Below are 72,089 nucleotides of genomic sequence, written 5' to 3'. Positions count from 1 at the left end.
AGAAAAGTTGTCATTCAGATCATAATCTCAGATACAAAATCCCATACTCTGTAGGGATTTTGTAAATTGAGTTGATGTCCCTTAACTACCTTCATAATATAAAACCTCACCAGACAGGTCTCCCTGAGCTTTATGACCAGTCTGCTGTTCGTCAGAATGCTCTGTATATTTCAAAATATCCATGCAGAACATTTCTACCAGTCATTTGAGAAATGTACAAAAATAGAGAGCCCATATACAGTATATATATATATAATGTCTGATTAGAATCATAATAATAACAACAGTAATATCAAAGATAAAAAACTAAAGTAAAGTTTACAGTAAAACAGACTGCGACATAAAAGACTGCCATAAAATGGATCCCCCAGTATGACCTTGAAGAAAAACTCAATTCGGAATAATGTGAGAGGGAAAGTGGCATCAGTTTCATGGGCAGCAAATTCTACTCAAGTGTGAGGAGGTATACCGGCAGGGCATGGCAGTGCTTCACAGCTGATGGGGTGAAAATGCAATCATAAAAACCAGCAGATGGAATTGACCACATGTAGCAAAATTGAAGTTGTTGTTTTGGCACCTCTATTTACTTAGGATCCCTAAAATTTTCCATTGCTCACAAAACATAGTTAACACTAACAGTTTGAACAGAGGTGACCTGAATGATGGCATGCCCAGGATTTCACAAAGTTGGGAGTTGCAGGGGTACAGAGATAGGACAAAGTTGCAGGGAGGGGGCAGAAGATCAGTGTAACTTACATGATTACTCCCATAATACATTACAGTCATTTAGCAGATGTGCTGATGTTCTATAAACAGGGTACTGCTAACTATATCTGAGCATGAATCAGTGCCGAACACAGTGCTGAGATCACAATTGCATACTTGCTGTATATCCTACTCTATTCTGAATGGAACACAATTGCATACTCTGTTAGTAAAACTACCCGTTATAAAATTACACATACAGCAAGCATTGATTGCACAAAAACAGCAGTTTGTGTCAGGGCTCAGGCAGGGACTCAGGCGCGCACCACAGGAGCTTCGGGTTCCAAGCGTCTTTAATGGAATCGTCAGGCAGAATCGCTAATCAGAAAACGGGCAGGGTCGAAAACCGGAAGGCAGTCCGTGGACAAAACGAGGATCGGGAAACCGGAGCAGGCAAGGTCGGGAACCGGACAGGCAGGCAATCAGGCGAACGAGGCAAGGAGGCAGGCAGGCAAAAACGAGGTCAGGGTACGAGCAGGGTCGAAAAAACGAGAAACAGGCAGACAGAAGCAAAACGCAAACGGCGGGGACGAAACAGGTGAAAAACACTGTGACGAACTAGCAACAGGACAGGGAAAAGCAGGGAAGATATAGGGCAGGGCTGACGAGGGAATGGGAAGCATGTGTGCAGGCAATCAGGCGGGCGGAGACCGGGTGGGGAGCAGGGCAGGACTAAAACACAAGGAAAACAAAAGCACATGGGCAAGGAAAAACAAAACACAACAGCTAAGGAGGTGGAGCACTGACAGTTTGGTTCAGTGCCTTGTCTCATCAGATGGTTTTCTTTCATTTCCATTACTCTCACTTGGAAGCTAAGATTCTTGTGAACTTTTGGTTAAGCCCTTCACTTTAAACTCATAACTTAATTCACAGAATTTACCTTGGTCTGTTGCTAAAATGCTCAGTTCTACTGTGAGAATTGTAATGAATTGTCAAATACTAATTCTACAATATGAGAATAGTTTTCAGAGATAACTTTTTTGAGATTCAGTTTTTATAAGACAAAATACCTTGTATTTCCTTTATATCCATGTGCTGGCATTTCATAAATGACTGCTACCCAAGTAAATTAGGCAGTTGGCTATGTAACACTGGAGACACAAAAATACCACAGGTTCAGGCTACATAGCCTCATGTTGCATAGTAACAAGTTTTGTGGTTGCAGAAACACAAACTCTGAATGCATCTTGTAATGCTTTTCCTGAACTCACTTCACTGTGACTTATCTCTGGTTTTCAGTTATACTGAAACATAGCATTTCTGTTTCTGAAGGAAAGTAGATTAAATGGAAAAATGCTGCAATGCATTTCATATTTATGTCATGCTTCCACAATGGCTGATTTATGTAGCAAGAGATTGCCAATGGCTATCACATGATTGTGGATGAGAGAGAGCACAATAAAGGATTACTGTGGAGGTTTGGAAACTGTCAGGGTTTCCTTTATGCCTTTAGTAGTGTCATAATGCATCATGCCTGATTATTGATTGAAAAAAGACTTAATTGTTCAGATGTTTCAAATTGAGTGATTTAATTTTAAAAATTGCATTAGCCTATGTCTGATTGCACCTTTAAAAATGAAATACATTTTAATGGCACAAAAGCACAGCATAGTTGGCAAACACCCTCTGTGTGGTCAAATTGGGAAACTTCATGTTGGCGCATTCTGCAAAAATGGCTAGAGTGTCAACTGCTTTTCCCTTACACCTCCCCTAAGGATGTCCATTGGCAGCTGTGGTCACGTGTCAGCCAAAGATGTGCAGATCCAAGCAGAACTGGTGCTCACCAGTCCAAAGCTGACAGTGGTGGAGGTGGCTGTGTGACCGGAGAGAGCAAAGCCAACTGCCAACCATCCCGTGGTGTCATTACAATGCCCTGACACATAAGGATGCCTATCCACTGCCACACATCGTGGAGTCCCTCATGACTCTGAAAAGGGCTACCTGGTACTCTATGTTGGATTTGGCTTGTGGGTACTGGCAGGTCAAAGCGGATCCCCAATACCAGGAGAAAACTGTGTTCACTACACTACTGGGCTTGTTTGAGAGGATTCCCTTTGGTCTGTGCAACACCCGTGCCACCTTCCAGCGCTTAATGCAATGGTGCCTGGGGGATCAGGTGAATGACTTTCTGTTGATTTACTTGCATGATGTAATCATTTTCTCTCCCTGTTTTGACAGCCATCTGTCCCATTTGGAGCGAGTTTTTGAACACCTCCAAGTGTACGAGCTTAAACTCCAGCCACTGTAGTGTAACTTCTTCTGGAAGGAGGTCCATTATTTGGGCCATGTGGAAAGTGGACATGGGGTAGCTACTGATCCAGAGAAGACTGCTGCAGTGTGAGGGTGGCCAGTTCCCGATACCATAGGGCTGGGCAATAAAACAATAACAGTAATTATCGCGATATGATTTTCCTCAATAAAAATATAACAAATGTTCGATAAATGCTCGATATAATTAATTTCCATTTTTAGATAACATGCACAGAAATGAATCACAAACTGCCACTCATGTCACAGGAATAGAGGTATGCATTGCCCATGTTAGGTTGCACAGTGAGATGTATAAATTCAGGCCAGCACGTGGTATTGTTTACAGACACAGTGACTGACAGGCTTGTAGTTGGAGCGGAATAAGCAAAATAAGGGAAATGAGCGACACCGAAGAAAAAGCAGTGCCCATGACCAGCTCGAAGGACGAAGACATCATCGACAAGAAAGGTCACTCAGAGCAAGATGGCGGAACATGCGGAGTGAGTAGCACAGCGCAGCACAGCTCTCAAACGCTTCCCATTAATATTGATTTAAATACAGCTTATAACCCCGTACAATACGGAACTTAAAAGCACCCTGGCTAACAAAATTGAGAATCTTGAGTCGTTTATTGACAAATACTATTTCGATATGTCTGCCAAACCAGACCACAAGAGATCGAGAGAAGAATTGTCAAGTGCAAGCAAACCAGAAATTGAGAGGCCTACCACGTTAACAAAAACAGATCGTGCAATGCTGGAAGCCATGCACGAACAAATAAAACAACTGAAGAAACTAGATCTCTTGCAAGAAATGATAAAAGATATAGCTGAACTCAAGTTGGCGGTTGACTTCACAAACAAGTTAATGGAAGACTTAAAGGAGGAAAACGCAATCCTTAAAAAACAGTGAGTACCTTACAAAACGAGGCGGAGAAGCTCTCTAATGAAAATAAACAAATGAAAGCCGAAATACTTGACCTGAAATGTCGAAGCATGTGAAATAACATCGTGATCATGGGAATAAAGGAAGAAGACTCTGAAAATTACAGAGATGGAAAACCTGGTGAAACAATTCATGAAAAAAGAACTCAAAATGCCGGAGGACCAAGCGACTGAAGCCATAATTGAAAGAGCACACAGGCTCGGCTGCAGAAAGGATCCAAAAAAACCCAGGCCTGTTGTGGCGATATTCCTTAACTTCAAAACAAAGATGGACGTATTGGAATGCGGAAGAGAATTAAAAGGTACACAATTCTCGATGTAAGAGCAATTCCCTCATGAAATTATGGAAAGAAGACGCATCCTCTACCCAATAATGAAGAGCAACAGGGCGCAAAACAACAAAGTGCGCTTGACTGTGAACAAATTATACATCAATAATCAGCTGTACAGGGACTCAAAAGTTACACCATGGTTGTGAGTAGAAGACTTTTTTTCTTCTTCTTCTTCTTTTTCTTTTTTTTTTCCTTCAATTTTGATGAGATGTGAATCTACACCGTAGTCTTCGGACAAGCCCATCACTGTTGGGTATAGGTTATTAATCCAGTTGGAAGAGAAGGTAGTGTTGAGAGACTGTTGCTGTTCTTTGGTTGTTGCTGTTTTTGCTGTTTTGCTTCTTGTTTTATTTTTCTGTTCATCTCTTTTCAAAGAGAAAGGGGGGTTGGGTTTGGAGGCCAGTGTTGTGGGAAGGGAGGGTGATGTGGATTGAGGGGGAATGCATATTTCTAGCTGATATAGGAGGGCAGGGGAGGGACAACTTCTTGCATCTTAAGGTAGCATTTATCTTCCATCTTCTTCACAATGTATACATTCCAAGATTTGACCATGATATAAAAACATTACAAGTTTTAAACTTAAGCCTTTAAATAATGGGAAATGATGAAGTTATCATTGCAAGCTATAATTGTAATGGCCTAGCAGATAAAAAAAGACAACAAGTATTTACCTGGTTAAAACATAAAAAATACCCGTTTATCTGTTTGCAAGAAACACACTCAGTACCTTCAGATGAAACTGTTTGGAAGGAGGAATGGGGTGGTCCAATATTGTTTTCCCACGGTTTAAAAAACTCAAGGGGAGTGATGATCTTATTTAAAAATAAGTTCAAAATCACTTCTCAAGCTTCAGAAATAGATTCTCAAGGAAGATGGATCATTTTAAACATAACTATTGAAGACAAGCAAGTCTGTTTGATTAACTTATATGGCCCAAATAATGATCATCCAAACTTCTTTAAGTTAATTTATAATAACATAAGGGCTGCAAAATTTACAAGTGATTATTATATCATGGTTGGAGATTATAACATAGTTGAGAATACTCTTATGGATCGTAAAGGTAGTAACTCAACCAATTACCACCCGCATGCTTCTACAGAAATTACATGTATAATGGACACAATGGACCTGATAGACATTTGGAGATTAAAAAACCCAAAATCACATAGGTATACATGGAGAAGACAAAACCAGGCAAGTAGTATAGATTATTTCCTCATTTCATTCTCCTTGATATCCAAAGTAAAAAAGGTTTCAATTGAAGACAAAGTAAGATCTGATCATCAACTTGTATCACTCCATTTAGAAATGACTGAATATCCCCGCGGTCGTGGGTATTGGAAATTCAATCAAAAATTACTAGAGGATCGGACATTTGTAGAAAGAACAAAGGAATTTATCACAGACTTTTTCTCACATAACATAGGATCAACAGGCCCTCTTACTGTTTGGGACACATTTAAATGCGCTTTTAGAGGACACTCAATTAAATTTGCCTCACAAAGACAGAAACAGTTTAGGTTAAACAAACTATAAATTAAAAAGGAGATTGAAATGCTTGCATCACTTACGGACAGCTCAATAGCAACTCAGGAGGTGTTTGACAAATTGGACCAGAAACAAAGAGAATTTGAACAACTAATATATGACAGGTCAAGTATTATATATTACAAAAATAAAGCAAAATGGATGGAGACGGGGGAAAAATGCAATAAATTCTTTTTAAACCTTCAACAGAGAAATAATGCAAGGAACAATATACTTAAATTAAATAGGAATGATTCAAAAATCCTCACTACACCAGTTGATATTTTGAATGAAGTAGAGAAATATTTTACAGAGATATTTTCATTTAAGTCCTCATCCATACAATTAAATAAAGACAATTGAAAATTATTCTTTCCTCATACTCATGTTAAAATATCTGATGAACAGAAAGAATCATGTGAAGGCCTAATTATAGAAAATGAGCTTTACCAATCTATTATGTCCTTTCAGCGGGGAAAAACACCTGGCCTTGATGGTATTCCAATTGAAGTGTACCAAACATTTTATGAACAAATCAAAAAACCCAACCAACAAACCAGGATTAATTTTTATAGCAGATTTCGAGAAAGCTTTTGATAAAATAAGATGGGATTTTATATATAAATGTTTGAAATTCTTTAATTTTGAAGATTCTTTAATAAAAGTTCTATATAATGACTCTACTAGCAAAGTTATAAATAATGGATATCTATCAAAACCTATCACACTCTCCCGGGTGGTAAAACAAGGGTGCCCTTTATCCCCATATTTATTCATCATTGCATCAAAGGTTTGGAACTGCAAGGGCTAAATACAAAAATTTCAATGTTTGCTGATGACTCAAGTTTCTTACTGAGCCCTGACAATAAATGCCTACAAAACCTTATAAAAGACCTAGATGACTTCACAAACCTTTCTGGACTAAAGCCAAACTATGATAAGTGTCACATATTGAGGCTCGGACCACTGAAAAATACAGATTTCTCCCTACCATGTGATTTACCAATCAAATGGACAGATGGATTGGTTAATGTACTTGGTATCCACATCCCAGAGAACATGAATGAAATATCAACACTTAATTTTAATAATAAACTCAGTAAAATCACAAAGATCTTGCAGAAAGGAAAACATTTGACCATTTATGGCACAACAACTTTAATTAATTCATTAATTGTATTCCAGTTTACCTATTTATTCATGGCATTACCAACTCCTGAAGAATCATTTTTCAAAACAAAAATATGAACAGAAGGTGTTCCAATTTATATGGAACGACAAACAAGATAAAATTAAGCGGACATATCTCTATAATGACTACGTATCTGGTGGTTTAAAATTACTAAATTTAAAAGCATTGAATCTCTCACTTAAAGCCTCCCTTATTCCTAAATTCTATTTCAACTCACAATGGTTTTCCAGTAGATTACTGAAGAGTGTTCACCCCATGTTTAAAAAAGGCCTTTTTCCATTCCTGCAAGTCAAGCCTATGCATTATTCAGTAATTAATTACATATTCTCTAATGTCTCCACTTTTTTGAAAGAAGCTCTACAAAGTTGGTTACAATACCAATTTCATCTACCAGAAAATACAGAACAAGTCTTACAACAAATCATCTGGCTGAACTCCCACATTATGATGGATAGAACAATGATTTTTTGGAAACAAATGTTTGACAAAGGCATAATTTTTATAAAGGATATAGTTGATGAAGAAGGTAAACTCATGTCATATACACAAGTAATTCATATTTATGGAACTGTTTGCACATTACAGCAATACAATCAACTTATTGGATCTTTACCACAAACGTGGAAAAGGAAAATTAGGAATGGTACTGGATACCAGTTAGTCTGTAGGCCACATATGAAAATGGCAACTTGGCTAAAAAAAACAAAGATTAATAAAGATATCTACAAATTTTACTTAAGAACAAATAACTTAGTTGCCATACCATACAAGATTTTAGATAGCTGGGACAAAATGTTAGATACACCAATCCCATGGAATCAGATCTTCAATATCCTTTATAAAACAACACTAGATTCAAAAATAAGATATTTCCAATACAAACTAATATATAGGTTCCTGGCAACGAAAAAGCATCCCCCGTATGCCGATTCTGCCGAGGTGGAATCTGTAGAGCATTTGTTTTGGTATTGTCCGATTGTGGCCTTATTTTGGAAAAAGGTTCAGGAATGGTTATCAATGCAGAATGTTTGTTTTCAATTAAACTTGTTTACAGTGATACTGGGCGATATAGAAAAATACTCTCACACAATACACAACATAATTATATTGCTGGGAAAAGTATTTATTTTTGGGTTGACATCAGTGGAGACTCTAAGAATTGAGAGATTCAAGAACTTTGTCAACTATTATTGTAGAACCGTGTGTCTTATGGCACATGAAAAAGGAGCTTTAGCTTATGCCAAAAGCTGGGGTAAAATTAGAGAGGCTGAAGGATGGAATTGGTAATATATTTAAACAAAGAAGGTAAAGAATAATGAAATATATTGTATAATAACGGAGAAGACAGAACAAGAAGTTGTCCTCCTCTGGGGTGGGGGGTGGGTGTTTGTTTTTTTTTTTTTGTTTTTTTTTCCCCGCCACATGTACTTATACATACATTTATTTTTGCCCATTTTTTGATCCAGACATAGCCTGTCCTTTCCACCCTATCTACGGGGAGGGTAAGGGGGAGGAAGGGCTGGGGGGGCTAGAGGAGGGAGGAAGAGTGGGGGGTGGCTAGAGGGTTGAGGAATTTTGTCTGTTCTACCCTTTAGTAATACTCCTGTTTTGTCTTAGATGTTTCTTAATTTTTTTTTTTTTGATTTTTGACTTTTGATGTGGTTATTGTTGTTTGTTTGACTTATGTTTGCTCTGTTGCTGTTGTTTCATGTCTTGTAATATTGTATTGTGTACATGTAATATTTAAATAAAAAAAAAATTAAATCCAACAAAAATAAAACTACACTAACATTCTAAAAAAAAAAAAGAAAGGTCTCTCAACTTCAGTAGTTTGGAGATATTTGGTTGTTTAAAAGCCAACAAAAAACAGAGCAGCGTGAACTGCAAACTGTGCTGAAGACACGTGCTATCAAAGACAGGCACAAATATGTTTCATCATTTGAAATAATATCACCCGTTAGAACACACAGAAAGTAAGAGATTACAGTCCCAAACAAGTGTTGTTAGTGGACTCTCGACAAGCACCAGGCCAGTACCCAGTGCGACTACCCAGCAGCAAACGATGATATCAGCATTTTCCAGCACCGTGCCATATGACAAGAAAATGAAAAGACACAAAGACAAATTCAATTGCATATTGCATTGCAAAAGACATGCTTCTCATTAGCACTGTCAAAAATGAGGGATTCAAGAAGCTTATCAGAATCCTTGACCCCAGATACGAGCTACCTGGCCGGAAATATTTTTCACTGACTGAACTTCCTCAGCTGATATGTGGTCTAGTGGCACATCTGAGCCTTATATGAGCCCCACTATTCACTTTATAGACAAAGACTGGAATCTTCAGAGCAAATGCCTCCAAACGGCTTACTTTCCTGAAGACCATAAAGGCAAAGTTATTGGAATAATTGAAGCACTTGCCTCCTGGGGGCTGAGTGAAGACCGACAAGTATGTATCACAACTGATAGTGGGTCAAACATAGTAAAGGCCACTTCACTCCACAAATGGACACGGCTTCAGCGTTTTGGACATTGACGACACTTAGCTATTGGTAAGTTGTAGCCTGTGTTCTTGAGGGAAGGAGCGTCAAATGTCTGTAGAAAGTAATTGCTGGTTAGATTACACTATTTTTGGCCACCTTTCTTGTATTGTTAATTCAAAGCAATTCAATTAAATGGCGCTTTACTGGGCTATTAAAGCTGTAGTAACAATAATGATGATGATAATAAAAAGAAAAGATTTTTAAAAAGAATCAAATCAATTACTTTCTTTATTGTTCTATTCCTTTGTGCTTAAAAGTTAAATAGTGATTACAAGCATGATGAAGCTATATTTGAAACTGCAATACATGCAATACTGATTTAACTATTTATGATATGTTCATATGTCTGTCTGTTCAGAATGTTTTTTTTTAATATATTGTGGATTTAGTAAGATATTTTCTGTCATGTTTTATCTTTGCTCAGAAATATTTTTATCATTTCATATCATTTCCTTTCCTTCTCTTCCTCAGAGAGAGTGGGGAAGAACAAGAGGGTTGAACAAGCTGTGGGGCTGTGTAAAAAAGTTATGGCTGCCTTCTCCTGGAAAGAGAAGAGAGACCTGGCAACTGCTCAGGAAGAACTTAACTTACCCCCGCACAAGCTGGTGACAGAATCACCTACCAGGTGTGGCTCATGTCAGAAAATGGTGGCAAGAGTGGTGGAACAGGTACTCTCAGGTACTCACTGCTGACAAGAAAACCAGGCACTTGGTGCCTACCTGGCAGGACATAGATGTGCTGTAGTCTATGAACATGAAGCCTTAAAGCCACTTCTGGAGTTCACAGATTCACTCTCTGGTGAATCATATGTGAGTGTGTCCTACCTTAAGCCTGTGCTGCACCTCTTCAGAAGAGAGGTCCTGAAAGCCTCTGATGATGACACACAGCTCACAAAGGACATAAAGACAATGGTCATGGATTATCTCAATGAGAAGTATGATGACCAGATAACAGATGACCTGCTTGATATGGCATCCTTGGTCGATCCATTCTTCAAGACCCAATATATTAAACCAGACAAGATCGAGCCCATCAAGAGAGTGGTGTCTCAGATTCTGAAGGGAGACCAAGGCCCATCCACTTCAAAGGCTTCATACAGAACAGAAGCAGTAGAGGCAGAGGGAGGAGCTGCTGCAACTCTACCTGCCAAGAAGAAGCAAAGGAGGTCACTGGGCAGCTTTTTTAAGAAGCCATTGTGGTGACCTCACCACTCCCCGCCGTTTTCTGCTAATGCGCCTCAAGGAAGCTACATCAAATGCAAAAATGAACAATCTCCAAAAATTAATACAAAATATTCCTCAAAGTCTGATGCAAAATGTTTATTGTACATGGTTCAAAATCGCATACAGTAAACCGGGCTGGTCCGCGCAGAGCAGTAACGTCATCAGTCATAACCCCAAGCAGTCCCCCAAAGCAGTCCCCTAAGCAGTCAGGCAAGCAGTCCCCCAAAGCAGTCCCCTAAGCAGTCAGGCAAGCAGTCCGGCAAGCAGCCCCCCCCCCCCCCCCCCCCCCCCAAGCAGTCCGCCCCATCCCCAAATGCATCTCCCTTTTTATGCTTATTCCCTTAGCCCCTCCTGGAGCTTAGACTCAGACCCCCTCCTTCAGTTTCATAACACACATTCTGTACACTATTTTTCCAAGATCACACCTGTCTAATTAAAAATAATTACCCCGCCTTGGCTGTACACTATTATCTCCAAGACTGCGCATAACTAATCTATAAAAAATAACTGTCCTTTCTTGACCTGCTCTGCCTTGGCTATACTCCATAAAGAATCCCTGTTTGCGACCCCCCTTTTTTAGAATCCAACTCTTTTATCTTACACTAAGGGTCCATTCTCCGAGCAGCGCTTGGACAGTGTCCAACTCTCATTAACAGCCCCACAACAGGCCTTACTTGGCATACAGGTATCTCACAGCTGCATACCCCTCCCGCAGTCTCCTGTACTCTCTTGACCCTTCTTTCTAGTTTCTGCTCACAGGCATACAAAGTATAATAGGTTACATTATTATTCATTTAAGGCCTATAGTGTTAGGTTGCTTAATTAATAGAGTAAATGGCTCATATATCAATAACTTCAGTTAATGTATCAATAACTGAAGTTAAAATAAAAAACTAACATCTATTGGCAATGGTTATAATGTTTGTTGGCAATAATTTATCTCCACCATTTAACAAGCTTAATCGTACCACGTCAAGCTCCACTTTTCTCTGGTGGGGTGAAAGTGGCAATGCTTACAATTTCCACATGGGGTATACACTTAATCAGAATTTTTCCACAACATTTCCCCCCTCTGTGACTTGTAAGTCACACCATCAAACCATCCCTCTGGTCTGTTGTCAGACTCCATCTGGCCTGGCAGCAAAATGCCGTCAAAATGATGTCTGTCGCTTAGAGGGGGTTTAACAGCAGAGCAGAGCACAGTGTTTAACGGGGAGTGGGTAAAAACCACTCTGTGCTCCTGTCCCTACACAACATCATCATAATACGCGTTATTACAAGCTGTATCATGAGAAGTCAATAATCATAAATCATAATCAGTAAAATATAAGAACCTTAGTCAGTCAGATATAAGAACATAAACATAGTCAGCCCGCATCAACTCTCCAGTGGGTTAACCAACTAGGCAGACTCCCTAATCGGACTTCCTGTCACTTACATAGGCCACCAGTAAACCGATTTGCCAGCAGTTGCCACCCAGGATTCCTCCAGCGCTGTAGCCAGGTGCAAGCTGTTTCACTGAACGTTGCCAGGGCACACCCCCCAGTGTCTTTAAGGCATACATTGCCATGTGGCCCCCCTCCACACAGATGTTGGCTGTAGTTGTAGTGGTCTGCAGTCCTCTCTCACCCGTCACCTGGATTGAAGCTGCTTTTCACCAGAGCCCCTGTGACAACAACAACTGGGCAAATCATGGCCATCAGTGCCACTCAACGAGGCTCGCTGTGGGCTGATTTGCGTACACTGTAATTTTATCAAAAAACATATTAAAATGCATCAAATAATTCACCTGCTAAGCATGGTTACATCAGTAATTGGACCAGCCACGGTATTATCAAACATCTCACATTAAAAATATTATCAAACTTTATTATAAAATTACGCAAGCAGCTAAGCAGATTAATGTCTTCTCTTCTCCCATGGTCTGGAACCAGAGTCGTTGGACCAGTAGACAGAGGAGAGGTTGCTAGCACTTCACTCAGCCGTTGCTGGTCATAATTCTTCTTTGGCAGAGGTGCATAAACTAACTCTGTGTGGGTAATTAACTATCTGCCATAGGTCAGGGAGCACTTGGCTCCTGTAAATGTATTTCAGCTTCTGTCTTCATGTGAGTGTGTAGTCAGTATAAGTGTGGTGTTTCTTCAGTCCAGGTGTTTTGCACACCGCAGAGGGCCATTACTGTGGAGAGGTTACTGTACCATCTTGTCATCCAGTCCAGTCACCGTTTACCTGTTCTGGCAAAAAGGGGTGTTTATCATGTGCGTCAGTCTTCTTGTAAGCACTTCATGTGGCGCTAACCCAGTGATCCAATGGGGCCGCCCACACATGTATATTAGCGCTAAAGGCAACACTTAAATCCATGACAGTCCAATTTCTGCCATCAGCTTAGTTAGTTTTAGTTTTCAAAGTTTAGTTTGCTCGCTCCACTGCACCTCCACTGGCCAGGTGATAAGCGCAGTGGGCTCCCAGACCAATTTAAAGGCTTTCAGAAATGCTCTGTATTACTGTATTTACAAAATGCAAGCTATTATCACTTATCAACTCCATGGGCAGGCTCCACCTGGGTATGATTCCTCTCATCAGTGCTTTAGCCACAGACAGAGCTAAAATATGCTGAAAATTTTCAGCACATTTTAATATTTACAATATTATACATGCCTCCTTTTGACACATGGTCCTGATCATGCGTCAACTTGGTGAGGAAAAAAAAAACGCAGCGCGTGGCAAAACAAGTTTGCCTTTTGGGCCAGGCCATAGTTTATGGCCCTCATCCCAAGTGCAGTCTTTTCATCACAAGATATTGTCTCGTTCCTCAGCTCCCGTCTCCAAAACTGAAACATCATTAAAAGGGGTTAAGCAGTTCAGGAAAAAACACCATCTGTAAGAGTGAGGAGGCTGGAGTGGTTGCAGCCGCTTTTGCAGCTTCACCTGCCATCGCATTACCTAAGGAAACAGAGTCAGTATTTAAAATGTGAGTTTAACATTTCACAATAGAGACAGCTTTAAGTAGCAGAATAGCATCCAATAAATTAAGCACAAGTGTCTGGTGCGCAATAGGTTTGCCAGAGGAAGTGAGAAAACCTCTCTAATGCCATAGAGCTCCAAAATCATTTTTTCCACAACACCATGCCCCAGCAACACAGGACTCACTGATATGCAGTGAGTGGAGGGGGAGCTGGAGAACTACCTCGTGGCTCCAGATGCAGACAGTGAAACAGAACCCCTGGATTGGAGGAAGATGCATGAGAGAAACTTTCCAAGAGTGAGCCAACTAGCAAAGCACTACTTGTGCATCCCTGCAACCAGCTCCCCCTCTAGGAAGAAACATTGTGACCTGTCACAGGGCAGCTTTAAAATCTGAGACTTCTTGCCTGTAACTTGTAGGGTAATGGCTTTGCTTGTTTAAAACTTGTACAGAAGATACTGACCACAGCTGAGGTTTTTCTTTTGTCTATTTATTTTGTTTACATTGTCAGCTAAAACACTTACAAAATGTTTCAAACTGTCTGTACAAAGGGTTTGGCATGCTGACCAGAATTAAGATTTCTTTGTCTATTTATTGTTTTATTTATTGACATTATCCTTTAAAACACTTTTAAACTTTGCGGTCTGAGCCATCTTACATGTGTGCTATATCACACTGCAGCACTTAATTTTTCTATTAAGATATTTATTTTGTTGAGGAAAAAGGACTGAAAAAGGATTTTACTTAATTTTACTCATGCATATTTTGATGTTGAAAAGATTTTATCATTACAATTGTTTTGAATGTTCTACCTCAGATTTGTGAAATGTTCCGCTATTTGGCAAGTGTTTGTCATGTTCTGACCATAAAGAATAATTTAAAACCACAATTAACTGTCTGGTTTCTTCAACTTTCACTCAGGAGCAAAAATCTGCCTTTAAACGTGAAAGAAATAATGATTTGACATTTATTGTGATAATTATCGATCTTGACTGATATGAACTTTTTTATCGTGATAACATTTTTGGCCATATCACCCAGCCCTACGATACTGTGAAGCAAGTGAGGTCCTTTCTGGGCTTCGCTGGGTACTACCGGTGGTCCATCCCTGGGTTTTTGAAGATCACTGCCCTACTGCACCAACTGCTCAAGGGCATGGCAGGGGCAAAGAATGCCTAGATTCAGTGGACAGAGGGGTGCCAGGTGGCCTTCGACAGGCTCAAAGGGGCTTTGCTGGAGGCTCCGGTCCTGGCATACACCAATTTTAACTTACCTTTCCGGTTGTATGTAGATGCCAGCCTGGATGGTTTGGAGGGTGTGTTGTCTCAGGTCAAGGATGGGAAAGAACAGGTGATTGCCTAAGCAAGCCACAGCCTCCACCCAGCCAAGGGCAGTGATAAGAACTACAGCTCGTTTAAGCTGGAGCTGCTGAGACTCAAATGGGCAATCACTGAGAAAATTAAAGACTAACTTTGGGGGGGCAGAAGTCGTGGTGTTCACAGAAGACAACCCCCTAGTACACCCGGCAACAGCCAACCTGGGGACCATGGAACAGAGGTGGGTGGCACAGCTTTCCAACTATAACTACACAGTTTAGTAACGCCCAGGCAGCAGTAATGGGAATGACGATGCCCTGTCCCAACTCTCAGTGGAGGCTGGGGTGGGAGCAGTACAGGCTGTGGAAAGGCCTTCACCACCGGACGTTGACCCCTGCCAGGCTGAGACTGGTCCCAGGCCAGTGGCAGCCAAAATGGTCCTGCCTAGCCAGTGGAGGCATGTGCAACAGGCAGACCCCGGATTAGAACAGTTGTGGAAAGTGGAAACAGTTGGATGCCCTGCCAAGGGACGAGATACGCTCTGCCTTGTCTCCACAGGAGCGGAGGCTACTAATAGAGTGGGAGCGGGTGGAGATCCAGGAGGGAGTCTTAGTGCGGCGAACCCAGGAACCTGACACTGGGATGGAAGCGTGCCAGGTCATCATCCCAAGCCGTGAGGCCCATGGGGTATGGCGTGACTACCATCACGCAGCAGGACACGCCGAGCAATGAAAGGACCCTGAGTCTCCTGCGGTGCAGGTTCTTTTGGCCCGGGATGGCTAAGGACTGTGTCACCTGGACTGCGGACTGCAGACTGCATGGAGTACACAGTAAGCAAGGCTGGTCATGAGGTAAGGGCCCCCCTCCAGTCAATTCAACGTTCTTACCCCTTTGAGGTGGTAGGAATAGATTACTTGTCCTTGGGTTGGCATTACGTTCCTGTCATTACGGATTTGTTTTCCCCCTATGCTATAGCTGTACCAACTAGGGACCAGTCCACCCAAACCACTGTGGAAGCATTATGTGGTGCCTTAATCCAGACATTCGGCTGCCCTGAGCAGATCCTATCAAACAGAGGGAGGGCTTTTGAGTCTGAGTTGATGCAGCAGCTGTGCGGTCTGTACGGGTGTATCAAGAGCCGGACCACCACTTTTATGGCTTTGACTACAAAACTGGACTTTCCCAATTCCCAAAGCCCTATTTGTTCTCCAAGACACCGGTCTCTCTTGAGTCCCTCCATCGTCTTTGTTACAGGCAGCTGGGTATATAAGGGGCAAAATAGCATTTTGGCGCACCACATTGCTTTTGTGTTTACGCCACCTGAAGCCCAGTGTGCTAACCCTGACAAGACCGGGATTGTTTGATCCAAAATAATGGTAAGTTATGAAAAACATACAAAAGGCGTCTGCTGATGATTACAAGCATTTAATGAACAATTTTATTATCTTAATGACAGATTTGTTTTTTTTTAACTAGTTTAAAAATCAAAGGTCATACAGAGCCATCTCGTAACCACAGTGAGGAATAATGTCTGATACAGTCAAGTAAGAATTAAGAGAAACTTGTTATTTGGCTAAAGATCACCCAATTTATCAAGTCATGTTTTCTTCAACTCACCATTAGTAATTAATAGCAAGGGGTAGTCTGATTTCCCCTCCCACATATTATATGACACTCAGCGGAGATATTTGATATGAGAGGTGACCTTGAAGCTAATTGCCATTCATGGCAATCTACATCATATTGTTTGCCTTCATATATCAAACAGGTTAGCTTAAGAGCATTTCCAGCTAAGGGAAAGTAATAAAGCCCCAGTTCCTCAAATTTATTGATTCCCCTTACCTCTGTGCCATTTCATAACCATGGGTGTAGCTAGGAAAAGGGCACTGGGTTTCTCCATTTTTTTTGTCCTCAAAGTGTCTCATTTGAATAAGTCGACTCAATCAGTAACCTCTTTCTCCTTGCCACAGAAAACCATGCAAGAGTGTCGCCTACCCCTTACTTAGTGTCCAAGGTTGACTTGTGTTAGAGCATAGCTTTTCAGTTCAAGGCCTAAGGTCTAAACTCAGCCAGCTGTGCACTTCCTGTTGGGTCTTCGATCATTGACAAACAAATGAAGACATTAATATGCATGAAAAATTCTGACTCTGGTATAATCGCAGCCTCTGTGTTCTGGACCACTGGTGCCCTGTTTGAAAATGTGTCCTTATTCCTGTGACTTTGGTTTGCTGCCCATTCTTGATTGCCAACATGAAGGACACAGGGTTTTTTCTGCATTGATGTATTTACTTTATAACCATATTCTAGGTGTTCATCTGCTTTGTTTAATAACATGGATTCCACTCATTTGTTATATCTGACCTGCTGGCACTAGGTTTTTCAAATCTGACCCCCATGATAAAGTAGCTGAAGCTCCCTATATAAGAGATTCTGTATCTTGTGTAAGTATACATGTGCACACATGTATTAGTCTCTTCACTGCTGACTGCAGAAAGTTCTGCTTTCTTACAATATTCCTACCTTCCTTTAGGTACATTTAGCCTATTAGGGAAATAACCTAGTAAACAACTGCTGAAGTAATATTTTAATGATTGAGCCTGTGTCAGGGCTCCGCCCTCCTAGCTGTGGTGTTTTTGTTTTTTCCCTGTCCATGTGCTTTTGTTTTTCCTTGTGTTCCAGCCCCGCCCCGCTCCCCGCCTGGTCCCCGCCCACCTGATTGCCCCATTACCTTCACCTGCCTGCCTGCTCACCTGCATCCCATCTCCTCATCAGCCCAGCCCTATTTCTACCCTGCTTGTTCCTGTCTTGTTTGCCAGTTCGTCTCAGCGTTTTCGTACCTGTTTCGTTCCCGCAGTTTTTTGGATTTCTGTATTCTCCGTGCCTGACTCTGCCTGCCCTTCGTCTTCGTTTCCTGCCTGCCGTTTTGTCCCTTTGCCTGATTGTTTGCCTGCCCGGTTCCTGATCCTGCCTGCTTCTGTTACTGACCCTGTTTTTGTCCACGGACTGCCTTCCGGTTTTCGACCCTGCCTGCTTTTGGTTTCGCTACTTTCCTGCCGTCATTAATAAACCCGCCTGCAACCTGAAGCTCTCTTGGTCTGCGACTGAGTCCCTGCCTGAGCCCTTACAGCCTGCTTCATTCAGCTTGGTTCTTCTGTTCATTTAAATTCCACCTGTCAACATGGCCTGCTTCCATTCATTTTGTTCCATTTGCTTATGCCAACTTAGCAACAGTTTGTCTGTTCCTGGGCTCCATGTCACCCTTTTCAATTTCCTTTTACAATTTTGCTGTCCCTAGTCACACCTTTTTGTCCACGTCCACAAGAATCTCTTTGTTTTGCCTTTTTAGTGTCAGTTTTATCATACCACTGTCATACAATGAGTCTTTTTTGTTTTATTTTGACCATCTCTCACAGGACCAACCGTTTTTTTTAATCAATACATAAATATTTCTAAGTGACATCTACCTGTGCGTGGTTTGCCTCTGCTTCTTTGTTATTGATATCATTATTTAAGATAAATTTAGCCAGAATTTACAGTGGGAGTGTCCTATCTAAAATGAAAAATGAAGTTTGAGGCCTTAATACAAGAAGCCTAAAGTTGAGATGTGCATGAGCTGTGTGCTGAATTTTAATTGTGTGCAGCTTTGATTATGTGCAATGCTGGGCTACCTGAGGTGTCTTCCAAATACAGTCCACAAAAGAGTCTTCACAACTGCATTGGGGTCGGGGTTAAATTCTGATATTGGCTCCACTAGAGCCTGTCTTAGGACAAAATTTATATATATATATACACACACACACACATTTTATTTTTTATTTTTTTTTGCATTGAACTGCATGACAGTTGGCTGTGTGACGCACTCAAAGGTACTGTGATTACATGACTGAGGGAGAACGTCAACCCCTTATTGACAGACAGCTGCTCTAGGCTTGGTATTCTTGGAGGAACTGAGACCTGCACTGTGCAAACCAAAATGTGTTACACATACTATTGTAACACTCTTCAGAGTAAAGCCGCTATGCCACCCTCTCGAACACCAGGAGAAGAGGGAGCTCCGTGGCCCCTTTTTCTTAATGAAGAGGCTGAAGTCGTAAATATAAAAATGATACTTTATTATTACAGTCCTAAAGGATAGGGCGAGAGCAATAAAAATCATCCGCACACCCTTACACACTATACTTCCCACACTGCTCAGAGCTAAGCTAGCCCCAAGATCTCATACCTCCGCGTGGTGCTCCTGCTAGAAAAGGGGAGAAGTCGCTCATCACACGTGTATACTGGTACAGCACACTGCAAGTGAAATAAACTGCACGCAAGCAGAATGTGGAGGCCATGCAAATAAAGCCGATAGCCCAGCACAGCAAACGCAAAATAAAATACACTGCAAACCGCAGTAAGGTAAACCCCCTTTTCTATAGCTGCATGCACCAGCCGCAGAGCGGGTTAGCTAGCAATGACAACGTGGGAAATGGTTAGGCAAAAAAAGCAGTTGATCCAGCTAACCAGCCTGCCAAAACTCTAGATCAAAGCAAAAGGATAGAGCGCTACACAATAAACGCGCTCAGCGTGGCTGCTGGCTAGCTGGAAACAACTTACAAATCAGTACATCAGAGGAACAGCGATCGACCATGCACATGCCATTCCGGCCAGAAACTAGAGAACTCGGTCCGGCACGCACACTCCCGTCCGGCTCTCCAAGTTCTGCACACAACGGTTACCAAAATATAGTCCCCGGGACTGCCGCACCATGTGGGATAGGGCAATCCTTAAACATCCGTGTTTAATCCCACATGCACCGAATGCCAGCAGCGCTGCTACAGCAAGGTAAGGACCGCAAACATTGGACCTTTCCTCACTGCCTGTTCAAAACTGTTTTTTATTGTGTCTGCGAGCCAATAGGAAAGCTACCTCCTGTTAGTGTGCTGCTCACTGGCTACACTATGAAGACCGTATTCAAATGCTTCTATTTGATGGCCACCTTGGACCCCATAGTCATTGTTGTTTTTGCTCCAACGACTGCGCTCTCTGTCTCTGGCTGTACATGTGCTGTATGTATAAATAATCTATCTTCATATCCATGGAGCTGTGGAAATTCAATAGCTTTTAAACACTGTCACACTCTGATTTTCTGCTCCTTTATGAGCATTTTAGATGGGTTATGGTCTAAAACAGTACATCACCACTGCTTCAAAGTTCCAGCAAAGACAATGTCAGGACCTCCGCCTGAGGTTCTCCAGTTCTGTGTGTTTTTCCCTGTCTGTCCATGTGGGTGTGTCTTTTGTTTTTGTTTACAAGTCCTTGTGTGTCCTTGTCCCGCCTGCCTCCCTGCCATCCTATTACTCGGCCATGCCCATCACCTGAAGCCTGTTCCACACACCTGTATCTCGTCCCTTCATCATCTCTCTGCCTACATATTATTCTGGCGTATTCCAGCGGGAAAGTGACGTCAGTGCATACCCTCTTGTTAGTGAAAGTCCGGAACACCAAAAAGTGTTTCGTTACGACAAGAAGCAGATTCGATGTTCGTAGCAAAAGACAGGAAGTTTATTAGCACAGCCGGCCATGGGAACATCAGCATTGAGCAGAAGTTCAACAGATATAGAATTCAGTTCATTTTTTATACAGTTAATAGCAGTCATATTTGCATATGAGCTATGATAACCAGCAGGGGTGCTGTTTCTGATTGGTCTTGCGGAGCTGTGCATAGTTAAACAGCTCCCTCTCTAATTGGGTATTTCCTGAGCCCTGTAACCTAATTGGCTCCATAGGGTTCACAAGAGGCGCCATTTGGCTCCGGTCGGATGTAGCCACATCGCTTTGTATTCAAATACACATCGCTTGTCTCCAGCATTTGTATTCGAATACACATCGCGTGTCTCCGGAACAAACGCCATGCCATTCCACAAAACTGTCTCCTAACACCTCTATACCTGCTTTTTTCTTTTAAAAACAGATGCATTTTCTCAAGCTAACAGGCCATGGCTGCGTACAGTAGGATAGGTCTGGCATTGCAAGCAAGGCTAGTGTATGTGTGTAACATTACGTGAAGAGAGTAGGACCTTGTCCAATAAGAGCTGTTCGTGGCAATGATAAATTATTGAGACAGGACAGCAAAAAACAGCGTTAGAAAGTTACGGCAATAATGATTAGACATACGACATTCGAAAATACGATTCGACAATAGAGCCTTTTGTGAAGTGCACTTACGGGCTGCGTCGGCAATCCCCAGTTATAGCTATAGGCTACTTCTGTGGCACTGGGCAATTTGTACTTATTACAGAGAAAGTCTTGCGACCCCTTATAGAATGACACTGGTTGAGAAACCGTGCTCTATACCCTGCTGCTTTCTTTGTTCTTTGCCAGGTTGTGTCAGTATCTTGCTGTTTCTTTCCCACTGGTTGTTTGTTAGCCTGCTCTGTCTCTGCTTGTTACCGACTCTGCCTGTCCCAGGTTCCTCTTTTGCCTGCTGTTTTTGGATGTTGCCTGTTTTACATTGGATTTTTGGTTATTGACTCAGACCGTGTTTCTGGCTTTGATTTTGGTTGAGATTTTTGGAATTGTCATTAAAGACCTGCCTTTTCGTACTGCCCACATTGTCTCCGCCTGGGTCCTTTAGTTCAAGTTTACTTCACAGTTACATACTGGCTGATGTACTTCTGTTACTGGATTATCTAACATGCTGCTGCCCACCCTGTGTGCGTCAGAGAGCTTTTTTGGAGAGGTTGAGGGTGGGAGGCCTATAAATGTGTTCATCTCAGAATAAACATTGTGTACACTTTGTGAAAATGATACTTTGTCTGGGTGGCCAGGTATAGGGCAGTCAAGAAGCATGTGTTTAGGTGTTGAACTTTACAGCCATGTCTTCCTATAATGAGGGTGCAGTTTCCACTGGTGTCCCTGCAGCCACTGATATATTAATGTGCTCCTAACTCCTTGAACCTCACATTCAGAGTTTGAGTGTTGGGAGTCTATAAATTATATTTTCTGCATATTTTGCTTCTAGAGAAGAAACTAATTAAGTGGTGGCAAAAACTAACTGAACGGAGAACTAGCTTAAGAGCACATAAAAAAGGTAATTCTGTACCAACGTGATATTAATGTCTGGAGCGTGCAGCAATGAAATGGGCCCATAAACGTAATAATGTGTTTGCTCAGATGCAAATGGCTCTTCCGCAGGGAGGTAGAGGTTTCAGTCAAATACAGACATTTCAATTGAATTAGCATATATGTGGAATTGCTCCTCTCATCTGGTGCTGCACATTGCCAAAATGAATTATGAACTGAAGAGGCAAATGGATATTGTAATTTTGGGGGATGGATATGGAATGGTGATGTTGAGATTAAGAAAGAATGCAACATTTAGCATTGCAACAATGTTTCAACAAATTGCACGTTTCAACAAAGTCATGCATGGCGTAAGTCGTGGAACAAACAGCATGTATGAGGGCGGGGAGGAAACTTGGGCCATACAGAAACATTTGTGTCGTTTTAAGAAAAAGGAAAAATAGAAGATTTAAAACTGAAGGATTGCCGCTATGTAAACATTAGAGTCTAAAATATCATAAAATTTCAATGCACTGTAGTCACATTCTGTCATATTTTGAAATGCATGAAACAAAAAAACACTTCAAACAGTTTATTTTAGATTTTTAAAAATTATTATTTTTAATTTCCGCCATTACATTTTTTTGTGTTGCGCAACCCCTAGAGGCAGTCCGCGCACCCTTGGGAAACCCGGTGATAAAAGATTAAATTCATTAAATCAGCTCTTTGCTAAGCTAAGTTCGCAAAGACCCACGGGCAATTGCATGTTAACTAGATTGTTGCACAGTACCAGAGCCATAGATCTACGGAGAGAGATGCAGAATCAAGGAGATAGAACAACGGATAGAGGTTCTGCATTGATATGGGTTGAGTTTTTCTCCCCTCTCTCTTAACTTTGTGTATGCTTTGGCAGCCCTCCAAGAATTAAGACAATAGCAAGCCCATCCCTCTTATGAAAAAGGTTGGGAAACATAGTTGTAGGCTACAGTGAGAACAATTATATATATATATCTCTCAAAGCTGTTATTCAGAGTTAAGACCAAAACGCATTGCAGTGCAATGAAACTATCACATTTACTGCCCTTTGATTGATTTTGAGTTTAGTGCTTTGTGTAAACGTTCTTCCAGTCAAAATATTATTGTGGGTTGGAAAAAATATGAACAAATCCAGTGCTCTAAGAAATTGGCAGAAAAGCAGGCGCTTTGATCTCTACCATCTTGGTAAAATTAAAACCTGCCCCTGCCACACTTCAGCACAGCCCTCTTTGTCATCCTGGCTCTCACAGCGTTGAAACCGAGAGGTGCAGCGCCAGATCCAGTGGCTAGTTCTGACAGGTTTCTCCCATCGCTGTGCACAAGAGCTGTGGGTAGCTGCATTCAGGGGCATAGTGTGTTTAAGCAAGATGCCGTTTCTTGATTGCGACACCCCCCCGCTCCCGACACCAACGTTTAATCTTGGCAATGCCATCCTGGATTATCCAAACGCTGGCAGTCAGACAGTCAGTAGTTCTTTTTATTAAACAACCTGCCCCGCTACTTGGGGGAGCATTCCTCAGAGTCATTCAGAATGCAAGAGCTTGTGCATGATTTAATACCTGATTGAAAGGGGTCATATTACCCATCTGTTTATTCAGAGTCTGAGCAGTACTATGCATGTGGTGTAATGTGCAAGTACTAGCTGGGTTTAGAGGTGTATGCATAAAAGTTAATCAGAATGCTAAATCTGTCAGAAACACTGATAACATTGTTAACTGTTAATGGCGCATAAAATACGTGCAGGGCACTAACATGTTCCTGCACAAAATCACAGCACGAACCATATGTGTCTCTACTCATGCCCTAAAGTGAATGTCATTACAGCGATGCATTAAAGGACATTGCTACATTATAACTGTTATAATCTCACACTGGCCATTTATTTTAGCACAGTGGAGGATATTTATTATTATTTGGATATTTTTTGGAAAACATGATGTCAGTCTAGCAAAGGATGGATGTAATGGTTGGAAACACATTGGGGATATTCTAAAATCACATGAACGGTCAAAAGCACACATTTCTGACATGGAGACATGGCATGCTCTCAAGTCTGGAATTGCCAGTAAGAAAACTGTGAACTGTTGTAACATGGAGCTGATTGAGCGCAAGAGAAATCACTGGCGTGCAGTACTAACCAGAATCATCAGCATCATATGCCATTTAGCTGAACGGAACTTAGCCTTTTCGCGGGATGTCCGATAAACTCTTTGACCTCCTCCAATGGTAATTTCTTGGGTGAGGTGGAGCTGCTTGCTAAGTATGACCCAGTGATTAATGAGCGTTTGCGAAGAATTCAGAGACATGACATAACATGCCACTACTTAAGCAAGGACATTCAGATTGGATGGATGATTGTTCAGGCCATAACAAAAAATATATATATATATTGCCGTGATCATGGACTGTATGCCTGATGTTTCTCACATTGAACAAATGTTAGTTATACTGCATAGTGTGGCTTGCAAGACATCTGATGTTTCAATAACAGAACACTTTACTAGATTTCTCCCAGTCGAGTCCACAACAGGTGAAGCACTGTGTAACACTTTCCTACGCCGTCTGGATGTTGGGCTTAGACATTAATGATTGTAGAGGGCAAAACTATGACAAAGGGAGTAATATGAAAGGCACAAAACGGGGAGTTCAAAAAAGAATACTTGATTTGAACAAAACAACACTTTTCATGCCGTGTAGTAGCCATAGCTTTTAAACTTGGTTGTTTCGGATGCAGCGAAACCTTCAGTGCAATCTGTGACATTTTTTGGAGTGCTGCAGAAATTTTTTGTCATTTTTAGCTCTTCAACATCTCGCTGGTCCATACTCAAAGACCATGTAACCAGTCTGACTGTCAAACCCCTCTCAGACACTCACTGGGAGTCTCATATTGACAGCGTGAAAGTTTTGCGATATCACCTGGAAGAAGTTCATGTGGCACTGGAGGCACTGGTTGACCATTCAGTCGGCAAAAGCGATAGCATGACAGCGGTAGATGCCTTGCTCAAGAAATTTCGTCAGGGCCCTTTATCATGTGCGTTGTTGTGTGGTACAACGTTTTGTTTCACATTAATTGTAAAAGCAAAATATTTGAGAGCCCCTTGGTGGGAATGGAGACAATCAGAAATGAAACCCAAGCAGTGGTTGCATTTTTGCAATTCAGAGAGAACGACTTTGTGGCTTCACGCACAGATGCACAAGAAATTGCTGACAAGGTCGGAGTGGAATTGGCCTTTCCTGAGCAAAGGCACCCCAGGAAAGTTCAGATGATTGCCCATCAATACTACCAGAAGAGAACTACAAGCAAAAAGTTTTTCTCCCCCAGTTAACACAGCTTTAATCAGTCTCACAGAGAGGTATTCACAGCTGGACATTTTTAATGAATTGTTCAGATTTCTCTTAAGCACCAAGGAGATGCAAACAGCGATCACTGACAACACACTGCATGATAAGTGCCTGCATTTTGCAAAGGAAATTGGGGACATTGATGCAGATGATCTGAGGTTCGAGATAAAAACAGCTGTCAAGAGCTATCCCAGCGGTGTGTGCGATTCATCCATTGACATGCTTAGGTACATCTACCAGGACAATGTTTTGGATTTGTACCCAAATCTTAGCGTTTCCCTGCGCTTATTGTTAACTCTGCCGCTAACCGTGGCATCAGGAGAGAGGAGTTTTTCACATCTGAAACTTGTAAAGAACTATCTGCAATCGTCAATGTCAGAAGATCGTTTGAATCGATTGGCCAAAATTTCAAGTGAGCACCAAATCTGTCACAAATTGGATTACTCAAAGATGACTGAAGAGATCGCAGCAGCCAAAGCAAGAAAGGTCCTCTTTTAAATGGTGAGTCAACAGTATTAATTCATTACACCCGTCAAGTCAAAAATAGGGGTCAATATGTGATAAATTGGCAATTTTTCTCTTAAAAATTTGAACATGGGGGGCGGCATATTCCTATTTTGTCCAGAGTGCTGGATATTCTTCCCCCGGCCCTGGCTGCTGGTCAGTATATCCAGTGCTAATTTAGCACACATTCAGCTGCTCTGCTAGTCAGTATAGCCAGTGCTATCTTAGAATAGATTCAACTGCTCTCCTAGTGTTTGCATAAGACATGATGTCACTGCCCCAGTCTTCATGCCCAGTTGGATTTGTTTGACTAGTTTCAAACCATGAAAAGCTCTCCCAATATTTTAGGCTTTTACTTAGACAATGCTATAATACATAGCCAGCACACCGACAGGCTTTAGATAGCTTCAAATAATGTGTTAGAGATTTACAGCCTCTAATTCCGTTAAGTTAAATTAATACATGGGTACTTGACAAATGGAGGTGAAACTGTATTTTTTTTTAACAAAGTACTCATTTTCATAAGGATTTTATGAAATTCTAATTTTCAAAGTCTGAATTTTCCTTAACTGCAAGCTTTTCTCACAGCCCTGGACATAAATTGTCCTGCGGTGTGACATCACACTACAGTAAAATTTAAAATAATAATAATAATAATAATAATTTTAAGTGTAGATCAGTTGTATTCAACGTTTAAGGATCCCTTTCTGCAAACCATTGTTAATACTCTGCGTATGTATATTATTCATAGCTGTTTTTCAATTCCATTCTTTACTTGTAGCCTCTTTTATCGCTCACACTAGTGGAACTATCTTATAAAATGATAACATTCTGATGAAAATGCTCTGTTTTCTTTTTACAGTTAAATTATGCAGTGTTTTTAAAAAAACATATAAGGATTGGATTAACTGAACCTCCATAAAAGCCATTTAATTTAATCTGAAGTGATGTCACACCACAGGATGAATTTATTTATTAAAAATTTATTAAGTGTCTTTAAAAAAAATGAAATTCATTTGCGTAATTTATCTGAATATGGGACAAAATATTAAATTATAATCTTGGTTCTCAGTATATGAATTTGAACAAAAAAAACTTCATGTTTGTGAACAAGACATATTGATTAAAAGTTAACATTTTGGAGACATCACATCAGATCCTTGGCCATAAACAAGACACACTGTAATTAATTTTTTTGTGATCAAAATTTTTTATTAGGTCAAAAATGCAATTTTACACATATAACACTTACAAACCACCAGTACGGCAATGAGTACTGAGGCAGGTGGCAGGGCGTATCACAGACACATAAAAATAAAACTAGCATCCCCCCCCCCCCCCCCCCCCCAAAAAAAAAAAAAAAATCAATAAATAAATTTCAAAAATAATAATAAATAAAAATAAATAATAAAAAGGAGGCCTGTATGACACATATCTGGGTTATCACTACGTGGCCTAAGCTGTCAGGGCTCCCGCCCCCTAGCTGTTGTGTTTTTGTTTTTCCCTGTCCATGTGCCTTTGTTTTCCTTGTGTTCTAGCCCTGCCCCGCTCTCCGCCCTGTCTCCGCCCACCTGATTGTCTCCACCCGCCTGCCTGCACACCTGCTTCCCTAATCAGCCCAGCCCTATATCTACCCTGCTTGTCTCTGTGTTGTTTGCCAGATCGTTTCAGTGTTTCTGCCTGTCTCGTTTCCCGCCTGTTTACCCTGTTTGGATTTTGCTGGTTTTTGCCTCGCCTGTTCCTCGACATTTGTTTTTGGCCTCGATTGCCTGATCTGCCTGCCTTCAAGGTTTGACCCTGCCTGTTTCTGTTTTTGATCCCTGTTTTGCCCTTGGACTGCTTACCTGGTATTTTGACCCTGCCTGTTTGTGGACTGCCTGCTTGTTTGAGGATTCTGCTATTAACGCCTGTAATTGGAGCACTCGTGGTCCGCGTCTGAGTCCGTGCCTGAGTCCTGACAGTACGATCTGGCCAGTATGGTCTCAGCGGACCTTCCCCAGATGAAGGTGGCATTGGAGCTGCAAGGGGCGTTGCTGGGGAGCCATCAGAGCCAGCTGGAAGCCGTCAGCAGTTCCCTGGAGAGCTTCGCTACCAACATGGCTACTGTCACTGCTCAGCTACAGCAGCTGCAGCTGAGCCAGGAGAACTGCCCCGCACCTCCCGCAGCAGCCTCCTCGTCTGTCCCACCTGTGCCATTGAGCTGGGAACCCCAATTGCCACCCCCTGAATCGTATGCAGGGGATCCAGGAACCTGCAGATCGTTCCTCTCCCAGTGCTCCCTTGTGTTTGAGCTCCAGTCCTCCACGTTTCCCACAGACCGGGCGAAGATTGCATATGTCATCACCCTGCTAACAGGCCATGCCAGGGAGTGGGGCACCGCGGTCTGGGATGCCGGCGCTCCTTTCTGTCACTCATTCGGAGCCTTCATCGAGGAGATGAAGAGGGTGTTTGACCGCTCTAGGCACGGTCACGAGGCCGCCAGGGAGATGCTGCTGATCCGCCAGGGGTGCCGGTCGGTTTCCGATCTCGCCATTGATTTCCGCACCCTGGCCGCCACTAGTGGGTGGAATATGGAGGCGCAATTCGACGCTTTCCTCCACAGTCTTTCGGAGCCCATCAAGGATGAGCTGGCCACCCGGGAACTGCCAGCTAGCTTTGATGCCTTGGTAGACCTGGCCATCCGAGTTGATCAGCGCCTATCGCAGCGACGCCGGGAGAGAGGGGCCAGTGGACCGCTCAGCCTCACCCGGGAACATCCGCCCGCGCCGGCTGCACGGAACCCTGCACGTCCGCCACCTGCCTCCCCAGAGCCGATGCGGGTTGTCCGCACTTGTCTGTCCTCCGCCGAGCGTCAAAGGAGGATCAGCACCCGATCTTGCCTGTACTGTGGACAGCCTGGTCACTTCATCGCAACCTGCCCGGCAAAAGGCCAGCACTCACCCACAGCCAGGGGGTTACAGGTGAGCGTCACCCCCTTACACCAGTCCCTTGAAGTCCGTCCTCTGTTCTCGGCCACGCTGCTCGTCGGTGGTCAGCCTCACGCAGTCTCCGTCCTGATTGACTCGGGAGCTGACGGGAGCTTCATCGATGCCAACCTGGCGGCCCGGCTGAAACTGCCCCGTGTCCCGCTGCGCTCGCCACTGGAGGCCCACGCCATCACTGGGGCCCTGCTGGTCCGGATCACCCACGCCACTCCTCCGGTGAGTTTCCTCGTCTCTGGTAACCATCGCGAGGAGATCGTGTTGCACATTATTAACACCCCACAAGCCTCCGTAGTCCTGGGTCACCCCTGGCTAGCCCAGCACAACCCCCACATTGATTGGGTGGGCAATACGATCCTGGGCTGGAGCCCGTACTGCCACTCCCACTGCCTTCGGGATGCCTTGGTTCCTGTATCACCGGTCTCTCCTGCCCCCGAGGACTTCCCAGACCTGTCGGCGGTGCCTCCTGAATACCTGGACCTGAAACCTGCGTTCAGCAAGTCCCGCGCCACGTCGCTACCTCCGCACCGTCCATACGACTGTGCCATCAACCTCCTGCCCGGCTCGTCACCTCCGAGGGGGCGTCTGTACTCCCTGTCACCCCCGGAGACCGAGGCCATGAACCGGTACATCCGGGAGTCCCTTGCTGCAGGCATCATCCGTCCATCCTCCTCACCCTCAGGGGCTGGGTTCTTCTTCGTGGGTAAGAAGGACGGCTCCCTCCGTCCCTGTATTGATTATCGGGGCCTCAACGCCATAACAGTTAAGAACCGCTACCCCCTGCCGCTTCTGTCCTCTGCGTTTGAGTCGTTACAGGGGGCCACCGTCTTCACCAAACTGGACCTCCGCAACGCTTACCAACTGGTCCGGATTCGTGAGGGAGATGAGTGGAAGACGGCCTTCAACACTCCATCTGGGCACTATGAATATCTGGTCATGCCGTTCGGTTTGACTAATGCCCCGGCTGTCTTCCAGGCCCTGGTCAACGACATCCTCCGAGACCTGCTCAACCTGTTTGTGTTTGTCTATCTGGATGACATCCTCATCTTCTCACGCTCCCTGCCTGAACACATCCAGCACGTCCGTCGCGTTCTCCAGCGCCTGCTGGAGAACCACCTGTACGTCAAGGCGGAGAAGTGCGAATTCCATCAAAGCACTATCTCCTTCCTGGGCTTTGTCGTCACGGCAGGGAGCATCCAGATGGACCGGCAGAAAGTCAGAGCGGTGGAGGAGTGGTCTCGTCCCACCTCCCGCCGGGAGTTGCAGCGCTTCCTTGGATTCGCCAACTACTACCGCCGCTTCATCCGGGATTACAGCACGGTAGCAGCTCCCCTCACCGCTCTGACATCTGTCAACAAGGCCTTCTCCTGGTCCCCGGCAGCCGAAGAGGCCTTCCGTGACCTGAAAACCCGCTTCACCTCTGCGCCTATCCTGACTCAGCCAGACCCTGCCCGGCAGTTCGTTGTGGAGGTGGACGCCTCGGACGTGGGAGTGGGGGCCGTCCTGTCACAGCGCTCGGCCACCGACAGCAAACTCCACCCCTGCGCTTACTTCTCCCATCGCCTTTCGCCTACTGAGCGCAATTATGGCGACCGGGAGCTGCTAGCTGTCAAGCTGGCGCTGGAGGAGTGGAGGCACTGGCTGGAGGGGGCGAGCATGCCGTTCCTGGTGTGGACCGACCATAAAAACTTGGAATACCTCAGGTCGGCCAAACGTCTGAGTCCGTGCCTGAGTCCTGACATAAGCCTATATATTTAGCATATTACAGTGGAAGATTCTGTTTCCCACGGAGGTCCTGAATGTTGAGGTGTGCAGTTTTGCACTCAAGAGAAGTGATATATTGATAGGCAGTTAGCCAGTACTGTTTTAAGGGCAGACTGGCCTGGAACCAAAGTCTTGTTGAACCAAAGTCAAATGTTTTTTTTGCTGCAGTGAGCCCTGCTAGGAGCAGTCGATTGAGAGTAAGGGATAGCTGTGAATCATCATTAAGAAGGCAGAGGCAAGGGTTGGGTTGTATGTTAGTTCCAAGTAGTATCGAGATTGAAGAAAATATATCATTCCAGAAGTGTCTGATTGGCACACACTCCCAAAACATGTGCATTGTTGTGCCAAGTGTCTGATCTTGGCAGTGTGTGGCGTTAGGGCGTGAGACTAGTTTCATTTTAAAGCATTTTAAGGGGGTGGCATATGCTCTGTGTATTAATTTGAAGTGTATGAGTTGATGTGCAAGGTTTTTGGGGGCACTACTTAAGTTTTCCCATACAGTTTCCCATGTTTCTAGACCAAATGTGTTCAAGTCCCTTTCCCACACCCTTTCTACTGCCAGTTCTTTAGAGTGATGGTGAAGTAAAGAAGTATAAAAGCATGTCACAGTCCCTCTAGAGCACTGTATTGGTCCAACCCATTTCTCCATGGGGTGCTCTGGCACCGATTGACTCCAGGGTACCCCATACACTTTCATTGCAGATCTGAGCCTCAGATAGAGGAAGTAGGAAGTACCTGACAGATCATATTCAGTTTTTATGTCTTGAAACGTGCGCAGTGCAGTATTGTCAAACAAATCACGGAAAACTGAGACTCCTTTATGAGCCCATGGCTTCTCACCTGACTGAAAGTGATAATTATTCCACAATGGAGAAGTTTTATGAAATACACCCGTTACACCCAATATTTTTTCAATTTTTTTCCAAACATCAATAGAGATAACTATGATACTTCCATAACGTAGCTGGATATTTCTACATCCTATGCCTGTATAGGGCAGTCCTCTAATCACTGTAGTTTTATACATGCTGCCTCTATTGCCCACCATGGAACTTGTGAATCGTGGTGTCTCCATAATTGCAATGGCCTAATTTGGAAAGCATAGTAGTAAAAATTCAGATTTGGAACCGCAAGGCCTCCTGTAAGCTTACTTCTTCATAAAGTTGTGAGTTTAATTCTTGTGCGCTTTCCTCCCCAGATAAATTGCGATATGAGAGAGTGCATGTCAGAGATATATTTAGGTGGAGGAGCTAGAGGAATCATGAAAAACAGAAAATTAACAAGGGGCAAGGTATTCATTTTGATGGTCGAAATTCTGCCCTGCATAGAGACTTGAGAGAGCCCCATCTCTTTAGATCCTTCACTATTTCCCTTTTGACACCGTAAACGTTTTCATGAACTATCCTATGAAGGTTAGGGTAAACCTCCATACCGAGGTAGGTGAAGGAGCTACATACAGGAATACCGACTGGTAGATGGGCATTTTTAGCTGCTGAATTCAGAGGGAGAAGAGCAGATTTGGACCAGTTTATTCTATACCCTGCCATATTGTGGAAAGATTCAAAAAGAATCAAAACATGTGTTACGGGTATGCCACATGACGTCAGGAAAAGGGTGCACGGAAGTAAGGGTTAGGGGTCACATGACGTCAGGGTCACGGGTGCACAAACTTGTGCACCTTGGGTAATCTAAATGTCTATGGCGGCAAGCACAGTCGGACGGAATTTAAGTGAGTACCAGCATACTATATTGTGCGAATTTAGTTGTTGTCTCACTTTGTGTTTAAGAGCCGCTTTATGTGTAAAGTTCGTGAGACGGTGGTGCAATTTTTGTCGGTTATTTTCTAGTTTTGTTTTGGTTGTTTTGGATAGGACGGTGGATCCGGTCCGACGGTCTATTGCAGGCTGGCCGGTCCCCACCGTTTTATTTCATTCTTTTGCGCACCGATCTCCAGATCTCCATACTTTTCTTTACTCCACATTACTTTCTTCCCTCTCTCAAACCACTCTTTCTAAAACTCCTGTGCACTGCTATTCTCTCCCTCTATCTGTTCTCCAATCTGTTTAAATACTGTTCAGCCAGTTCAACTGCGAAGCACTCGCCGCTGCGTCTTCTGCCCGGCTGGACCAAACTCGGAAGAGTGAGTAGCCGGGTTGTTATATTATTATGTGCGGAGTATTTGTCCTGCCAACTGCCCTGTGACTGCCTGTAGTCACCTTTGGTAGGAGTCTGGCCGTAACATAAATTGGGGGCTCGTCCGGGATTTGTTCTGTTTCGGTCGCGTTTTGGTGCGACTCAATGTCGAGTGCGCGGCATTAATTTTGCATTGCGGGTTTTGATTGTTGACGGGTGCTGACATTGAAAGTTGGGGCCGGATCTCAGTATTGTTGGGGTGTCGCCTGCATTTCTTTCTGAAATCTGTTACTTTTTTCTGTTTCGAAAGTGTGCTTGCAGGAACGAAAATGGTTTTCGAACTTGGCGAGTTTGTTGCTAATCCGACAATCGAGGTGTTCGATAGTTGTTCAAAAGCGAACTTGTTCGAGATTGCGGAGTTTTATAAAATCAAAATAAACCGTGCTATGACCAAAAAGGAAATCAAATCTAGCAGTGCACAGGTGTTGGTGGAACGGGAGATATTACCGGCTGACGTTGTAAAATCTGAGGAACCTATAGCTATTGAGCAACTGAGATTACAGTTGGAGCTAAAAAAGGTTGCGTTAGCTGAAAAGGAAATTGAACTCCAGTTTAATGAAAAGAGGGAACAGAGGGAGAAAGAACTAGAGATACTCCGTTTGGAACAGGAGAAACTAAAACTGGAGCATGAGAAGGAGTTGCAAAGTAAGAAAATGGAGATGGAAATGACTTTGCGTATGCGAGAGCTGGAATTAGGCGTGAGAGCGCACAAATCCCCGTCCACTGGCTTTGATATGAGTAGGCACGTCAGAATGGTTCCTCCTTTTGATGAAAAGGAGGTGGATAAATATTTTCAGCACTTTGAGAAGGTGGCTACCAGCTTGAAGTGGCCAAAGGATGTTTGGGCTCTATTGCTACAGTGTGTGCTTACTGGGAAAGCCCAGCGTGCATATTCTGCCTTACCTGCTGAGCAGAGCTTGAAATATGATGAGGTGAAAGCAGCCATTTTAAGAACATATCAGCTCGTGGCTGAAGCATATAGGCAGAAATTTAGAAACTATAGCCGACTGGAGGGCCAAACATTTGTGGAGTTTGCTAGGGAGAAAGAAACTCTCTTTGATAGATGGTGCGATTCTCAGGACATTCAGGCAGATTTTAAGAAACTCAGAGAAATGATGTTAATGGAAGAATTTAAAAGATGCCTTCCTGAGGATCTTGCCACACATTTAAATGAGCAAAAGGTGCTGGAGGTGAGTCATGCTGCAGTTTTAGCTGACGAATATGTCCTTACTCACAAAGGGGGTTTTAGACAGTCCTCCCAAGAGTTGAAATTTGAGGCCAAAGGTGGACTTAAAAGTTCACCTAGCCAGGAGAGGCCTGTAACAGTCTCAAACGCCACTGACAAGAGACCAGCTGAGGCTGGGTCAGTAGCAGGAGAGAAGGGCTTGGGGACAAAGCAGAAGCTTGTCTGTTTTTACTGTAAGAAGAAAGGCCACAAAATGGCTGACTGCTGGATCCTTCAGAAAAAGAATCAGTCCTCAAAAGGGGTTGCTCTTATAAATTCCCAAGCACCTGTAGTTGAGAAGGTGGTTTCGACAGAGCTAGCTTCCTTTAAGAAGAGTCGGGTTCTGGGGGAATATGAGCCTTTTCTTACAGAAGGTTTTGTCTCTTTGGCTGGTGGAGGGGAGGCTGTTTGGTGCCCAGTTAAAATATTAAGAGACACTGGTGCAGCCCAGTCTTTCATTTTAGAGGGGATTTTGCCCCTGGGTGAGCAGACCATGACAGGCACTAGTGTACTGGTCCAGGGTTTTGACATGTGTTTTGTGGAAGTTCCTTTGCATGTCATTGAGCTCAAATCAGAGTTGGTGTCCGGACGCGTTGAAGTTGGCGTACGTTCCAACCTTCCAGTGCCAGGAGTGTCCTTCATTTTAGGAAATGATTTGGCTGGGGGTAAAGTTTTAGCCAACCCCAGGGTTTCAAGGGAACCAGTACATAGGGAAGTCCCTGAAAAAGTAGTGGAAAAATACCCTGAAATTTTTCCCACTTGTGCAGTAACGCGGGCAATGTCTAAGAGGTTTAGTGCCCCTACAGGTGATAAAAGGAATGGGTCTGTTCATGATTTGGATGATGTTGACCTTGGGGAAACATTTCTGGGTAGCATGGATGGACTTGCCCCAGTAGAATCACCCCCTCAGCTGGTTTGTCCCCAAGATGTGGATTGTGAGCAGAGTGAGAGTGGCTTCGCTTGGGCTACGGAGGGGTTGGGTACAAACTGTGTAGCCCGAGAGGAGTTAATTAGCCTGCAGAAGAGGGATGCAGATCTAGCACCCCTCTATGAAAAAGCCCTGACAGAAGAGGAAGCTGAGAAGGTTCCTGTCTGTTATTTTTTGAGGGATGCGGTGTTGATGAGGAAATGGAGGCCACCAGATGTTCCAGTTTCTGAGGAGTGGAACATTGTGGAACAAGTTGTGGTTCCACTATTGTACCGCAAACAAATCCTGAGTCTAGCTCATGATGGTACAATGGCGGGTCACCTAGGGGTTACGAAGACGTATGATCGGGTTGAGGCACTTCTTTTGGCCTGGCTTGAAAAGAGATGTGGTGTCATACTGCTGATCTTGTCATATTTGTCAAGTTAGTGGCAAGCCAAATCAGAGGGTAGACGTAGCCCCTTTGCAGCCCATTCCTGCTTTTGAGGAACCCTTCAGCAGAGTTATTGTGGACTGTGTTAGTCCTTTGCCCAGAACTAGCAGTGGTAATCAGTATCTGCTCACCATAATGTGTGCGTCAACCAGGTTCCCTGAGGTTGTCCCCTTAAGAAAGATTACTGCTCAAGTGGTGGTGAAAGCCCTACTGAAATTTTTTTCTGTTTTTGGTCTTCCTAAGTCCATTCAGTCAGACCAGGGGTCCAATTTTATGTCTGGAATTTTTAAACAGGTGATGCAGCAACTTGGCATCCAACAAATTACTTCCAGTGCATATCACCCGGAGTCCCAGGGGGCTCTGGAACGGTTTCACCAGACCCTGAAGTCAATGCTAAGAACTTACTGCTGTGGGTTTGAGATGGACTGGGATGAGGGCATTCCTTTCTTGATGTTTGCAGTAAGGGAGGTGGTACAGGAGTCCTTAGGTTTCAGCCCAGCGGAGTTGGTGTTTGGTCACACTGCGTGGGCCATTGAAACTTCTTAAAGAGAAGTGGTTATCTGACGATACCCCTGCTAATTTGCTGGACTATGTAAGCAAATTTCGGTTTAGGCTTACTAAGGCCTGTGAGATGGCACAGTCAAACTTGGAATTGACCCAAAAAAGAATGAAGACCTGGTATGACCGTAAGGCTCGGTTGAGAACTTTCAGTCCAGGGGATCAGGTGCTGGTTTTGCTTCCTGTTCAAGGCCCTCCCCTGCAGGCTCACTACCAAGGTCCGTACCGGGTTGAGAAAAGGATTGGGTCTGTTGATTACCTGATTGCCACTCCTGATAGGAGAAAAAAGAGTAGGCTGTGCCATGTTAACATGTTGAAAGCTTACTGTCAGAGAGAGGAGAATGAACAAGAAAAATGTCCTGCTGTAAAGACTGTCGCTATATCCTCTGTAGTGATGGATGGTGGCATGGAGAAGCAAGAGCCTGCCCCAGTGGTTCAGGGTGGACCGGAGGGTCGGTTACGAAATTCAGAATATTTAAGTGACTTGGACACACAATTAAGACCTTTAGGACGACAAGAACGCGTGGAGTTAGCAAATTTGATTTGTTCCTACCGCATGCTGTTTTCTGATGTCCCCAGCAGAACCACATTTATGTCCCATGACATTGATGTTGGGGGTGCCGTTCCTAAAAAACAACATCCATATAGAGTGGGCCCAGAAAAGGGGAAAAATCTTAGGAACGAATTGTCTTACATGCTTGAACATGGTATTGTGGAACCCAGTCACAGTAGCTGGAGCTCTCCATGTTTGTTGGTTCCCAAGCCAGATGGAACTTATAGGTTCTGCACAGACTATCGGCAGGTGAATGCGGTGACCAAAGCAGATTGTTATTCTCTACCCAGGTTGGATGACTGCATTGACCAGGTTGGCCCGGCTAAATATGTTAGCAAATTGGATCTCCTTAAAGGCTACTGGCAAGTTCCCCTAACGGATAGGGCAAAGGAGATCACTGCATTTGTCACCTATGAGGGGCTATACCAATATACAGTCATGGCCTTTGGGATGCGAAATGCCCCAGCAACATTCCAGCGACTGATAAATCAGGTTTTGTGTGGGCTGGAGGGGTGTTCTGCATACCTGGATGACGTTGTGGTGTATAGTTCTACGTGGAAAGAACATGTTGAGCGAATGAAGGCTTTATTTGAGAGATTGGTGCAGGCCAATCTTAGTGAACTTGGCGAAATGTGAATTTGGAAAGGCTACCGTCACCTATCTTGGTAAGGAGGTGGGCCAAGGTAAGGTCCGCCCAGTAAGAGCCAAGGTAGAGGCCATTGATCAGTTCCCTGTACCTAAAACCAGGAAAGAATTAAGGAGATTCCTTGGCATGGTTGGGTATTATAGGGGTTTCTGCTGTAACTTTTCATCAGTGGTGGCCCCCTTGACAGATTTACTGAGTGCCAAGGTCAGTTTTGTGTGGACCCAGGGGTGCCAGGAGGCTTTTGAAAGGGTCAAGGCGATCCCGAGTAGCTCTCCTGTGCTCTCAGCACCTCGTTTTGAGAAGGCCTTTAAGCTTGCTGTAGATGCTAGTGATGCTGGTGCCGGTGCTGTCTTATTGCAAGAGGATGAGTTAGGAATTGACCATCCTGTTTGTTATTTTTCGAAAAAGTTTGACAAGCACCAGAGGAACTATTCCACTATTGAAAAGGAGACTCTTGCTCTGGTCAAAGCAATACAGCATTTTGAGGTGTATGTAGGTGCTACTGTGCATCCAGTGGTTGTTTGTACAGACCATAACCCTCTAGTGTTTTTACAACGCATGAAAAATAAAAATCAAAGGTTGATGCGTTGGAGTTTGTTCCTCCAGGATTATAACCTGGAGATTAGGCACATTCGGGGTAAGGACAATATTATTGCTGATACCCTGTCACGTTGCCATATGTAGACAAATTTTAGATATGACAATAAATAAATAAGCTTGAGTTTGGAAATTTGTTTTCTTATTTATTTATTGTCTTAAGGGGGGTGGTGTTACGGGTATGCCACATGACGTCAGGAAAAGGGTGCACGGAAGTAAGGGTTAGGGGTCACATGACGTCAGGGTCACAGGTGCATGAACTTGTGCACCTTGGGTAATTTAAATGTCTATGGCGGCAAGCACAGTCGGACGGAATTTGAGTGAGTACCAGCGTACTATATTGTGCGAATTTAGTTGTTGTCTCACTTTGTGTTTAAGAGCCGCTTTATGTGTAAAGTTCGTGAGACGGTGGTGCAATTTTTGTCGAGGTTATTTTCTAGTTTTGTTTTGGTTGTTTTGGATAGGACGGTGGATCCGGTCCGACGGTCTATTGCAGGCTGGCCGGTCCCCACCGTTTTATTTCATTCTTTTGCGCACCGATCTCCAGATCTCCATACTTTTCTTTACTCCACATTACTTTCTTCCCTCTCTCAAACCACTCTTTCTAAAACTCCTGTGCACTGCTATTCTCTCCCTCTATCTGTTCTCCAATCTGTTTAAATACTGTTCAGCCAGTTCAACTGCGAAGCACTCGCCGCTGCGTCTTCTGCCCGGCTGGACCAAACTCGGAAGAGTGAGTAGCCGGGTTGTTATATTATTATGTGCGGAGTATTTGTCCTGCCAACTGCCCTGTGACTGCCTGTAGTCACCTTTGGTAGGAGTCTGGCCGTAACAACATGTGACAAGGACTCTGATGGCCTGTGCCAGTGGTTCTAGAGATAGAGCAAACAACAGAGGTGAGCATGGGCAGCCTTGTCCTGTTCCTCGATGCAGATGAAAGGCTGGTGATTGAAGTTCCAGTGAGGACTGAGGCTGTGGCACTGCCATATAAAACTTAGAGATAATAGAGATCACAGAGATAAGCCCAAAACCAAATCTCTCCAGGACCAACCACAGATAGCCCCATTTCAGCTGGTCAAAAGATTATCGGATGCAACTCTCCCTTTCAGAAACCCAGTTTGATCAAAATGTATGAGTTTACCCACTACTGTCTCCATATGAGTAACCAGCACCTTGGAATAGATCTTCATATCTCCACAAATCAGCGAGATGGGGTGCTAGCTGGAACATTCTAGAGGATCCTTGCCTTTCTTGAGCAGAGCGGTAATCAACACATTCCTTTGATCCCTATGGAATGATCCCAGTTTAATTGCGAAGTTTATAGAGCCTAATATTAGGGGTCCTACCTGGTCCCAAAATGCTACATTAAATTCAGGGGGTAGGCCATCCAGCCAGGTGATTTGCATTTACTCAGGGATTTAACTGCTGATTCAAGTTCTTCTAAAGACACAGGATCCTCTAGAATCTAGATCTTCCCTCTCTTCATGGTCTAATCTGGGCAGAGCTAGACTGAGGCGCACCTCTCAACATCTAGCTGGCCTTCTGATGCATAGAGGTTACTATAAAAGTTTTTAAACACGTCATTAATTTCACTGGGTTGTGTCACAACTTCGCCCTCTGTTGTCCAAATAGTGTTTATTACTGCTTTAGACTCACTTTGTTTAAGTCTAAGGGCTAATAGTTTGCTTGGGCGATCGCCATCATAGTAGTACCGTTGTTTTGTTATATGTAATATACACTCAGCCTTTGCTAATGATAAACTACGATATTCCCCTCTAAGAGCAGTAAGTAAGTTCATGTTAGTTACTGAGGGTGTTGTTATTTGCTCTCGCTCTATTTTCTCAATCTCCCTCTCAATTTCACTGAGCTGTTTATTACGCCCAGAATGTAACTTGGAAGCAAATCCAATACATATACCCCTTATAAAACATTTGGCTGCTTCCCATAACGTTTGGGCATTGTCGCAGCAGTCTTTGTTGTAGTCGATAAATTTTCTGTTGTTGCTGTTGCTTCATATGTGATAGAAAGACGGCATTACTGAGGAGAGAGTCATTGAATCTCCATTTGTCTGGTTTGGGGTGATTTACCATTGGTGTTACAGTACAGGTTACAGGGGTGTGATCAGAAATTAAAATGGGGAGTATATTAATATGACTAATGTTACTTATTTAAGGGAGGGACTAACAAATATATAATCAATTCTGGAGGAGGAACCATGGCGGGCAGAGTGAAATGAATAAGCCTTCACTTTGTCATTGCGGAGACGCCAGAGATCCATTAAATTCAGATCTGTCAGGAACGATCTTAGAGACAGCGACGAGGGTGGGTTTGGGTCAAGGGTACCACTGGATCTGTCCCATTCTGGACACACTGTTGCATTAAAGTCACCTGCTATTATGCTATGGGAGTCTCGGTATCTCAACAAAGAAGCACTGACGGAGGGTAGAAAACTATCTTCAAATACAATTGGTGTGTAAATACAGGCGAATAAAATTTTGCATAATTAACAGAAAGCAAATGTAAACAAATCTACCTTTATTATTATTGCCATTCTCCACAACCGCAGATTGTAATCTTCTTATGCAATAATCAGCACACCTCTGGTTTTGGAAGAAGTGCATGAATGAGCTTTGTAGTGCTTATTTTGGAACCGTTGTACATTGTTCTCTGTCAGGTGCGTTTCTTGAATCAATGCGATGGATACTCGCTTACGACGGAGAAATTCAAGGCAGCGAGTGCGCTTAATGGGCGAGTTTAGAGCTTGAACATTCCAACTAAGAATATTCTAGTCGGCCATTTAGATGGTGGTACACTTGAGAGACAGAGTAGAGTATCAACAGCCAAAAAAAAAAAAGGAAATGCGTTTCATAAGAGCTTTTGGTCATACTGTAAAATGAACACTAAAACATTGAGAATTCAACAACAAAACTATATACATACAAGCGAACCGCCAGGTTCTAATAGCACCCAAGGTTTGCAAGACACACACATTAGCCATTCCGGTGGTGCAGGCCTGGGAGGCAGTCCTCAACTACCCTTTCTACATTACATGATGCTCCCTGCACAGAAATCAGTAATCTAATGCTCACCTAACGGAGCATCCATAAATCAACCAACTGGGCAGGGATAATAAACCGTATGGAAAAGTAATCTCAAATATTAGCAATCCGTTACCCATACGGGATTTTGACCAATCTAATATAAATCAAGGAACATAATAGACTTTGTTTTCAAGATAGTTCAATTCCGATTGAACAATGATGACAACAGAAAAAATCAGCAATTAGATTGATAACAATAATAGTAAATACAATTAGAATATAAAAAGAAAAAAAGGCTTACACGGCAATATAGGCTAATAGCTAGAGGCTACCTCCAATTGCAGCTAGGGCAACTCACTGCGGAGAGGGTGCATCCATCTCGTCAGGTTCTTGCAAAGGTGCAGTCCCGCTTTCTTGACAGACAGAGGGCACCTGAAAGGTGTTTCGAAGAAAGTTCTCTGTGTCGGATGGGGTCTCAAAGTGGAGGGGCTGCCCTAGGTAGGTAATCTTGAGTTGGGCTGGGTAACGCAGAAACGGCTGGAGCCTGAGTGAAGCCATCTTGTGAATTGGGACAAAAGCTTTCCTTTTGCTGGTTGTGTCTTTGCTATAATCAGGGAAGAACAGAAGGTTTTGGTTGGCATGCTTGACCGGTCGGATTCTGGCACCCCTTAGAATCACCTGGCACTCAGTATAGTCCAGCAGCTTGAAGATCAGCGTGCGTGGACGGTTGTTAGCATCTTTCTCCGTGCTGTAAAGTCTATGTGCTCTCTCTATGCGGATGACCCGGCCTTGCAAAGATGGAATCCACTTCGGCAAATTTTTGATCAGGAATCCTGCAGCATCCGATCCTTCTTCACCCTCCTTCAGCCCGACCAGTCTCAGGTTAGACATCCAGCTACGGTCTTCCATCTGGGTCAGCTTAGAAGTGAGTTCGGTCACTTGTTGCTGGAGTTGCTGCAAGGGGTTGTTGAGGACAAGCTAGCAAGCTACATGTGCATCACAGAAGAGCGTCACCCGGAGGTGACACACTGTAATTCACGACATTTTGGACACAATTTTTTTAACTCAACAGATCTAGGATTGTCATGAACACATTTTAAACAACATTTTAAGGACGTTTTTAAAACAACTGATTAAAGTATCATCTTGGACATGTTTGGACACGTAACAATGGTTTTAAAACTATGAGTTGAACATGAGCCAGTCCAGGTTTGTTAATTTAGCTGCTACCGTAGGGCTCAGGCTCTGAAATTGCCCCAATGATGTCACTTCGACAGTAGTAGATGCAGTCTGCCCATGCTGTGCCATACAATTAACTTCTATTTCATCTCCATGAATGCTCAAGATTTGGCCCACATATCGCTTGTCATCATATTTGACAATGATGAATCGTTCCACCTCCAGCACATCTTGCTCATATGCTTCATCTCTGTCCAGTGGAAGAACTGAGCTTGCCTCTTGATCTGGAGCCTTACTGTCACCTGTCATGGTAACTTTTGTGATCTTGAAGCAGCTGCACACTCTTGGATAGTTGCAGAAACAACTTACTGCCCTGTGGAATATCTGTCCCGGTGTTGTTGAGAAGATCTGGTGCATGTTCAGTATCCCTTTGACAGCTGGTAGCACAGGAGGAAGCAGTTTATTAAATTCTTCTATGTCTTTTTCTTCTATCCATTTTATCTGAATTTTCATCCCATCTTTGCTGGACAGCAAGTCATAGAGGGCCTCTGGAGTTTGCAGATCACTCCCATTTAGAACAAATTGATCTGCCATCCTTTTCACACATGTACCAACCCCATCGGGAGCACCTTTTCCATGGCCTTGTTCAGTGAAATTCCATGTGACACTCAGGAATCCCCAGGTAAATGGCATGGTACTCATAAGGAAACAGTTTGCCTTGTTTCGATATTGCATTACAGGGCCATCACTGATGATATGGAGTGACTGAAAATGTGTGCCATGCTGATTTTGCAAGTCTTCAATGACTGGCTTTACATGAGCCCACACAGCACGCTCATTGTGCCTCAGAGATTTTGAGATGGTGGCATAGCTCTGAGATGCATGTTTAGTGTATGCTACCACTGTGTGGTTGCCTGTTGCCTATTTCCACCAAAGTGGAAAGCTTGTATTTCTGAATTCAGCTTACATAGTTCTCAGAGAAATCTATGTGTAAAGCTATATCATTCTCCTGCAAAATTTCTTTTATCGCTCTGATTTTCTCTGCTTGATGTTTCCAGTTAAACTAGCAGCTATGGACTCCAATTCACGCGAAAAGGTTTCTGCAAGCTGTCCCACTGTTCCAGTGATCGACTTCTTCACCCAATTTTTGTAGACCTTTTCTCCCACAGTCACCTCTTCCCTCTGCCACTGCTCCCACTTTGCCAATCCAGTAGGGTTGTGTGAGTTGAGCTGCACCTCATCAAAGAAACAGCTGGTACACTGCTGATCGTCAGAATTACAAGTAATGGAAGACAGTAGATTAGACAGGCTCTTAGTTGCGATCATGCCTTTGTGGACCAAACACTCAATCAGTAGACGCATGTTCTCATGCTGATAGCATGCACTGGTGTTCCTGTCACTAGCCCTTGCCTCAGTGATATACTTGAGCCTTTACCTCACAAACTGCCGATATGATATGATGCCCCAAGCTACACCCTTCATGGTATTCATAGTGGAACTCCAGCAAAGTTCTGGTGAGAACTTGATGCTGCATGTTGTGTGTCGGCACCACTGTGTCTTTTTTCTGCCAAGAGCCTACTGTTCTTACCCCTTGACAGAAAAGCAATGACTTGCCTTTTTTTCTGAATCAGCTTTTTTGTTAGATGGTCTTTGATGGTTTGATGAGCAGTTTTCTTCCAGCAATTCCAGCAATGCTTTTGAACTCTCATTTTACTGATTGCTTTTCTTTCAGCATCCATTTTTGCTTTAAGCTTCTTGTTTTCTCTTTCCAGCCTCTTTATTTTAGCTCTTAACTTGGTTTGGTGAGTATTCCTTTGTATATGGATTATGAGTGGGTTAGTAGCTGGCAAACCTTGAACTGGAGGACTAGTAGCTGACAGAATAGCAGCTTGAGGACTTGGAATTGGAGAATGAGTAGATGGGGAACCATGAGCAGGAGGACCACAAGCTGGACTAAAGACACCATCATATTCGTGAGGCATATCTAGGCCTTCAGGTGATGGGGAGTTACATTTAAAATGGCTGCCAGATCCTTCTCCCTCTTCCTGCTTCTTACTTTTGTCTTCCTCCATTGCTCACGAAGCTTCTCTCTCTTTTGTTTTGGCAGACAATTTATATTTTGTGGTTGAATTTCCCCTTTTGCCTTATTTTCATGATATCTGTTGGTAAATCAAAGGAGACAGTTCTTACATGTATTCTAAATAAAATGTATTGTTATTTTTAGAGATGCACCAATATATCGGCCGAACATCGGTATCGGATGTTTATCTGTTCTGTCGCATCAGTTTTGCATGGGCTAAATGTTGTGTTGGTTATATTGCTGCCTGAGCCTACCCAGCTGCAGATTCTGAGAAGATCCAATGGGTGGTACTATAATTAGCCTTATTCACATGGTGGCCATTTTTTTCTTACATCACGCTCAGGGAGGGAGCAGGGTAACTCTTCAGTCAGCATCTATGGCAAAGTGGACCAAAAGTTTGACGTGTGTCTGTATCTACCTTTTGAAGAAATAAAATAAAACAGTAGCTGGTTTTAAGGTTATATCCACTGAGTTTAAAGGAAGGCCTGGCCTAGCTAGCTAATTTGGCTTTCACGCACTTTGCTAGCTACAAACCAATACAGCTTCATCATGTCTCTCATGAACAAATAGTTAATTTTAACATTTGTACTGCAAGCCAAGGTATTAACTTCTGATATTAAGTACCGTTTGCTAGCTAGCTAGCAACCTAACGTTAGTTAGCTAACTAGTTAGCTAAAAGGGGGAATAAATAACAACAAAAAAAAAAAACAAGCATCAGCTATCTGCCAAATTGTTAAACATCGGTATCAGTATTCGCCCAAAATTTCACAATCAGTGCATCCCTAATTATATTCAGAATTAAAGACGTCCTCACTAACTGCCTCTCCCTATAACAGCTTATTTACTTTCTTCTTCTTTCCCTAAGGATCCCCTCACGCCTGGCTTCATCCTGGTTTAACCTTTCTCGGTACCTCCTTGTCCTTTCTTTGCTTATTTCTAAAAACTGACAAAAAACACTTTCAAAACAATTCTCAGTGACTGCCGACATTTCATACACAACAATCAATGATGAAACAGGGGGGCAAATGCCTTATGCAGCCTACATTTTAAAAACAACAGGCATGTAACTAGTAACACAACTGACTTATGTATGTCACACAGCAGGACAGTACTGTCACACAACAGGACATTTACACCATTGTGGCCATTTTGAATCCTTGCCATACATAACTGACCTTGAGCGTTTTGCTAGCTGTATAAATATACTGTTTTTAACCTTATTAAGTGATTTTAAAAATAAATATTTTAATTTTCTCAAAGTAGAGCCATCACACCACAGGACCAACAAAAACGGACATGTTAATCGTTTGAGAGAAAGTATGAAATGTGTTAAATTAATAAGAGATTAACATTCACCTTCCAACCGTCACATCACAGTCAAATATCTGGGGGACTTCCTGGTTCTCACTTGACAAAAGGACCCCCATAGTTGTCCATGAAACTCCCCTTTAAAAAAACCTGATATTCCACGTCACGCCACAGGACTGCATTTTCATTACAAAATTTTATTTACTGTGATTATTATTGTAAGAGTCTTGTGCATTTTTAAACCTTATATTGGTAAAGTAAATATGTATAAAACAAAGCCAAAAGGCTTTATAAACAGTTCCAGGTGTTATTGATTTATTTTATAAATGTTTATATTTCATACTTCATTTATATGACCGTCACACTACAGGACTTTTTACATGTTTACCTTAAAATAAAAACAAAACACATCTTTCATCTAAAAGTAAAACAGTTATATAACACATTCTATTTTGCATTACTGACATAGGTTTTTTGGAGGAAAAACACATCTTAATAAATATTTTTATTTGATTACGGTAAAATCAGGCGTCATGTCACCCACCCACATACTACTCACTATTGACACTAGACATATTTATTCAACTAAAGATGTAAATCAGAGCTGGAGTCACAAACTCATGGTCTGAGTTTGGATCTTGACTCCAACTCTGGTTCCTGCTATCTTAAGATCGCTATATTTGAATTTGTAATTTATGTGTTCAGCATCTTTGGACGTGATGCCAAGATGCCATTTATGTCCTGGCATTCTCATTATTGATTATTGATTAGTGATGGGCAATAACAGCTTAGCTTAGTATTAACATTTCTTATCACTTTGCCCTGTGCAAATGTATTTAGGCTTGTAAATGAAGGCATTCAGTGTCATCTGGACCTCTTGAAAATGATTTTCCAATTTAGGCAGTGGGCTGAAGGCTGCTATCTGCTTTAGTTTTTGAAATGATCGATCCTCGGCTATAGAATAGCTGTTTTTTGTCATTGGCTGACTTGAAGTCTGCCAATGATATTCGTTCAAGTAGGAAGTAAACAAACGGATCCACGATAATGGATCAGAGGAATTGACGACTGAAACTCAGAAGCAGGGGATACTGCTGTCAGGTAAGGTGTTTAATTTCATATTCATTCATATTCATATTCAATTCATATTTTCTGTTTAAGTAATACTTATAGTAATACTTAATACTTTTGTACATCTTTGATGCAGTCAATATAGGCAATCTACCTTAGATGGAGAGAGAAATATAGGAGGCAGTGTAGCATAGTGGTCAAGGAGCAGGACTCGTAACTGAAAGGTTGCTGGTTCGATCCCCGCTGGGACACTGCTGTTGTACCCTTGGGCAAGGTACTTAACCCACAATTGCTTCAGTAAATATCCAGCTGTAAAAAAACTGTAACCTATGTAAGTCGCTTTGGATAAAAGCGTCTGCCAAATGAATTAAAAAATATATATATATGATGACTGTATGGATTGTTGTAGCAATGCTTCGGAAGTTAGTTTACAACTCTTCTAATCTGTTTACCCAGGTAACCCCAGATGCTCAGCCGTGCTATCACACATCTTCTGGACCTGACCTGACCCTGACCCTGACCCATCCACGATGCTGAAACAATGAACATGCAGTTTTTTATGATTCAGCTTAAAATGGATTCTTAGCATTTATATACACAAATGTATAAGGTCAAACTACAGTTACAGTACAACTACATTTAACCAGTTTAAAGCTGCTTTACAAACCTTCAACCTCTTGTTCTGTCTTTTCTCTATTCTTGCGGGCTCTTTCAATATTCCTTTTGTTGGAATACTGCACGTAGCATTCTCTATGGTAGCCAACATGAGCTGGCACATCTGGAATGTGACTGTCTTTTAGGTCATATTTTTTCTACAGCTCTTTCTGCAATTTGGCTTCCTTTTGATTCCCTCACTCCAGAGAACTTTGTGCAACTTGCAAATGAAAAGGGTATGACGTTTGTTGTACAGCTTGTTACATGCATGCAACACTCCATATTTTTTCCCGTTTGCATCCAGACATGCTAGCTAAGGTATACACGTGTTCGGGATTTCATGCAAATGAGATGTCAGACATCAAATGATAGATATCAAATATGAAATGAGGTGGCAGACATGACTCAGAAAAATTGTTGGATGAAGTAGTTTATTTGGACATTCTTCTGAACAGATCAAATTATACATTAGAAGCTCATAAAGTAGTCAATTTAGGGTCTATAACAAATATACAAAATCTTTACTCTCTGTTTGATGTTAGAACGATATGAGAAAATTACATAGCAGAATAAATCAGAACACTGTCCATTTTAAGCACCTGCAAAGGAACGTGTTTAGACATCTTAGATAGATATATTCCATATTTAGACAGGTCTACATTCATTTGTTCGTTCATTCCGACAACTACAACAAGACTCTTTTTCTAAGCTTCCGAACTTTTTCTTCAAGCTAATTGCGATTTGCCTGAGCAGACTGACAAATAAAATATAAGTCTGTGAAAACCAATGATCAAACCAGAGCTGCCAACAAATCTTATTAGACTTTGTAGCATTATTTAACATCATACATAAAAAATGGTTTACTCTATCGTTGGAGATCGATCAACAACACGAAAAACACGTTCGGCCCACCATCTAATTGTGATTACATTAACCGACGCAGTCAGTTTTTATAACGGTCTTGTTTGCACAAGAAAGTACTGAAAATTCATCACAGCTCCTAAATGCTGAAAGTAGTTTTGAAGTGTAATACGGCTAGAAAAAAAAATAAAACTAAACAGCAAAAAAGGCTATCTTTTGTTCATTTTTCTGTAAATACACATGCTTTTTTTTGCACACGGTAAATTTTCATATCTAATGACAACTTTGCATTATTTTCTTTGTAGCCACCCTGTTGTTGTGCAGAAAAACAAGTCATGCTGTGATGGACAGGGGGTGCTGGAAGGGATTCCATCACTTCAAGTAAAAATGAAGCTACAATACTTGACACTCTACATCTAAACAGTCAGGGGATAACCAGTTGTTCTTCATGGGTATGTTAGCATTTATATTGGTTTTTTCACAACTTATTTTTTTCATATTTGTATTTCTTTTTTTGTTTTCCTGCCTGGAAAGCATCTTCTCATTATTTGTATTCTGATGTCTGCCACCATTAATGAGGCACAAGACTAAAAGCGCATAGCCAACTGTGGAATAATGTGAGTGCAAATGTTTGTGGGAATTAAGTGTATGGGGCGCCGTTTGTAAAAATGTATACACTGATTTATCCTGCACAGTTTTTGCACATTTAACATTGTCAAATGTAAAAAAAAAATGCTGTACAATTTTAAACTGTCACTTTTTCATACATTTGCAGACAAATTGATGCAAATCTGTCAAAGTCTTTTTCGAGGGTAATATTTTTCATTAATGAAAAATATGAAATAGCTTGTGTAAATATAAGTGTTAAATGTAAATGTTAAATGTAAATGTTAAATGTTAAATCTAATATGCAAATATGGAATGAACCTAATGAATATGGTAATTAACCACACCTCCATTGTGTGACGCATGTTCTTTTCCCATGGAAATGCTCGGGCATTCACATCAAGCACTGTGGCTATGTAGAAACGAGTGTAGTGTGTAGTGTAGCAACAGGTGGTGGTGATTTGGCGGAAATAATTGAAAAAGGAGTAGCTGCTGGTGTTAATCATAGATTTCCCTGTGTGTTTATGGTCATTTTTATTGATGAGGACCAAGGCCAGGGACTCTGATGTGAAAGGACTGTGTGGAGGAACAGAAGGATGTTAGGTTCACTTCCCCCAGCATCATAAATGCATAACTCTTCCACCTGTTTTCCCTCTCCCAGCATCGATATTGATGTTGCACAGCAGTCAGCTCCACAAGGTCATTTGCGGTGATGGGAATAAAACAAGACAGCCGGCGATCACCTAGTTCCTACTTTGGGACTCGAACAGATGGTGTAATTTTTCTGTTTGTACACTTACACAAGGATACTGGACAGCGAATAATGTTTTCTGTAACTTTATTGTGTCACTGTTCATTCAAAATAAATATTGCGGTGAGAAACCTAACTAGGCTAGAGGTTGGTCGAAAACATTACGCCCTCAGACTGACTTTTTTGCGGCAATCAAGACACACAAACAAACTTTATTCAAAATATTAAACTAAACAACAAAAATGCATGTTCAGTCAGGCAGATTGGGCCCAAGGTGGGCCCCAGTTTAACAGGGAGGGCCCCTCAAAACTGACAGACAAATCATCACCAAAATTGAGGGATGTTGCAAATCTAATGAGCTGTTCTTTTTTCATTTGCAGATTGAGCATAAGTGGTTCCTGTCTGAGCAGTTGGACTGGTAAGTGGGCTGAGTGATTAACCTAAGCCTCAGGGCTGACAGCCCCAAAACCCCCTCTGAATGGACATGTTAGACTAATGCTTGTTTCTGTTTAACAAAGTTTGTAAAGGGAGATCAGGAGGGGTGGGTGGAGGTGGGGTGTTACCAGGCGATATTCCCTTCACAAGAGAGCAGTGAAAATAAAGCCCAACTGCAGATCCACAAACATCCTGTAATGAGATTGCTGTTGGGAAGCAACAGAGCCTGGATTTGGGGATTTGTCTGGAAAATAAACATTTTGCTTGAGTTTATGTTTCCACCGCCCACCCCAGCTGTAGCATAGGCCAACTTACCTTTGCAGCCATGATGCTGATCAAATACCCAGAGGTTGCCAACACCCTGCCTAAAGAATTTTATCTCAGGAAACAGTTTCATCTTCATATATAGAATATGACCAGGGGGCTGGGTTGTTGGAAAATAAGGGTTATATATTTCCTATTTTCTAACATTTTGTGAGTATAAAATTAACTTTTGGGATATTTGGTTGTTTCTGAGAAGGAAGGCATTAATCTGCATTTCACGCTCACAGAAAGTTCCCACAGACTGGCTTACAGAGAGAGGGAGACCTGATAGACAAGCCTGCAGGGTACAATGTTGTGTAGTTCTATTTCAATTCAATTCAATTCATTTTTATTTGTATAGCGCTTTTTACAACACAAGTTCTCACAAAGCAGCTTTACATTGTTCCCAGGCCTGAGACCCCCTGAGAGCAAGCCTAAGACAACAGTGGCAAGGAAAAACTCCCTATCAGGAAGAAACCTTGAGCAGAACCGGGCTCATGGGGGGCCCATCTGCTTCTGGCCGGCACTGGGCAGATAGAACAATAGTAGTTAACAGTAGAGTAATTATAAGAATGTCTCCTAGGATGTCCGGGTCTTGGAATGCAGTTGGCTTTGGTGGGCAGGGCAGCGAGGTAGCAGGACTGGAAAACGGGATGAGACGCTTGGGCTACAGCTCCGGACAGGGGCCCGGAGCAGGGAATAGGAAGCAAACAGAAAACAGTGGTTAGTGGATGATAAGAATGGCAGGGATGTAGAACAGAGAGGCAGGAGAGGAGGGGCAGAGAAAAAGGTGTGCAACAAGGAAAGACCCCGGCAGGCTAACATTATGGCAGCATACCTAGGGGACGGGAGGCAAGGGACCGGCATAGTCATGAGGGCGACCCTAAGACAGTCAACACCAGATCACGGCACAGGGTCCATGAAAGCAATGACCACTTAGTCCACCAGAAACTCTATGATCCACGCCAGCACCAGGCCATGTCCCTCAGCTGAAGGATTTACTATATAGATATGTTTTGAGCCTAGACTTAAAGGTGGAGAGAGAGTCTGTTCCCCGAATCTCAGAGGGTAAACTGTTCCACAGGAGAGGGGCTTGATAGGAAAAGGCTCTACCGCCTACAGTAGTTTTGCCCACTCTTGGAATGGTGAGAAGCCCGGCATTTTGGGAGCGAAGGGCTCTCTGCGGAAGATATGGATGAAGAAGGTCCTTAAGATAGGGGGGGGGGGGGCAAGCCTATTTAAAGCCTTAAATGTGAGTAAGAGTATTTTAAAAATGATCCGGTATTTAATAGGTAGCCAATGGAGAGAGGCCAGAACTGGGGTGATGTGCTCAAAGCGTTTAGTTTTAGTTAAGATTCGAGCAGCTGCATTTTGCACCAGCTGAAAGGGTTTTAATGAGACGTTTGCACATCCTGACAAGAGGGCATTACAGTAGTCTAATCTGGATGTTACAAAGGCATGGATTAGTTTTTCAGCGTCGTTAATTGATAAGATTTTCCTGATTTTAGCAATATTTCTCAGATGGAAGAAGGCAGTCCTAGAGGTGTTAGTTATGTGAGTTTCAAAGGAGAGCTCGGGATCAATAACAACACCAAGGTCTTTGATGGCTGCACTCGGGGCAAGGGAGACACCATCAAGGTCCAGTGTAAAATGAGTGAGTTTGCTCCTGATTGAATTTTGGCCTACGACCAATATTTCGGTTTTGTCCGGGTTGAGGAGGAGAGAGTTTTGGGCCATCCAATTCTTTACATCTGTTAGGCAGGCCTCCATGTTTGAAATATTCAGAGGGACATTGGGTTTGACTGATATGTATAACTGAGTGTCATCCGCGTAACAGTGGAAATTAATGACATGTTTACGGATGATATCGCCAAGAGGCAACATGTATAACGAGAAGAGCAGAGGTCCAAGCACAGATCCTTGAGGTATACCATATTTTACTCTGGAACGAGCGGAGGATTCGTTGTTGATGGAGACAAACTGATATCGTTCTGATAGATAAGATCTAAACCAAGATAGGGCCTGTCCACTTATGCCAACCAGGTTTTCGAGGCGGTCAAGGAGGATACAATGATCAATGGTATCAAAGGCTGCACTTAGGTCTAGTAGCACAAGAAGAGAGATACAGCCATTGTCACAGGAGAGTAGAAGGTCGTTGAGCACTTTCAGGAGAGCGGTTTCCGTACTGTGGTGAGGTCTAAATCCGGACTGGAAAACTTCCAAAATGTTGTTAGAGTGTAAAAAGGCACAGAGTTGCTTTGATACTGCTTTTTCCAGAATTTTTGAGAGGAATGGAAGGTTCGAGATGGGCCTATAGTTTGACAGGTCATTGGGATCAAGATTAGGCTTTTTCAGAATAGGCTTGATAACTGCTACTTTGAAGGGCTGAGGTACGTGTCCAGACATAAGAGAGGCATTGATAAGATTTAATAGTGGTGTGCCAATTGCAGGCAATAGCTGTTTTAGGAAGCCAGTTGGTATGGGGTCAAGTTGGCTGGTAGAGTTATTAGATGAATTGAGAAGAGAAGAAAAGTCGCCAAATTCAATGGGTATAAAAGAGTCAAAGCGCGAGGTGGGCCTAATAGACATGCCTACATAATCTGGAATGGGACTGGCCAGGCAGGAACCAGAAGTTGATGAGAATTTTTGTATTGTGTCTCTTATCTTTAAGATTTTACTATCAAAGAAGTTCATGAAGTCACTGCTACTATAAATTGCTGGTATGGTAGGGTTAACTGATGCAGGACTCTTAGTTAATCTGTCGATAGTGCTAAACAGGTACCTAGGATTGTCCTTGTTTCTCTCAATAAGAGTAGAGAAATATTTGGATCTGGTAGCTGTGAGGGCATGCTTGTAATTTAGGAGACTTTCCTTCCACGCCAGGAGAAAAACCTGTAATTTGGTGGAGCGCCATTTTCTTTCGAGTTTTCGTGTGGCTTGTTTGAGAGCACGAGTATGGTCGTTATACCAAGGTGCTAGCTTCTTGTCTGTGATTTTCTTCCTTTTGAGGGGAGCAACGGCATCTAGAATTTTACGCAAAGTAGAGTCGATTCTGTCCGCGAGTAGATTAATTTCAGTTGAGCTAGGGTTTGAACATAAACTAGAGGAGATTTTGTTGTGCAGGTAGTATGATGTAGGGAGCTCGTCGATAAAGGCATTTGCTGTAAGAGAGCAAAACGTGCACCTGGAAGAAAATCTAGGCTCTGAGTATGTGAAGCACGTTAGTGGTAAATTGAAAGAGATGAGATAGTGGTCGGATAACACAGGATTGTGTGGCATGATTTCCACCTGGATAATGTCTGCTCCATATGTGAGGACCAAATCAAGAGTATGGTTGCGGTAATGTGTGGGTTTGTCCACAGCTTGATAGAGTCCAATGGATTCGATGATGGACAAAAATGCTGTTCTGAACGGGTCATGTTCATTATCCATATGGACATTAAAGTCGCCTACTATTACAGCTTTTTCTATATTGACAACCAGGTCAGATAGAAAATTGGCAAATTCCGATAAGAAAACACTGTAAGGGCCATTATCAGCACAATTATCAGCACAAATGCCCCTACTGGATGTTTTTAAGAAGTTTGGGACGGAGGGTCGTGGAACAGACACTGTCTCTATGGGATTTTTAAGTGGTGGTTCCAGGGAAAAAGCAGACATCTGTGTAGGACAGAAAGTCTGCTGCCTGGCCTTGGCCCTGATAAGTCAAGGTTTAGTGGAATTCAGACTATGATCCATGTTACTAGAGATGATAGCTGCACCCTCCCTCGAGGGGTGTTTGTCATCTCATTTTAAAAGACCAGGCCTCCCCCAAAACTTGTACCAATTATCTATAAAACCCACGTTGTTAGAGGGGCACCATTCAGACAACCAACGATTAAGTGACGTTAATCTGCTATAGATCTCGTCACCGCACCGCATGGGGATGGGGCCAGAGAAAATTACTGAATCCGACATTTGTTTGGCAATCCTGCACACCGATTTAATAGTTAACTTTGTTACTTCCGATTGCCTCATGTGATCATCGTTAACACCGACGTGAATAACAATTTTTGAGTATTTTGCTTTACTTTTAGCCAGCACTTTCAAATTGGCTTTAATGTCGGAAGCTCTGGCTCCAGGAATGCAATTGACTATGGTCGTTGGTGTCTCTACGTTCACGTTTCTAAGAATAGAATCGCCAATAATCAGGGCTCTTTTAACAGGTTTCTCAGCAGGTGTGTTACTGAGGGGGGAGAACCTGTTGGAAACGTGAACCAAGGGTTGGTGGTGCACCGGGGGCTTGCGCTTGCGTCTATTTTCCCGAACCGTAACCCACTCGCCTTGCTGCGAAGACTCTGCCGGGGTTGAACTAGGGGAAAGGCTAATTGACGCATCCGGTACTGAAAAGGATTCGATAAACTTTTCACTAGCTTTAATCTCGTATAAGGTGCGGATGCGTGCTTCTAATTCTGCTACCTTCTCCGTCAACCTAGCGTTAAGCTCGCATTTAACACAGGTGAAGTTGGTAGTAATGGCGGAGAAGGAATAACTAAACATGTTGCACACAGAGCAGGGAAGACAGCGAGAGGGAGGAGAGCTAAGGATTGGAGAAACAGCTGCGAGAAGCCATCGTACATAACTAGTGTCTACTTCCGTAGTTTTTGCGAGGGTGTCGAAAAGTAGTGTCGGCGAGTACTCCGGGTTTGGGTCCTGGCTGGGTCCTAACTGATCGGCGTCTTGCGTCTGGCATTCGGGGAACGAGCAACAGGAAGTGCGGGGAACGAGCAACAGGTGAGGAGCAGCAGGTAGCGAGCGAGAGCGTCTGGAGCGAGAGCGTCTGGAGTGAGAGCGAGAGCATTGGCAATGCAAGTCAAAAGTCATGCAAAGCTTTTCATACCAGGTCCTGCACCCACCCTCCCATGCTATCTCTGCCAATACCATGAAACATGTAGTCATAGATGCTAAAGCCTTTTAGACATTTTTTTTTTAAACAATTCAATCATCAACACTCCCTACACACACAGACACAATGAAATGTTCTCTACATAGCACTGAAAAAGTGTCTGTCTTTTATTTGATGTGAAACTCCAGTGTGTGTGTGTGTGTGTGTGTGTATGTTTGTCATATTTTTAAGCATGCATACACACCATGCACACACCATAGTTTTTCACTACCCTGTTTGGACTTTTAAACATTACCACAAGGGGAGAGGTCCCACCATGACATTCCAGAATTCTCTACATGCATACAATGTAGATCTCCATGTGCCACTGTTAAACCTGGCAGGGAGGAAGGCTCTGTCCAATCAAAACATTAGTTTCCTCATTTCACACTCTAAAACTTCAAAATGAACCTTCCACGCTGGCTGGTTCCAAACAGCACTATGTGCCTCCTACCTGGCAGGGGTTTCCCAGCCTATCCCCTAACTTGGCAGCCTTCCTGATATTCTTACTGTCTGCTGGGAAAACAACCAAAAAAATTCCATCCACACCCAATAATTCTCTCAATATTTAATATGTATAAATTACTGCTGTATTCAATTTCTGGTCATATCTCGTCATATATTTCTGATCGGTCATATTAAAGAGATGACAATCAGGTGCACCCAAATGTTGCCCTTTTTCCCATTTTCACCTATCACAGAGCAGTAATGGGAAACTAAACATATTGGCTTTAGTACAAACTTTTGTAATCATATTTTGAATAAAGCTTAAAGATGAAATCATAACCCTTATTTTCATTGGTATGATTACTGAACACCTATGTTTCTAATGTTTCTTATTATATTGTTTATATTTTGTGTTGCTCCTTGTGATCAGGAAAATGGCTCCCTAGTTGTTTCGGGACGACTCTGTCACATGCTAAAGGTTGCGTTGATGTCCCTCCCCCCTGATTAATTTACCAATCACGGGGTTTTATATAAGCTGGGGGGGTACCTGCATCTGACTGCCTCATCTGGTCTGCCTCCCTTCCCATGAGTAGTCGTGTTTTGATGTGAGCTCCCGGGTCCTGATCTCGACTTGCTGATATCACTGGAGACTGTTGCCACTGTGTGTGGGTAGGTGGCTACTCCAAACTTAAATTGGTTTGGCAAGTTCCCACTCGTTAACACGAACCTGGTTTGTTTACAGGTATCAGTCGGTTGGAAGCTGTCTTACCATCGACAAGTGGGTACATTAGTCATCCTGACGCAAGGGGTATTGTTATATTAGACAACTTGCGGTGAGTAGGATTGCCCTTATAGCACTCAAATTTTCATTGTCCATAGCGATTGTTGCAGACTCATTCATTCCTCTCTTGTGTTCTGCAGATCTTCAGCTCTGCTGTTTTGCCTCTTTTAGTATTTGGCTATTCCACCTTACATGTGAACTCGCTATCCTTCCGGTTATTTAGCGTCGCTGGTGATGCACAGCTAGGTTTAAACTACCTTTAGCTTCACGTAGTCCGATAGACCGAGCGCCGTGCTAGCTAGCTACTGTCCCTACTGCTAGCATACTCTTTTCTGGACTTACAGCGCTGATTGTTAGCTGGCCCTGGTATTGCCCTGGCTCCTTACGGCCTCCGGTCACGTTGCAAGAAGTGCGGTAGTAAAACTTTTTGTTCGGGGGAAAACCAACTGGTTTCTGTTTTTACCCAGCAGTGTACTTTTACGTGTGGTATTTTACTGGGACACGTATTAGCGCTGCTTAAATAGTGGAGCCTGGTGCTGCTGCGGCGGGAGGTTGGTCATAGTGGGTGAACCCCCCCCCCCCCTTTTCACATTTGCATGCGTGTTAAAAGTGATTGCACCGATTCACTTGTTTTCCAGCAAGATTTCATTGTATTCCAGAGTGTGTGGGCACGCATGGCGGTGAGTCTTCTGCACGGGTGGGATCCCCCCCCTTAGCTGTGAGTATACCTCCCTCCTAGCTGGCCCCAGCCTGCTCGTTGATAGCGCTGACAGCGACTGTATTTTAACTAAAAATTGTAATATATAAGCGCTATTTTATTTGGATTATCAGGGCTCCGCAGTGTTTTTGTTTTCCCTGTCCTTGTGCTTTTGTTTTCCTTGGGTTCCAGCCCCGCCCCGATCCCTGTCTGGTCCCCGCCCACTTGATTTCCTCATTGCCTTCACTTGCCTGCCTGTCCACCTGCATCCCATCTCCTCGTCACCCCAGCCCTATATCTTCCCTGCGTGTCTCTGTCTTCTTGCTAGTTCCTTTCAGTGTTTTTCACCTTTCTCGTCCCCGCGTTAGTTTTCCTGATTGTTTGCTGCATTGCCAATCCTGCCTGTTTCCCGACCACGATTTCTTCCTGCCGTTTGGACCTGATAGCTACCACTCACCTGCCTGGTTCCTGACCCTGTCCGCCCCGACTCCCGATTCTGGATTTGCCCCCGGACTGCTTCTCTGTGTTTCGAACCCTGCCTGTCTCTGGAATTACGAACTGCCTGTCGATTTCAATAAAACACCTGGAACCGGAATATCCTGTGGTCCGCGTGTGTGTCCTGATCACCAGCTTAACAGGATGTCCTGAGATATCGCCACTCTTGATGACTCATGGAATGCTTCGCGTTCAATCAGAAATTAATAAATAGATCGACCGGACCTAACTGTTGTCTACTCTTCTGTCTTTTTAATGCCATGCAATACAGATGAGTCAGATGCTGAGAGAGGAGATACAGAGAGAGTATTCAGTGAGACAGCAGCAGCCCAGCAGAAGATCCCAGAGGCACGGGCAGATGCTAGTGTAGATGAGGAGACAGATCATTTTGATTATTTTGCTCATCCTCAACCACAAGATCTAAACATGTTTTTTAATTACCATCCTCACCAGCCCACAGAACACCTCCTACTAGCTAATTTTTTTCACAGCAAACATGGCACAAACCGGCAAGTGGTTGACATGCAGTGAAAAAACACTGTATTGTTCTGTGTGTTTGGTATTTGCACCTTCTGCAAGTGATAGTCCTTTCATAAAGGGAGGTATGAAAACATGGAGGCGTTCATCACGGATAGAAGAACATGAGAAAAGTAAGATCCACAGAGATAGTGCTGATGCTTACTTTCTGATGGCTAAAAGGGCAGATGTAAAAAGCCTTCTGGCAGGGAAACAAATGTCTTTACATCATGAGCAGGTGAAGAAGCGTCAGGTGATGGAACGCATAATAGATTTGATAAAAGTCATAGGCAAATATGGACTTAGTTACAGAGGGGATAAAGCAGAGGCTGCTTACATACTAGAAAATATTGCAGTCAATCATGGCAACTTTCAAAACAAGAAACATCATGACACTGGTCCAAAAGGTAGAGGTTCTCTTGTGACTCTACTATCAAAGGACATTTTTGGTAAAGTTGTGAATGTTCTCAGCCAGGTGATCAAGGGCACGAATGCAGATGAGATTAGAGAGGCGGGAATGTTTTCATTTCAAATTGATATAACCCAAGATGTCACTTCAAAGGACTAGTGTACTGTCATTGTTAAATATGTTACAGATGCCATTCATGAGCAGTTGGTTGCTGTGGTGGACTGTGAAAAATCCACAGGCAAGTATTTGACAGAGCTACTGAAACAGACATTGGACAAACTCAGCATTGACATTGGCAAATGTGTAGGCAACTCCACTGATGGTGCAGCAAATATGCAGGGACAGGATCAAGGGTTCTCTGCATTTCTTTCTGAGCAGTCTCCTACACAGATTCATGTCTGGTGTTATGCACATGTTCTCAATCTGGTGCTGGCAGACACAAGAAGCAGTGCTGTAGAAAGTGCATCTCTCTCTTTCCATTTCTTAATGATGTGGCAGTTTTCCTCGGAGAGTCATATAAGCGTATGCAGAGGTGGGAAGAGACAAGTGAGGACAAACGTCACAGGAGACTGTGCCCAATAGGGGAAACAAGGTGGTGGGCTAAGGATCAGGCTCTCACGAAGGTCTTTGGATGTTTTGGTAATCCTCAGGATGCATTGTTTGTTGACCTGCTGCTGACCCTAGCTTCAGTTGAGGGAGATGGGAGTATGAAACCAACAGTGAGGGTCAAAGCAAAGAGATACATTGAAACTCTTCTGAAATATGAGATAATCCTGACTGCTCAAACATTCCTTCGCATTTGCCAGCATACGTCCCCCCTCTCTAAGTACCTACAGACACACGGAATGGATATTTTGGCAGCTCAGCATCTGGTTGAGGGGACAAAGGATAGCCTCAAAAAATATGTCAGGGACTTTGAGGGAGTGAAAAGAGCAGCTGATGTGTTTGTGAGTTGGGCCAATGGAAAGCTGCAAGAGATGGACTGTGAGCTAGTTGTGCAGACTGCACTTCCAGAGAAACGTGTCAGAAAAAAGAAAAGAATGCCAGGAGAGCTTTTAGAAGATGACCCAATAGCCTCACCTGATGTTGCCTTTAAGGTGAATGTCCATAATGTCATTCTGGACACTGTGGCAGACAGCATAGATAGGGAGTTTTCAGCTAATGCAAAACTTGCCTCAGATTTTGCTTGTCTTGACCCTAAAAACTTTCCTGAAATAAGGGAAAATGGGCTCTCCAACTCAGCACTCCAGGAAATCAGCAAATGTCTGCTTTGGTTTGATGACAGAGCTACTATTAGCACATTACATACTGAGCTGTCTAGCCTGGCATCCCAGTGGGAGAGTGTGAGACCTAGGCAATGACCTGAGTCTCCAGGATGACACTAAGTGGCCACACCAGCTCAGCAGTAATCACGCAGTCCTCAGGATTCCCAGGGAAAGATTTTTTTATTTATTATTGAAGGCAAAAATGGTAGCCATCAGTGTCCCTCATAAAGGGAGTGCAGACACAAAACCAAAATGAAATTCCAATAGAAGAACAAAAAAAAACAAGTTAATAATAACTTAAACAAAATTAACTCAAATTAACCAGCTGCACCCAGCTGCAGCATGCCGGCCTGCACAGACACCAGCTCACTCTCCATTCTGTTTATCATGCTGACTATATATAGACTTGAACACCCCCCTGAACAGGGGAGTCCTAGCGAGTCTACATTCCGAAACTGGATGAATTACATTTGAATAACAGTTTAACCAAACAAAAAAAGGTAACATTATATTCAAAATGACAACCACAACCAAAATAACAATAAAACAAACATTACATATACTAATAAAACAAACTACCAATATCCCTTCCTCCCCCCTCCACTCCTACGATGAACCTTCCCTAAAGTTCGGGCGAAACCTCAGAAAAGGGACGTAGTCAGGGCGCGCGCTTCCTCTGACCACCTCCTTCCCCGAGCAGCTGGCTTCCTTCACACACCGAGACCGCGCATCCGGAAGAGAGAGAGAGAGAGAGAGAGAGAGCGGGAGAACACAAACAACCAATGTACACAGTACCTATTTAAACTACAAAACTAAACAAAACGTAACAAGTACTATAACTAAATATAAAGATAACTGGAGGAGTGTTGTTTAATGGACTGATAACTAAACCCGGAAATCATTCGGAACCACGTTACATGATACCGAACTACTGTGCTGTAGGAAACCGGCTAGCAACTAGTGAGGCACCCATCGTACGCCTGAGCACACTCGCTATGCGTAGCGATCTCCCTGCGTTTATTTTAGGAACGAAGGGACAGTGGAGGAGCATCAGTTAGCTTCTCCACAGAGAGACTGAAGAAGTCCCCACTGGAAGGTTACACTGTCAGGACAGGTAGTGAGACACAGAAAGGCCAGGAGGATAGTGGTGGACTATCATATATGGAACCAGAGATAGAACTTGAGAGCAGGACCCGTTCTTCCTGCAAAAACTGTGTCATTTGTGTTCATCTAATCCTCTCACAGTATAACCTCCTTACAGATGCTTACCATGTAATTGGGCTGGCATATAAGTTTCTGTTGACACTTTCCATCACTCAGGTTGCCTGTGAGAGAAACTTCTCAACCCTAAAGTTTGTTAAGAATAGGCTACGAAGCTCATTGACTCAGGAGCACTTGGAGGCTTTCATGCTAATGTGCACAGAGAAGGAAATCCTTGTGTCTATAGACAACGACACAGTTATAAATAAGGTTGCAGAAACCAGTTCACTGCTTAGGCGGCTACTGATACTGTAGATGCTGTTGATGCTATTTGCAGTATGAACCAAACTTGTCAACAATAGTGCAACACACACACATCTCTGTAAGGAAAAGTGATATATATATATATTATATTATTTATGTTATTTATATATTTATTTCAGATGTTCTATTTCAATTTTACATAGGCATATTCTTGAAAAAGGCTATTTTTTTGTTAACTTAACCTATCCTTGAACTGGAATGTATTTCTTAACTTATCAACCTACGTTACTAATAAAAAATACAAAAAATATTAAGAGCTGAACTGTTGCTTCATTTATCCAATATCCACCACCATAGAAAAAGTGGGCCAGTCTGGACCCAAAACTCCCGGGCTGAAAAGTGTCCCCACTCCGGCCCTGTCGGCAAGCAGAGATGATTGTTCTTCAGTAAGCCCAACAACAGTCATTTCCGGAGGACTACAAACTCCTTGCAGCAGGGAAACCTGTCTCATCTGGGAGTCGCTTGCTTACTTTAGCCCCTGAGATGGACAAGTCCACGGCCCTGATAAGAGTTGTGCGGGCGGCTCTGACGCTTAGCAGGTCTAGATGACTCAACATGGCACCCTGTTGTCCTGGATGCCTCACACCTGGTCACACGCTTGCTCACCCAGAAGTATGACAGTGATCTGCACCACCCTGGTCCAGAGCAGGTCTTTGCAGAGTTGAGTTGAGCTGAGTGAGAGGTGTGATGAACAAAATACAAGAGATGGAGCCATTGAGAGAGAAGAAAGAGATTCAGAAGAAGAGGGAGAGCAAGACAGTGATGGAGAGAGGGACATTGATGGACAGACAGACAGGAACAGTGGGGCCCAAATACATACTATAAGTCCAGCTGGACCTCATGGTATGTTAATTCACTGTTTTAACAAATTTCAATATAACAACATGGTGTTCATGTTCTCAGATATTGGCTAGTGTATGTTGTTGGGTTGATACATGTGCCGCAAAATGTTGTGCATGAATTAGGCATGCTATGTTGAAATTAATGCAAGAACCATCACACTAGGCTATTAGTGCTATGAGTGAGCTACTGGATTTGAGTAGGACAGTTTAAGTATATGGTATGTACTCATACAGTAGTAGATGATGGTCCTACTTGCCCCTTTTCTCTCCTTTTAGATATATCAAAATTAAAAACGGATGGACCGATGCGACCACATCTAAAGGCATTTCCAAAAACATTGCAAGGAGGGGCAAGAAGAGGTTTCCACAGTGAGTGGTATAAAGATCATCCATGCCTAGAATATTCACAATACAAGGATGCAGCATACTGCTTTGCGTGCAGACATTTTGCCTTTTTAAATGCCACTATGTTACGACCATGGTCGTTACTGTTTGTGTTTGTGTTTGTTCGTTTTCCCCGATGTATTTGTTTTGCTCCGGCTGCGTGCGTGTGTGCGTCGTTTTACGTTTTCCCCAGGTCCGTCTCATCCCTTCCCCGAGGTGTGTCCTTCGCTGGGTGTCTCCTCCCCTCGCCCGTGATTGGAGCCTTCCCTCATTTCCTGGCCGGCCTGCTCCCTTCAAAGAGGCTCAGTCTGCGCAAGGGAAGAGACCACTTGTCATTTCTGCATTTTGTGATTATCAATTGTACATCATTGTGCGTATGCTTAGGTTCTCGTCCTTGTGTATCTGTGAGTGTATCTTCGTGACACTGTGGTTGGGTGTGGGAAGTAGGGAGTCGACACCATTTTCTTTTCCATCTCTTTTTCACGTTGGTTTCGTTAGGAAGGGAGAAAGGGAAGTTTTACTGTATCTTTTGTTTTGAGATTTATTTTGTTAGGTCAGTTAGTTTCCCTCTCTCGTTAGTTAGATTGTGTTTTGTTTGTTATTTTGGCTTGTCGACTCCTGAGTTTGTGTTCCCGGTTACCCACTTGATTTATGTTATATGTTTTATTTGTCTTTAAATGTTAGTGTAATAAATTCTGTTACACTTTCCCCAGTATTCGCGACCGTGGTCTCCCCTCTTTTTCCCTGTTACGGTCTGACCCTAGACCGGGCCGTAACACGCTAAGAGTGTTTATGCATCTGAAAGTGGATATTCCAATTGGAAAAAGGCCACTTTTAAAGATAGTGGATTTAATGTACATGCTAAGTAAGAGACGCATGTAAATGCAATGATTTCATGGGGTGAACACAAAACAATGGCCCAAAACAACACATCTGTCCTGGGAGTGATGGGAGATGAAAATCAAAAACAAGTAATTGAAAATCAAAATTACATCAAAACCTTGGCTGAAGTTTTGCTGCTCACAGCTACTCAGAACATTGCACAGTGTGGACATGATGAAACTGAAACCTCAAAGAACACAGGGTATTTCCTTGAGATTTTAAGTATTGTGGGTGAACATGATCCATTTATTAAAAAAAGATTGTCACAGGGGCCCCGAAATGGAAAGTACACAAGTAAAAGCATTCAAAATGAGATCGTGGTGCCCAGGTTGGAGACCTCCTGGAGCATGCGGACAAGCTCCGAGTCAGAGCAGGGGAGGATCCAGTGGTCATGGTCCATGTTGGAGCCAATGACATAGGAAGGGGTAGGTTCAGGGTTCTGCAGGACAAATTTATTGAGCTAGCGGGGAAGATTAGGAGCAGAACCTCCACGGTAGTCTTCTCTGGAATTCTACTGGTACCATGTGCAAACAAAGGGAAGCAAGGCTTTATATGGAGATTTAACACGTGGCCACAGACCTGGTATAGGAAAGAGGAGTACAGGTTTATGGGGCACTGGGACTCCTTTTGGAACAGGGGTGACCTGTACAAGCGGGATGGGTTACACCTGAACCGGAGGGGTACTGCTGCATTGGGCCAGCGTATGCATAGGGGAGCAGAGGGTTATTTAAACTAGGGGCTGGGGGGGCAGGGAGGTTATATAGTGAGATAGGTAGGGATAGACAGACTGCCGGAATAGAACGCACCATGGCCAAAAAATTTTATTAGTAGTGAGGGAACAATGATTGCAAATGAGTCAGAGCAGCACTGTAATAGAGGTGGTTTTGAGCAGCTGGGAGTGTCAAGAACGGGGATCGGGACACAAGCGCGGACCACCGGGTAAACGGAACCAAGCGTTTAATGATAATCGTCAGGCAGTTCGTAGTACAGGGGCAGGCAGGGTTCAAAAACACGGGAAGGCAGTCCGGGGGCAGATCCAGGATCGGGAGTCGGGGCAGGCAGAGTCGGTAACCAGGTGGGCAAGAACAGGCAGACGGGACCAAAACGGCAGGCGAAGGACGAAGTCGACAAACAGGCAGGATTCCAAAAACAGCGATCAGACTTCAGGTTACTAGAGCGGGGACGAGACAGGAAAAACTCACTGCAACGAACTAGCAACGAGACAGAGACACGTAGGGAAGATATAGGGCTGGGGTAACGAGGAGATGGGAAGCAGGTGAGCAGGCAGGCAGGTGCAGGCAATAAGGGAATCAGGTGGGCGGGGACCCGGCGGGGAGCCGGGCGGGGCAGGAACACAAGGAAAACAAAAGCACAAGGACAGGGAAAACAAAAACACTGCGGCTTAAGGGGGCGGAGCCCTGACAGGGAGTGGAGGGGAAGGACATGAAATGCACACGCAGTACTCTGAAATTCTAGACTCATAAAATAAATAATAAAATTTTTATGTTATGAGCAATAACTCATATTACTCATTAACTGTTATGAGCAATAGTAATTATGATGTTGTTGGGATCACAGAGACGTGTCTTGGTGCAGGGGATGGGAATGAGTATAACATGGAGGGATACAAGCTGCTAAGAAAAGATAGAACCAATAGAAGAGGAGGGGGTGTAGCCCTCTATGTAAAGGATAATCTTAATATTCAGGAAATTCCAAGAATGGAGCCCCGTGGTGTTAGTGAAGATATATGGATTAAAATATTGGGGGAAAATGTAAAGGGTCTGAATGTCAGAGTATGTTATAGGCCACCAGCCTCAAACAGCAGTGTTAACAGTATGCTCTTTGATAATATTAAGCTAGCATGTCAGGAAGGTGAGACAATAGTAATGGGGGACTTCAATTACCCTTCAAATAATTGGGAGGCTGTGTCAGGTCAAGGTAAATGTGAGGAAGAGTTTTTAGATGTTGTAAATGACTGCTTTTTGATAGCCTGTTACTCAACCTACAAGAGAGAACACAATTCTAGATCTGGTCCTGTGTAATAATCCAGATAGAATTGGCAGTGCTGAGGTAGGGGAGCCATTCGGAACAAGTGACCATAGTGCAGTTACATTTGAAGTTTTTTGGCAAGTTAAGTCTGCATTCTCCAATGCTAGAGTTTTCAACTTTAGACAAGCTGACTTTACTAAAATTCGTGATTATACAATATAAACTGGGTACCTCTTCTAGATGGCAAAACTGCCATCTAGAGCATTTTTGGAGCATTTTTAAAACGATTATTCTGGATGTACAGTGTAAATTTATTCCGCAAGTGAAAAAAGGGAAGCTGAAAAAGAAGCATCCACAGTGGATCCAAGTTGGACAGCTCAGTGAATAAGATTGAATACAGTAATATGTGCACTCAAGATAAAGAAATAAGGGAAGCTAAAAGGCGTTCTGAAAGACACATTGCACACTGCACTAGATGCAAAGAGCAACTCTAAATGCTCCAATACTACAGTCGAAAAAAGATAGCTAAGGATGAGATAAGAGGTATAAAAATAAGGATGGAATTTTGGTTCATGATAACAAAGCTATTGTTGATACCCTAAACAGTTACTTTGTGAGAGTTTCACTAGTGAAGTGTTTTCACATATGCCTTCAGGTGCATTCAGTTCTCAGAGTCTTATGTAGGAAATTGATTTAAACGATACAGAAGTACTAGATAAACTTCAAAACCTTAAAACAAATAAGGCAGCAGGCCCAGATGGAATATATCCGAGTTCTCAGGGAACTAGCAGAAGTGGTTTACAAGCCTCTGACAGTTATTTTTAAACAATCTCTTAAAACTGGAGAAATACCAGATGACTGGAAACATGGCAGTGTAGTACCTATCTACAAGAAAGGAGACCAGACTGATCCAGGCAATTATAGGCCTGTCAGCATAACTTGTATCACATGTAAATTACTGGAATCCATCATCAGAGACAATTTGGAATTATACCTTGAACAAAATGGTATCTTAAATGATAGCCAGCATGGTTTTCAGAGGAAGGTCATGCTTAACAAACCTCCTGGACTTTTTTGAGGAAGCTACAGGGTGTTTAGACGCCAAGCTTATGACATTATCCATTTGGACTTAGTAGTAGTTTAGTAGTAGTTTTGCCCACTCTTGGAATGATGAGAAGCCCGGCATTTTGGGAACGAAGGTGTAACGACTCAGACAAGGACTCAAGTTGCAGACCACAGGAGCTTCAAGTTCCAGGCGGGTTTATTGAAACGCAAGACACAAGCAAAATCAAGAACGGGCAGGGTCGATACCAGGAATACGCGGGGACGAAACAGGCGAGAAACACACTGAGACAAACTAGCAAACAAGACAGAAACAAGCAGGGTAGAAATAGGGCTGGGCTGATGAGGGGACTGGAAACAGGTGTGTGAGCAGGCAGGTGGAACTGATCAGGAGGGCGGAGACAGGGCAGAGAGTGAGGCTGGGCTGGAACACAAGGAGAAACAAGCAAAAGCCCATTTAAAGCCTTAAATGTGAGTAAGAGTATTTTAAAATCGATCCGGTATTTGATGGAGAGAAGCTATAACTGGGGTAATGTACTCAAAATGTTTCGTTCTAGTTAAGATTCGAACAGGTGCAGTACTAGCTGAAGGGGTTTTAGTGAGACATTTGCACATCCTGACAAGAGGGCATTACAATAGTCTAATCTGGATGTGACAAAGGCGTGGATTAACTTTTCAGCATCGATTTTCCTGTTTTTGGCTATATTTCTCAAATGGAAGAAGGCTGTCCTAGAGGTGTTAGTTATGTGAGTTTTAAAAGAGAGCTCAGGATCAATAACGACACCAAGGTCTTTTGCTTTTTATCCTTTTTTGTCACTTCTTAAGTGGACTTTGCGAGTTTCGGGAACCTCTCCAGTACGGCCAAGAATTCCTCCTGCTTCTGCGGAACAATGCTGCAGGCACTGTGGATCCCTCGGCTACCCTCCCTGCGGAGATTATCCAATCAGAGCCTTCCGTCAGGATCCGGAGTCGGGCATTCAAGCCATCGGGGGTAAGGAAAAGGGGAGACGGGGTGGTGTGTGCCAGAGGCTCAAGAGACAGGGTCTGAAGAACTGGTGCAATACAGTGATCGTGAGGGAGACACTGTGCACACCTGACATCGAACTTTTATCTGTGTCCCTTCATCCCTTTTATTTACCTTGGGAATTCCCACAGTTATTTGTAACGCTCGTCTATATTCACCCGGAGGCTAACGCTGGGTTAGCTACCAAGGCTATAGTCAGGACTGTGCAGCGGCTACAGGGGATTTCTCCCGACATGCTGAGCCTGGTTATGGGTGATTTTAACCACTGTAAACCAGGAAAGTCATTGTGTAACTTTTACCAGTACGTGACCTGCCCGACACGCCTTGGAAAATGCTTGGACCTTTGCTATGGTTCCCTTAAAGGAGCTTATAAATCTCTCTGTAGAGATCCACTAGGCTTGTCGGACCAATATACTGTGTATTTGGTTCTGTCATACAAACCAGTCCTGAAGAAACACAAGCCGTTGCGATGTTTGGTTCTGGTTTAGTCAGCGGAGTCTATACAAAGTCTTCAGGACTGTTTCAGCTGTACCAACTGGGACTTGTTCAAGGAGGTGTGTGTTGATCTAGACGATCTCACAGAGACAGTCTCAGCATACATCACTTTCTGTGAGGAGTTAGTTATCCCCCGTAAACTAATATCTATCTACCCTAACAACAAACCTTGGGTTTCTGTCAAAAACATAATTAACCATCGCAATATCAGTTTCATCCAGGGGGACATGACTCGGTACAGAGAGATGCATAAACAAGTTAAAAGAGAACTCAAGCTTGCTAAACGCAGCTATAAAGACAAAGTAGAGAACTTGCTCTGTACCAGCAACTCGCGTCCTGCATGGGATGGGGTGAAATCCATGATGGGAATACAGTGCAGAAAGTGTCCAGTCTCCCTCAACAACAAGTCTGACCATGAACTTTCTAATGAACTGAACACCTTTTATAACCGTTTTAATGTCCATGATTTTAGTGAGGAGCAGTCCTTATTCAGGAATGTGGCGCCAGGGCAGAACTCTGTCCATGTCGACAGGGGCATGGTTCTAAGACTTCTCCGGGGTGTGAAGGAGAAAAAAGTCCTGGCCCTGATTACATTGGTGCTCAAGAATTGTGCGGACCAGCTGTCTGATATTTTCTGTTTTATTTTCAGGTGCTCACTTAAACTCCATAGGGTCCCTCACTTATGGAAAGATTCCATAATTGCTCCTGTGCCTAAATTTAAGGCTCCTAAGCAACTAAATGACTTTACGCCCGTAGCACTCACTTAACCTATCATGAAATTGTTTGAAAAGATTTTGAAGGATGCAATACTAAATATTGTCAAAGATAATTTGGACCCACTTCAATTTGCTTGTAGGTCATGTAGAGGTGTTGATGATGCCATATGTACCTTATTGAACATGGTACTAGCACACTTAGAGGGTGCTAAAACCTTTGTATGCCTCATTTTTATTGATTTTTCTTCTGCTTTTAATGGTATTCAGCCACATATTTTAGCAGAAAGGTTAAAAAGCACTCATAATATAGACTCTGGTCTGATTTGTTGGCTGATGGATTTTTTAACTGTCAGGTCTCAACGTGTTAAGGTCAATGATGTTTTATCTGATGCTCTTCTCTCCTCCACAGGTTCACCACAGGGGTGTGTCCTCTCACCTCTTTTATTTGTTTTATATACAAACGTGTCAAAGTCAGCATACTGGGCGGCACATTCTAAAGTTTGCTGATGACTCTGTCATTGTTTCTCTTTTAAGTTCAAATGATTTTACTCATGGTCCTGTGGTTACTCATTTTATTAACTGGTGTGAGTCGTCCTTTTTAGAGATAAATGTGGGAAAAACCAAGGAGATGTTCATTGATTTTAGGAAAAATCATAATATTAGCTCTCCAATGGAGATTAAAGGCCAGGCTGTGGAGGTCGTACAGCAGTACAAATATCTGGGGACTATTATTGATAGTAAGCTGACCTTTGAGCATCAGGTGGATGCTGTTTGCAAGAAAGCTCATCAACGCTTGTACTTTTATCGTAAACTCAGGAATTTTAATGTGGACAGTACTTTTATGCGAATGATTGCTGGTATGGGTTACTGTCTCAGAAAAACAGGTCCCGCCTTCAGCACGTGGTTGATATGTGTAGGAAAATAGCAGGTAATTCACTGAACTGCCTCCCTGTCCTATACAAGAACAGGTTTGTCAAGAAGGCCCAGTCAATTCTGGCTGACTCTTGCCACCCTCTGTTTTTAGAGTTCTCTCTGCTCCCGTCAGGCCATAGATTTGTTTCAAGGAGGTGTAGAACAAACAGATACAAGAACTCATTTGTATCTACTGTTATTGGCTTCCTAAATACCCTCACATGAGCATTTTACCATTTTTATTTTATTTATTTTTTTATTTTTATCTTTTTTTATTTTAGCGTTTTTATGTATTTTATGTTTTTTTTTTTTTTTTTTACGTCCTATACTGTCCACATTATACTTATATCTTCTATGTCCTTGATGATGATTGAGCTTGTCTGCTGGCTGTGAAACAAATTGCCCCCTTGGGGATAATAAAGATACCTTGATACCTTGAAGGTCTTTGATAGCTGCACTTGAGGAGAGGGAGACACCATTAAGGTCCAGTGTAAAGTGAGTGAATTTGCTCCTGCTTGAATTTTGGCCTACGACCAATATTTCGGTTTTGTCTCAGGTAAGGAGGAGAAAATTTTGGGCCATCCTATTATTTACATCTGTTAGGCAGGCCGCCATGTTTGAGATATTCAAAGGGACATTAGGTTTGACTGATATGCCAGCTGAGTGTCATCCGCATAACAGTGGAAGCTAATGTCATGGTTACAGATGATATCACCAAGAGGCAACATGTATAACGAGAAGAGCAGAGGCCCAAGCACAGATCCTTGTGGTATACCATATGTTACTCTGGAACGAGCAGAAGATTCATTGTTAATGGAGACAAACTGATATCGTTCTGATAGATAGGACCTAAACCAGGATAGAGCCTGTCCACTTACGCCAACCAGGTTTACGAGGCGGTCCAGGAGGATACGATGATCGATGGTATCAAAGGCTGCACTCAGGTCAAGTAGCACAAGAAGAGAGATACAGCCATTGTCGCAGGAGAGTAGAAGATCGTTGAGCACTTTCAGGAGAGCGGTTTCTGTACTATGATGAGGTCTAAACCCAGACTGAAAGACTTCCAAAATGTTGTTGGCTGGTAGAGTTTTTAGATGAATTGATAAAAGAAAGAAAGTCGCTAAGTAAGTTCAATGGGTATAAAAGAGTCAAAGCGCGAGGCAGGCCTAATAGACCCACCTATGTTGTCTGGGGCAGGACTGGCCAGGCAGGAGGTAGAAGTCGATGAAAATTTGTGACCACACGCATGATTTAGGGGCACATTCACAAAATTGCCATTTTTGTTTTATCACAAGATAATAAAGTACAGATTCAGACCTACAAAATGAAGCATCACTTGCCAAGAATGACCAAATATTTTGGCCGTAATGCTCAATAGAACATCATGACTTTGCAAACCACACTTCCCAGCTGTGACAGACAAGCTATCCCAGTATGCAATTGACTATGAAAGGCTGGAGGACTAATGGCTGCTGATGGTTGGAAAATCCTTGCCATTGTTCATTGTGGGTGTTCATTTGCATTTGAATAGTTGGAGGACTACCTGGGAGGAGTTTAGCAATTGTTTCAGCCACAGTGTTTCTCTAGGCACATGAAAGAAGAGCTATGATACTCTGAATTTGTGAATAAGAAACTTTTATTGAAATGCTAAAACAATTTCACAACATACATGACCTAAAATACAAAGTACAGTACATTCATACAGTACAATAGTATACTGAGTCCACTGATGCTTTCTCTTGGTGGCAATTCGTTTGTTGTCGTTCGCCATGTCACTCCTTCTCCTGTTACTGAAAAGTTGTCCCATGATGAACATGTCCTTTTCCGACTGTGACAATGCGCTGATCATACTGTGTAGTTCATATATGCGTTCGTAAGACAGTTTCTTTGTACAGGATTCATATCTGAGTTTTGAGTTTTCTTTTCACCTTCAACCGCAACCGCAGTTGAAATTGAGGGTTGCCTCCATTTTTTGGTCACACTCAGAGTCAATGAAGTCAACAAACTTGATGGCATCTTCAGCTTCGTCAGTCACAACAGCGAACGGTACATCCTCTGATGGTTCTTCGAAATCCGCTTCGTGATCACTTTCACAAACCATACTTTTGTCCAAGACTGGAATGCTTTCTTCATCATTGCTATCTTCACCTTCCAAGTCAGACAGGACAAGGTGCATCTGATCCCCCTCAAGAACCAATGAATGCTCAGCATTGTGTTACGGCACCACAAAAGAAGAAAGCAATTGAAACTCCCGCCACAGAAGAAGAAAGTTTCGAAACTCACACCACAAAAGAAGAAAGCTGTCAACATTTCCTCCATAGAAGAAGGCCATTCCTTCTGGTTTCAGTCATAAATCCAGTATTGTTTAAATTACATTTTTATCAAAATGGCTTTGTGTTGCAAATTGACACCACAGCGAATGTGAGAGGGTGATCTTGAACTGCACGACTGTATTAAAAGACGGAAGCATACAATATGCCAGCGCTTGTTTTAATAATGCAACATAATGGGAAATTTACGACGTTTTCTCCCCTGTTAGTTCTCGGAGGACCAACTTGCCTTGATATTTATTGTTTTT

The sequence above is a fragment of the Megalops cyprinoides genome, chromosome 20 (genome assembly GCF_013368585.1).
Source record: "Megalops cyprinoides isolate fMegCyp1 chromosome 20, fMegCyp1.pri, whole genome shotgun sequence".
In the NCBI taxonomy this organism is placed as follows: Eukaryota; Metazoa; Chordata; class Actinopteri; order Elopiformes; family Megalopidae; genus Megalops; species Megalops cyprinoides.
The sequence above is the reverse complement of the archived record's forward strand: the minus strand, read 5'-3'. Positions refer to the sequence as shown.